Genomic DNA, 67058 nt, shown 5'->3' on the forward strand with positions numbered 1-67058 from the left:
CACACTCCTTGCGCGTGGGGCTTCCATAGGCGGGGGACACCCCCGCGTGGCACGGCACTTCTTGCATGCATCAGCACTGCATGTGGGCCAGCTCCACAGGGGTCAAGGAGGCCCGGGGTTTGAACCGTGGACCTCCCGTGTGGTAGGTGGACACCCTATCCATTGGGCCAAGTCCGCTTCCCTTAAGCAGTTTTTAAAGACCATTTGTTAAGGTCCTGGTGGTAGCAGTTAGGAATTCTCTCTCTCTCTCTCTTTAAATATGTCAACCAAGTCTGTCACCACAGGAAAGCAACTGCCCATGCTCTTTTATTAATTAGATCATTTTAGGAATGTAGGCTTTGATGGGGAGGACTGGTGCATTACGGTTGGTATAATTGATAATCGCCCTTCTTTGGTGGAGACTTTAAGATCTGGCCAAAGAGGGCTAAGGTTTGGGGAGATGGTAGGTATTAATACAATGAACGACTCCCTCATCAAGGGGATTTTGGGTTATAGGCCTTGTTTCAGGCAGCATTGCAGTGTTTATCACCTTGATTGACAGGGGCAGTTCCACGGGGGTCCTATTTGGCAGAGGAGCCAAGGATTTTATCTTATTCCTGGCAACAATTAAAACCTCAGTACCTCACTACTTCTGGTGGGGAAAGTAAGAACAAAAGCACCACCATTTGTGGTAGCTGTTCAGTAAGAATTGTTCCCCTCCCAGGAGGGTGGGGGACTGAACCTGTAATATGCCAGATGCCTAGGCCTGATAAGTCAGGGTCTGTGACTCTGACGTGAGTCCGCTCACATCCTGCCGATAGCTCCACCCTGTCCACAGCCTCACTGATAGTACTTGCGGATAAGGCTGAGCAAGTCTGCCTGGTAATTTGGGGGGAGGAGGCTCCTCATAAGAAAAATTTCCACTAGTTATAAAAAATTTTTCCGTGACTCAGTGACAAAGGGGGCTCTCCAGGGCCAGAGACAAACTTTGGGTCTCTTTTGTCTGAATGCTCAAGAAATGCTTTGCCCATTGCATCATCTCAATCTTTTAAAAGTAACACTGGGGCCACATGTATTGTTTCCCAATGGGCAAGGGTCTCGGTGGTAACACATTCTATGGGACAGGTGTGTCTTCTTTTTCCTTTTCTTTCTTTTTTTGAGTCAGTAAGGGAGGGACTTGGAATCTTTAGTGGTACTACCCAATTGCCTTTTTTTTTTTTCCTTTCCTTCTGGGGACAGGAGTGGCATCTTGGACCCTATGTTGAAGACTCTCAGCAACTAATCTGCCACCACTTTTCCTTGTCCCCTTGAACAAAATTTTTATCAGGGGGCATCAAAAGGATATACCCATTAAGCCACTCCTATGTCACGCCGGAGGTCCCTTACTCCATACCACTGGTCTTTTTACCTCGGGTATGGAGACAGCTCCTCGCCCTTTTAAATATGGTGGGACACTAGTGGTCATGCATAACTTTAGCCTGGAAGCCAGGAGGGTCCTGGAATGAGCTGTGTAGTTTAGATTCCTTGGCAATGTCTGCTAATTGTCTCATCTCTTGGAGGGGTTACTAATAATTCAAACCCTGTGTTGAATACTCTTAGCAACCAGCCAGCCTTCAAGATTTGGAAAGAGTGGGTCCCTCTTCCCTGCCTCAGATTCTGCCACTCCTCTCTCCAGGGTGTTCCCAATTGACCTCAGAGTGGTTGGGGGGCTCAGCCAAGGATCGGACCCCCTATAACTCATGGAGTCGGGATGAAAAGTGACAGCAGTTAAGACCACAGCACCGTAAGGGGCACAGGCCCTTGCGTCCCTTTGGCCAGCAGGGTGCCACGTTCTCCCGGTCAGGATTAGTCCCCTTCCCCATGTGCTCTGGCAGGGAAATAGTCCCTAAACGCACTGTCCAGGGATGGTGACATACCCCTGGACACGATCTGGCAGACACAGCGCTGTCAGAATGAGCGCAGAGGCACCCAGTGTGTTTTGGCAAGCACAGCCGAAGGCAGGCTGGCACCCCTCCCACCCAGGGGGCCTTAGACCCCTGGGACTGGAACCAGCCCATCCTGTATTTGGTGAGCCTCTATATCTTCACAGAACAACAGCCAGTTAATTTATACCAAACTGGTGCTGTTCTCACCCAGTCCTGTGCTCCCCTTCCGGGGAGCAAAAGGGACCCCTTGTCCCCCTTTTGGCCTGGCGAGGCAGGGGGCCGAACGGAGCAGTCTTCAGGAAGCCGTCCCCTCCTCTCCGCAGACCCATCTTTAAGGAAGTCGCAATTTGGGATGGGCTTTTAAAGACCTGACAGATACAAAGGGTAAAAGCAAGCGGCACCAGCGACCACCAGCACGTGTGTAGCCATCGGGACGTCAGGTGAGCAAGCAAGAGCAGCGTGCAGTAGACCCACCTGGCTGCCAGCAGGCCACGTCAGGTCACCCTGCTCGAAAGTTCTTTGGGTGAAGAGGTGCAAACGCTGCCAGTGAGAACGCACGAAAGGACAGTTTTGTTAGCTCACAGGCCCTGGAGGGGCAGAGGGGAGAATGAGGGCGGTGGAGGCCGCTGGGCTTACCTAACCTCAGCTCCTTCCAGGGCCCATGGGCTGCGGGGAGGAGAAGCACGCGTGGATCCCAGGCTCTTGCCCTTACTGTGACAGGAGGTGTGAGTGTGGGGGGTGTCTTTCCTGTGGCCACTGGGGATTGGTGGTTTCAGACTCTTCAGAGGGAAAAGGAGAAGTGGCAAGGGCGGTTTGGAGGAGCCGAGGGTAGTTCTTATCATCCAAGCCATATGGAAGAACCTGCCCTGCTAGTAAATTAGGTGGCGTGAAAGGGCAAGGGGCCTTTTGGAGAAGCAGTGGGGGACTTTCAGGGAAGCTTGGGGGTGGCTCTTATCATCCAAAGATCCAAACCATAGAGAGGTGCTGACCTTGCTAGTAGGGGTTCCGCCCGGGGCAGGGCTAGCTGGGGTGTTCACTCAAAAGGGGAACTTATGCCTAGGCCAGGCAGGTTGATGAGGCACCAACTATAATATCTTACAAGCCAGTGCAGACCTGACTGCTGAGCCTCAGGCCTCCGCCTCCTGCTGCCTGCCCGCCATCTCCACCTACAGGTCTAAGAGAAATCTCCAACTCCGTAGGCCCTGCACCAAGCTCCCAGTCTTCCCCCCAAGCCCCCTCCTGCCCTGCTTTCCCCATCTCCCTCAATGACAGCTCCTGGCTTCCAAGCCTCATGGTCACCCTCCACTCCTTTTCTCTCACAGCCACAGTCAGTCAAGCACCAAATCCTGTCAGCAATGCCTTTAAAACCCACCCATCATTCAATCCCTTCTCCCTACTCCACTGCCCTCACTGCAACCATCACCTCAGGTCTAGACTATTGAAAAGCCTTCTGTTATTATAAAACATGTCAGCAAATTCTTTGACACGCTTCCCTTTAAAAGGTAGAGTCTGGAAACTGGGCGGGGCTTTGGGAGTGCCTCAACGAATACAGCGATGAGGCTTAACAGCCAAAGCTGGATAAGGAAAGGTGATAGTTTCCTCCTGGTTCTCTCTTCCCTCTTTCTCTCTCTCTCTCACTCGCTTTAGAGCCCTGAGTAAAAAGTCTGGCTGCCAGTTGGGGGGAGGATTTGGGTTACATGGGTGTAAGAATTTGTCAGAATGCAGTGAAATTTATGTATGTAACTTTTACCTCCAAAGGAAAACAAAAAATTTTGAATTCTAGTTATAGGTATGTATGCTGATGTATTTAGGGGAAAGTATACCAAGGGCTGCAATTTACTTTGAATGCATCCCCAAATTAAATGGATTGATGGATAAATGGAGTAAAGAATACATATGAGATAAAGCAAATAAAGTAAAATGTTGCTAGTAGGACCTAAGGGGTAGATTCATGGGTTTCCAAGGTAACATGTTTCACCTTTGCTGTATGTGGTGGTTTGGAGCTATATGTTCTCCAGAAAAATATGTTCTTAAAGTCAATCCATTCCTGTGGCTATGAACCATTGTAAAGTAGGACCTTCGGATGAGGTTACTTCAGTAAAGGCGTGGCCCAGGGTGGGTCTTAATCCTATGACTGGAGTCCTTTACAAAAAAATGACATTCAGAGAGAGAAAAACCCCAGGGGAGCAGCCAGAAGCTGAACATCAACAGAGCCCAGAAGAGAAGGGAGACTCCAGGAGATGCTGTGGTGTGCCTTGCCACGTGACAAGCCAAGGACCACCAGCAGCCAGCCCAGACCACCAGTCTTCAACGAGAAAGCGTCACCTTGATTTGGCACAATTTGGACTTTCTTCCTAACCTCAGAACTGTGAGCTAATAAATTCCCGTTGTTTAAGCTGACCCATTGTATGGTATTTGCTTTGGCAGCAAGAAGACTAAAACACTGTACATCGGACACCTTTCATAATAAAATGGAGGATTTTTATAACATGGATTTCTGTTAAAAGCAACTTCTGCATGTCACAGACATGGGAAATGTTTTCAACCCTTTTGAACAAACCATACATTTATATTTAAACAAAATCAACAAGAAGAAAATAGATGTATAGCTATAAGGGGAAATAAAGGATGTTTATTATAGCAGAACCTGATCTGGCTGGGGAGTGGTGGGGATGAAAAGTTTCCTAAGGAAGAGTCACTTAGACTGAGACAGGTAGGAATTAACTAGTGAACAAGAGGGACATGCTAATTGTTTATGTTGGGTCCCAAACCACCCTAAACTTAAGTGGTATAAAACAAGTCATTTTAATATGCCCATGGATTCCATAAGTCAGAAACTTGGACATAGTGTAGTAGGGACATTTTGTCTATGCTCTATGAGGTCTGGGGTTCAGTTGGAAAGACACAAAGGCTGGAGATGACTCAATAGCTGAGGACTGGAATCCTCTAGAGCTTCTTCACTCACCTACTTGGCACCAGGGCTGAGGTGACAGGCTGGGCTCAGCCGGGGCTATCAACTGTTGTGCCCACACAAGGTCTCTCCATGCGGCTTGAGCTTCCTCAAAACATGGTACTGTGTTGCCTTTCATGACCTAGCCTTGGAAACCATAGTATCACTTTAACTCTATTCTATTGGTTGAAGCAGTCACAATGCTGTCCAGATTCAAGGGGAGGGGGAAAACCCCCCACATCTGTTGAAAGGAGTGTCAAGGAATCTGTGGCACTGTTTTAAAACCACCACAGTTGTTGATGGGGAGAATGTTCCAGGCGAGGGAACGTCATGTAGGAAATCCTGTGATGGGAGAGAGGTCAGCAAGTTCAAGATTTGAAATAAGTCTGAGCTCCCTCAGGCCCTATTTTGTACTCACAGAGCACGTAAACCTCTCCTTCATGGTAGTCAACAGTTTGTCTGCCATTTGAGAGATGTTTTTGTTTCTGTTTTAATGAGCTCCACAAATGGGGGTGCCCACGCTACTGAGAGAGATCTTGAGAGAAGCCTCTTGTTGCATTACCCAAAGCAAATTTTAGGTGGTGATATCCAAGTGCAATCTACTTTTTGCCTTATTTGGAAAGTTGGTATTTTAGAGAAACATGTAAACATAAAAGCAGCAAGCAAGCCAGCCTTTTTCTACACAAAAGTAGCTTAACAGGGCATTTGCAAACATATCCCCCCACTCCACCCCAAGTGAAGACAGACAGGCTATTTCTTAGAAGAGGCACCCAAGCTGTTAGCACATCTTACTTAAGAATAAAAGACAATGGGTCACACAGCACAATTTTCTCTCACTTCCACATCTAATCACATCAATTCTATCTACAAAAGGGGCAGAGAAACCAAAACCACCTCCACTGTTACTAAACCACCATCAGTTTCCTGCCTAAACTATTGCAGTAGCCTCTTTCCTGATCTCTCTGATTCTGCACCTCTCCCTCCGCCACCTCTTCCCCAGTAGCAGCCAGAGGGATCCTGTTAAAAATCCAAGTCAGAGTCCATCCCTCTTCTGCTCAAAGCCCAAAGCCCTCCCATGGCTCCTGTCTAAGGGTACAATAGCCTACAAAGCCCTGTATGATATGTCCCTTGTTTGCTCTCTGATTGCTTCTCCTCCTCCTCTCTCCACTCCGGCCACATCAGTCCCCTTGCCCTTCTCCGAACCCTTCTGAGACACTCTTGCACTTGCTGTTCCTACTGCAGGTATTGCTCTCCCACCACATATCCATATACCTTGCTTCTTCACTTCCTTAAAGTCTTTGCTTCAAATGTCACCTTCTCATTGAGGCCTTTCCTAATCATTATATTTAAAACTGTAAATTGACACCCCCAGCATTCCCTTTCCCCAATCCCAGCTTAATTTTTCTCTGCAGCACCTATTCCTTTTTTCCATTTTCATTTTCTCATTTTTTATTTATTTCTCTCCCCTCTCCCCCCACCCCACCCTGCCACGCCCCATTGTTTGCTCTCTGTGTTCATTTGCTATGTGTTCTTCTGTGTCCATTTGAATTCTTGTCAGCGGCACTGGCAATCTATGTGTCTCTTTGTTGTGTCATCTTGCTGCGTCAGCTCTCTGTGTGTGCGGGGCCATGCCTGGGCAGGTTGCATTTTTATTACGCAGGGCGGCTCTCCTCGCAGGGCTCACTCCTTGCATGTGGGGCTCCCCTACATGGGGGACACCCCTGTGTGGCACAGCACTCCTTGCGTGCATCAGCACTGCGCATGGGACAGCTTACCACACAGGTCATGAGGCCCTGGGTTTGAACCCTGGACCTCCTATATGGTAGGCAGATGCTCTATCAGTTGAGCCAAATCCACTTCCCACCTATCCCCTTTTAACACCCTATATTTTTCAATATTTACTTTGGTCACTGCCTGTCTCCTTCCATTAGCTTCCCCCTCCATGGCTCTCTCATCTGTCTACTCCTTGTTTCCACTCATTGTTTGTTTGTCTTCTTTAGGAGGCACTGGGAACCGAACCAGGACCTCCCATGTGGGAGGTGGGTGCTCAACTACTTTAGTCACATCTGCTTCCCCTCCCATTAGCTTTTTAAAATTTTTTATTTTATTTATTTCTACCTGCACAACCCCCCCCCCCCCCCATTGTTTGTGCTCACTGTCTGCTCGTCTTCTTTTTGGGAGACACTGGGCACCACACCCAGGACCTCCCCTGTGGTAAGCAGGCACCCAACTGCTCAAGCCACATCTGCTTCCCACTCCCATTAGTTTTTTTAAAAGATTTATTTATTTATTTATCCCCTCCCCCCCTGCAGCTTGTTCCTTTCTTTGCTGTCTCTTATGTCCATTCACTGTGCGTTTTTTCTGTATCTGCTTGTCTCCCTTTGTTGGGTCAGCTGTCTGTGGCACCCAGGCAGCCAGTTCTCCACAGCCCGTGGGCCAGCCTGCCTTTACAAGGAGGCCCTGGGACGCGAACCCAGGACCTACCATATGGTGGACAGAGCCCAACTGACTGAGCCACAGCTGCTTTCCACTCCCATTAGCTTTTGAGTTCCATGTGGACAGAATATATTTTCCCGTTCTGTTGACTGATGTATACACAAATTAAGTGATCACAGTTTTTGCATGAACAAAGGAATGGGCCAAGGACCTACCCTCTAAGGTGAGAGACCTATCTGGCCATGACCAAAAGGAGAGTCTTCTTGGGAAGGGCGTGGTCACAGGACCCGGATGAGTTTCCAGGACTTGGTTCTGTCAGGGGCAGAACGATTGGGATGGGCTTTAAGGGAGAGGACTGGCCAGGTCCTAGGCGTGGGCCTGCATCTGTTCCTAGGAAAACGGCCCCAAGACGGGAGGCCGACCTCTAATAAGCAGTAGGGGCGGAGCCAAGGAAAATGCCCAATGGTAGGGCGAAGCCAAGTCGCAGAGCCCCCGGGAGTTCTGCACCCTCCGGAGGGCGTCGCGCTAATGAATAACGCCCGTGGGCGCAGCGCTTTCGGGGTTCTGTGGGCGGGGCCAGGGTCCGGCCTGACAAGGTGTGGCCAGAGGACTGGGACTGTGCAGAGCCTCTTGGGGTGGGGCAAATCCCTGAGCCCATGGGAGGCTCCAGTGAAGAGTGTCAGGGGAACAGCTCCGAGGGGGCTAAGGAGAGGGTCTGCTGCTTGATGTGGGAAATTTCGGAGGCAACGCCTAAAGAGCCTGGGGGTGTGTCCCGTCAGGGGAGGGACAGAGAACCAATGAAATGCAGCCAAGGGCGCGGGCTGTCAAAACTCCGGGGGGCGGGACCAGAGGGACCGAGCCAGAGATGTGACTCAAGCCGAAGCCAATGGAGACGCCAGGCGGGCGGGGCGCCGTATTAGGGCCTCCGGGTGGAGCCAATGAGAGGCCGCGCCGCATCCCCGCCGGCCCCGCCCCCGTGGGGTGCGCGCCGGAGCCTCGGGCGGCCGTTAGGGGCGGGGCCTGCAGCCGCCCGCGCGCGGCTCGCGCCCTCCCCTTTGTGTCGCCATGGCGGCGGCGGCGGCGGCGGCGAGGACGAGCGAGGGGTCGAGCGCTGCCGGGGCCTGAGGAGGAGACGCGACCATGGTGGTGAGGGGCCCACGCGGCTGTCCGTCCGTCCGCGTGTCAGTCCGTCGGTCTCCGGGCGGCCCCGCCCCGCGCGCCCCGCCCCCGGCCCCGCCCGAGCCCGCGGCCTGCGCCGCCCCTGACCCTGCCGCGCGGTCCCTCGCGGCCCCTGGCCGGGTCCCGGGCCCGAGCCCTCACCGCGGCCCCGCCCCCTCGGCGCGCACCCTCATCGCCGCCTGGAGCAGGGTTGACAGTGGCCGGGGATGGCTGGTTGGGGAGGAGGAGCAGCTGGTTCAGGGAAGGACCCGCGCCCCGCAAGCGGCCCCTGGCGGCGCCCGCTGAGCCCCCATCCCAGCGCCATCCTCCGATCCTCACTCCAGTCCCCATCTCTCCCCCGCCTGGCCGCCCCCGCCTCCCACCAGCCCTTTTCTCCTCCTGAGTTCCACCTCCACCTGGCTCCATCCTGTGCCTGACCCTTTTCTTCTCTTTCTCCCACATGCTCTCCCCGTCCCGGTCCCTGCCTGGATCCCCACCCCCGACCCCCATCAGCTCAGACCTTCACCTCAGTCTTTCCAGCCCTTCCCTTCCTTCGTCCCCTCCCCAAACCCCTGTACCTCCCGCCTAGCCCTTGGGTCCTCTCCATCTTCTGGTCCTCATCCCCCTTCCCCCACCATCGCCCTCCCATCAGGCTGCTCCCTCGTTCAGCCATTCATCCCCTCCTTCGCTCACTTGACAGACATTCACTGAGACCTCCTCTGTGCAGGCCCCGCACCTTAGGCACAGAGAGAGTCAGATCCTGTACTACCCTGGGGAGCTTCATGTGTTGGAGGGGCACAGAGCCCCCCAGGGTGAGACCCAAGGATGAACTTTGGGTTGCATGGTCATGCAGGAGAAGCTGGAGCCCAGTCTGGGGAGTCCCCATCTGGTGACTGGTTAATGTATTTATCAGATTCCACCTGGCCCCAGCTATGTGACTGGACTAGCACTGGGCATTGGGGACCCAGAGAGGAACCAGGCACAGGCCTGCCTGTAAGGAGCACCAACTCTGTGCTGGGCAATGCTGGGGACTCTACCCAGGGTCCTGCTTCTGGGGAGGTCATAACCTAGTGACATCTTAGAGTGTGATGGGGGAAGCACAGGCAGTCACCTAGACGGAGAAGGGGGATCCTCGGGTCGGAGAGAGCCCAGCGGAGGAGCCTGACCCAGTCTGAAGGCTCAGGGTGAACTTTCTCGAGGGCACATGTGAGTTGAGAGCTGAAAGATGAGAAGGAACCAACCTAGTGAAAGGGTGGGGTGGAGTGTTCCAGACAGAGGGAAGAACCTGTGCAAAAGCCTAGAAGGAAATGAGAAGATGGTGCTTTTGTTGGACTTTTAGAAGTTCCCAGAGACGAGTGCTGAAAGGGAATGATGGGGAGAGATGGGGCTGGAGAAGTAAACAGAGACCAACTCAGGGTAGCCTTCAGTGTCAGACCAGGGAGTTCAGCCTTTATCTTGAGGACAACAGGGAGCCATTGAAGGTCCAGGATCTATAGAGAGACAGGGGCAGGTTTGTGTTGTCTGAAAATGATTCTGGCGCTTGTGAAGGAGAAGCTGGTGGGATGGGAGAGGTTGGAAGCAGGAAGTTACTGCTGAGATGAGGACTGTGATTCTCCCAACATTGGTGAGAGTCATTGAAAGGCACGTGGGGACCAAAGAAGGGTTTTGAACAGGGAGGGATGGGAACAGTGTGCTTTCCCCACAGATACCTGCCTTGCCCTTGACCCCTGCTCCTCCTGCCCTCCATTACAGACCACACATGGGGAAGCAGGCCCATCCTCAGTCTTGCCCTCCCTCCCCCTGACCTACCTTCCTGCCCTGCGCTCAGGGTGGTGTGTCCAGCAACCCGGCCTCTAGACCCAAGCTGGCCGATAACAATGCTCCCATTGTCTCTCTGCTCCCGTCCCGGGAGGCCTCTGAGTCTTCTCTCTGCTCTACAGGCTCGTAGTACTGACAGCCTGGATGGCCCAGGAGAGGGCTCCGTGCAGCCCCTGCCCCCCACGGGGGGGCCCAGTGTGAAGGGGAAGCCTGGGAAGAGGTGAGGCGTAAGGGAGAGGCTCATCTTTGGAGGGGGCCAAGCGCAGGAGCCGCTGGTGATTTGTCATCTGTCTCCCAGGCTCTTAGCTCCTCGAGGTCCCTTCCCCCGGCTGGCCGACTGTGCACATTTCCACTACGAGAATGTTGACTTTGGCCACATTCAGGTATGGGGACTCTGCAACCAGGTGGGAGGATGAGATCCCACCCCACCCTGAAGCAGTCTCAGCCACTCTACCCCTGAACCTATCCCTGGGACTGGCTGCCCCACCCATCTGAGCAGTCAGTGGCAGGGGCTGCAGGGGCGGGGGCGGGGGGGGGGGGGGGGGAGCTGATCATTCATTCATTCATTTATTTCTTTATTCATTCAGAAACAACTCTTTGTTGGGTGTCTGCTCTGCACTGGGGCCCTGTACTCTGACCAAGATTCATCAAGTCCTGTCCCTGGGAGGTCCCAGAGACACAGGTTCATCCTCAGATAGTGCCAGTCTGGAGCAGTTATTTCTGGGACCAAACAGAGAACTCACCCAGGCCTCTGCTTCCCTCTGCAGCTCCTGCTGTCTCCAGAGCGCGAAGGCCCCGGCCTCTCTGGAGAGAATGAGCTGGTGTTTGGGGTACAGGTGACCTGTCAGGTGAGGTCACTCCTACCTCTTGTCTAGCCTGCAGGACTGCCCATCATGGTCCTCAGCTCAGTGTAATGGGACCACTGTGTCCTTCTGTCCCTTCCCTGCCCATAGGGCCGCTCCTGGCCAGTCCTCCGCAGCTATGATGACTTCCGTTCCCTGGATGCCCACCTTCACCGGTGCATCTTTGACCGGAGGTTTTCTTGCCTCCCAGAGCTACCCCCTCCCCCAGAGGGTGCCAGAGCTGCCCAGGTAACCTGCTTGTTGTCCCTGCCATCAGTGTCTTCTCATCAGTGGTGTTCAAAACCATCAAGGCAGCGGGGATAGATAAATATTTAGATGCTGGTATGGCTTGAGTCCCAACCAATTAGAATGGAGAGGTCTCCGAACTGCAGGAGGGTTCTGGAAATTCCCTTTAGATTTAGGATTAGGGGAAGGTCCAGGGGGTTCAATGAGAGGGTCAGTGTGGCCATACCACTGGGAAGCATTCAGGAGCTTGGGACAACTTGTTTACACATTGATTTGCCATTATTACAATATTTAACAGCTGTGCAGCACCCGTGCATCCAGGCTGAGAGGCAAGCTAGGGCAGTGGGGGTGTGGGTGGGGCTCTCAGGCTCCCCTCCTAACAATCTGCCCCCAGATGCTGGTGCCGCTGCTGCTGCAGTACCTGGAAACCCTCTCAGGACTGGTGGACAGTAATCTCAACTGTGGGCCCGTGCTTACCTGGATGGAGGTGGGCCCTGGCAGGAGGGTTTGGCATTGGGAGGAATGAGAAGTGTCTGAAGGGACAAGAACCAGGCTGGGAGTGTGTGGGCAAGGAAAGAAACAAGCCCATGTAGAGGAGGCATTGGTATTTTAGTGTCTGTGTGGGCGCATGCCTGAGAGAAAGAGAGTGTGTGTATATATGTGTGTTAGCAGGTGTGGGGATATGGGGATATGAGGGTTTAAGATAAATGAGGTAGAGATGGGTTTGGCTATCACTCACAAAACAGCTGGCTAATAGTGGCTTAAACCAGAGAGTTTTTAGGTAACGAATGTGCAATGTATGCCATGAAGGATGAGGTACAGGGGTGGATGGGAGGACTTAGGGACAGGACATATGTGAGGAAAGAAGGGGGTTTGTTTTGGGTGGGACAGGAATTTAGGGGTCTGGGCAATAGCTCTGCATGCCAGTGGCTCTTAGGAAGAGGACAGGACATGGCTTCTTTGGCCATGGAGGAACCTTCTGTGCCTTTTTCATCACCTGGTCTGGCTTCTCCCTGCCACATCCACCCTCCATTGCAGCTGGACAATCATGGCCGGCGACTACTCCTCAGTGAGGAGGCTTCCCTCAACATCCCTGCAGTAGCTGCCGCCCATGTGGTCAAACGGTACACAGCCCAGGCGCCCGATGAGTTGTCCTTCGAGGTGAGGCTGTGGGGGAGCAGACTCCAGCTGGCATCTCCACTGCCCTACCCCTCTGACCCTTCTCCTCTACCTGCCCACTCCCAGGTGGGAGACATTGTCTCAGTGATCGACATGCCACCAGCAGAGGACCGGAGCTGGTGGCGGGGCAAGCGAGGCTTCCAGGTGAGGCTGGCTCGGGGTGGACAGTGAGGCTTGGACACTGTGCCAGCTGGGACAGCCAAGCCACTGACCCTCAACCCTCCTCAGGTTGGTTTCTTCCCCAGCGAGTGTGTGGAACTATTCACAGAGCGGCCAGGTCCTGGACTAAAGGCAGGTAGGTGTCATGGACCGGGCGGGGTGGGGGAGGGGGAATCCTCTTGCATCCTTTGTCTACTCTCCATCCTTTCCATCCCCTGTTCACCTACAGATGCTGATGGTCCCCCATGTGGCATCCCAGCTCCCCAGGGTCTCTCCTCTTTGACCTCAGGTAATAGAAACAAGGGGCCAGGCCCCATCCCCCTGCCCCATTGGCCAGTGGCTGCACTGACCCTGTGTGGCCTGCCTTTGCCCCCACAGCTGTGCCCAGGCCACGTGGGAAGCTGGCTGGCCTCCTCCGCACCTTCATGCGCTCCCGCCCTTCTTGGCAGCGGCTGAGGCAGCGGGGAATCCTGCGGCAGAGGGTGTTTGGCTGCGACCTTGGCGAGCACCTAAGCAACTCAGGCCAGGATGGTGAGGCCTGGACCACCTGCCTCCCCCACTCCACCCACCCCAGATGTAGGCTGCTAAGCCCTGACCCCGTGGCTTCCTCCCAGTGCCCCAGGTGTTGCGCTGCTGCTCTGAGTTTATCGAGGCACACGGGGTGGTGGATGGAATCTACCGGCTCTCAGGCGTGTCCTCCAATATCCAGAGGCTGCGGTGAGGCCACCAAACACTTCCTTTCACATTTTCTGAGCACCATCTCGATTCCAGGCTCTGTGCTATGTATTAGGGACACAGAGTTATTGGGAGTTAGGACATAGAGCAGAGGTAGACTGCGGCTGGGAAGAGGGAGAGCTGCCTTGAGGAGGTACTGCCTCAGCTCAGGCCTGAAGGGGGAGAGTAGTGTTAGCTTTCCATGCAGAGGGATAGCCCTTCACTGAGCACCTCCCAGGTGCCAAGTGCCCTTCAGGTCCTGGACACACAGTGGGGAATGAGATAGCCAGAGATCCCTGCCCTCCTGGGGCTCACGTGCTAGAGGGAGAGACAAACCAGAAAATGATCTTTTACTAGAAGGTGACAAGTGCTATGGGGAAAAATAGATTGAGCGAAGGAGAATAATAATAATGGGTCAGGGCAGAGTACTGCAGTTTTGGATAGAGGGGGCAGAGAAGGCCTTGAGGGGCAGAGGTCTGGAGGAGGTGAGGGAGCAAGCCATACGTCTATCCTGGCAGAAGCATTCACAGCAGAGGGAACAGCCAGTGCAAAAGGGAAAGTGGTAGGAGATGATGCCCAAGAACACACTGAACAGGGCCTTTTTGACAGCTCCTAGGATTTTGCCTTTTACTCTGAAGGAGTGGAGAGCTATGAGAAGGTTCTGAGCCCAGGAGGTTCTGCACACATAACCATCTGGGAGGCAGTGAGAGACAGGAGCAAGGGGCTGCCAGGAGGCTATGAGGTCAGAGACAGGGCATGGGGAAGCCCTGAAAGATGAGGCCAAGAGGCCCTGATGGGTACCCACAAACTGTGGTACTCCTTTACTCCTTTGTGGTAGGAACATGGTCATGCTCTGGAGTCAGACAGCACTGGGTAGGTACACACAGGCACATCTCCCACCTGAACCACACTGTCCTGGAAAATGGGGCACACCCATCTTTGCTATGCAGGCCTGTTGGGCAGTTCAGCCAGGTGCTGGGGAAGAGGATTGGATCCACCCATGGGCACTTGGGGATTGGGAGGGAAACTGAGGCAAACTAGCTCTGACTCACATCTTCCTCTTCCTTGGCCTGGTGGCCTCAGGCATGAGTTTGACAGCGAGAGGATCCCTGAACTGTCTGGCCCCGCCTTCCTGCAGGATATCCACAGTGTGTCCTCCCTCTGTAAGCTCTATTTCCGAGAACTGCCGAATCCCTTGCTCACCTACCAGCTCTATGGGAAGTTCAGTGTGAGTAGGGAGCTGGGCCAGGTGGGATGGGTGCTGGGATGCTTCTGGCCCAACCCCGATCATATGTGTCCCCCATCTCAGGAGGCCATGTCGGCGCCTGGGGAGGAGGAGCGCCTGGTGCGGGTCCATGATGTCATCCAGCAGCTGCCCCCGCCTCACTATAGGTAAGCCAGGAGAGGTGGGGTGGGGCTGTGGCAGGATCCCGAGGGAGTTGAGGCTCAGGCATTCCCCTCTGCTCTCACCCCCAGGACCCTGGAGTACCTGCTGAGGCACTTGGCCCGTATGGCGAGACACAGCGCCAACACCAGTATGCACGCCCGCAACCTGGCCATTGTCTGGGCACCCAACCTGCTGCGGTAAGCTGGCAACGAGCCAGCCCATCTCCTCAGGAGCGGGTCTCCTCTCCACCCCAGCCCACCCACCTCCCCCACTTCTCCTATCTTGCTTATCCATCTAATGTGTATTTATCAAGTACCTCCCATGTGCCAAACCTAATCTTAGCACTGGGGACACAGTGGTGAGCAAGGCCTTGTCATCCTGAGGCTCACATTCTCATGGGGGAGATGGACAATGAGCCATCAACAAGAAAAATGCAGGGTAACGTCTGACGGTGAGGAGACTTGAGGAGAAAGCTATAGAGCAGGGTCAGGCAGCTTGGCGGTTTTAGAAAGAGTGGCAAGGAGGGCTGCAGTAAGGGGGCTCTCTCTGGCCAGCAGTAGGCAAGTTCTGTGACCAGGAGGAGTTCACAATCTTTTGGGGAAGCAAATAATAAGTAAATGAATAAGTGAAATTGATGGGATGTCAAATGGTGTATATAAGAACAATGAGGGAAAATCAAAGAAGAGGGAGCAGGAGTACACAGAGGTTTACAATTTTTTACCCCCACTGACTGGGTAACATTTGAATCAAGACCTAAAGGAGGTAAGGGAAAGTCCCATATAGTTATCTGGGGAGGGGCAAACCAGGCAGAAGGCACAGCACATGCAGGGGGCTGGGACTGTGCCTGGGGTGTTGGGGGAACAGCAGGGAGGCCAGTGACTGGAGCTGAGTGAGAAAGTGAGGGCTGGAGGGGGAGGAGATGATGAGGACAGAGAGGTGACGGGACTGGATGGGGCCTTTGTCTTTCACCTGAAATGAGGGGCAGCCAGAGGAGAGTTCACAGGCTCCTCTGGCTGCATGGGGAGAGCAGACTGTGGGGACAAGGACAGGAGCAGGGAGATCAGGGAGGAGGCTGTGCACTAATCCAAGAGAGAGAGGACGAGGCTGGACCAGAGTGGGGCAGTACAGGGGAGAGGAGTTTAGATTCCAGATGGGGTTTGTAGGTGGAGCTGACAGGGTCTGCTGGATGACTGGATGTGGGTGTGAGGGACAGAGAGGTGTTCGGGGCTGAGCCACTGGTGTTAGGGCTGAGCCACTGGTGTTAGGGCTGAGCCACTGGCAGGACTGCCTTGACTGAGACAGGGAAGGTGGAGATGCAGCAGGTTTGGGGGAAGGTTAAGAATCCAGTTCTTGGTGTGATCGGTTTGAGAAGGTCAGAGGTGTTAAGGAGACATACCACTGTTTCCATTGGCTCCCCACCTTGCCCAGCCAAAACTGGCCAGCAGGGCTCAAGGCACCTGGCCTCCCTCCTCCCCTCCAGGTCCATGGAGCTAGAGTCAGTGGGGCTGGGTGGGGCGGCGGCCTTCCGGGAGGTTCGGGTGCAGTCAGTGGTGGTGGAGTTCCTGCTCACCCACGTGGACGTTCTGTTCAGCGACACCTTTGCCTCTGCTGGCCTCGACCCTGCAGGTACGCCTGCCCCACCCCCTGATGTCCTGACTTCTGCCCCCTCTGTGTCAGTGGGAGGGCAGGTGGGCTCCCAGCCCCCTATCCCTACCCAACTGAAGCTGGGCCTCCCTCCCAGCTCCTTGAGGGCCCCGCCCTGGCCTCTTCCCCCCACTCCGCCCCCCCAGCCTCCTTCTCATTTCAGCTCCTCCGCTCAGGATCCCCACTTCTTGGCCCGGACGCTGCTCTTCCTTCACCCCTTGTAGTTCCTGGGGGCACTCGGGGCCATGGGTCCACCTGGGAGGAGGTGGGAGGTCCCCAGATTTGGCCCCACCCCAACCCCTCCCAGACTCCCTGCCCTGCCCTGGACCCCAGCCCAGTCAGGATTCAACGCGACGGAGGGCCTCCTGGCCCGAGGTAACTGAAGCCAGAGCCACTGCCCTCGCTGGCTGCTGGGAGCTGCCTCCTCATCAGCTCTTTCTGCCTCACTCCTCCTCCTCACCTGCCTGCTGCCCACCCATTCCCGCCCGCCCTGCCCTGGCCCCCTGCCTTGCCAGCCCGGGTGGGCATGCTGCGGGGCCGGGGCTTGGGCTGTAGCGCTTGGCTTTGCCTGTGGCCTTGGCTGGTCCCATGGCTAACAGCCGCCCGCATTCCACATTCCCCAGGCCGCTGCCTCCTTCCCAGGCCCAAGTCCCTCGCGGGCAGCAGCCCCTCCACTCGCCTGTTGACGCTGGAGGAAGCCCAGGCTCGCACCCAGGGCCGGCTGGGGACACCCACTGAGCCCACAACCCTCAAGACTCCAGTCTCACCTGTGGAAAGGTAGTGAGAGGTTGTGAGGGGGTAGGGGCAGGCCTGGAGGCCTGGATGTCACACTATCTCCTGTATCTCACCCAAACCCCAGGAGGAAGGGGGAGAGAAGGGAGAAACAGCGGAAGCCAGGGGGCAGCAGCTGGAAGACCTTCTTTGCACTGGGCCGTGGTCCTGGTGTCCCCCGAAAGAAGCCTCTGCCCTGGCTGGGGGGCACCCGGGCTCCACCCCAACCTTCAGGTCAGAAGCTGGGCGCTTGGTGTGGGGTGGAGGTGAGAGTGTGCGCTGTGCCCCATGACCCTCCTGCCTTTCCTTGCAGGCAGCCGAACTGACACCGTCACGCTGAGATCAGCCAAGAGCGAGGAATCTCTGTCATCGCAGGCCAGCGGGGCTGGTGAGCACAGGGTGGGCCATACCTGTGCCCAGGTGGAGCCAGGAGGGCCTGGGGGCCTGGGGACCTGGGCTCGGCCTCCAAATGCTCCTTACAAATTTGGGAGTCTTGGAGTTTTTAAAAAATTTGATCTAGACATTAGTTACAATGATTTGGATAAAGCATCACCTTTGCATCATGACGCACAATAATCCTTGGTCCATATAGGGCCCTTTAAAAGTTTATTTCTTCCTTCTTTTAAAATATTTAAAAATGGTGTAATGAACACCCTGAACTCAAAGGCCAACCCCAGAACCAGAAGAGCCCCAAGATCTTACCTGTGAGCTCCCCTGTCCCCCAACTTGGCCTCTTCACCAGAGGCGTCTTCTAACTGTGGTGCTTATCACCCCCTTGAGTTCCAGGTTTGATCACATACAGGTGTGGAACTAACATACTGCTCAGCAATTTCTACTCATTTTTTGAAACTTTATTTAAGGCCATCATAAGAAAGGGGCTGTGGTGCTGTGTGTGGAGCTTGACTTTTTCACTCACCCACTCTGTTACAAACTGCCTTCCGTGTGGCTCAGGCTGGTCACTTTCCATTGCTCCCTAATGCTCCACATGTGGCTATCCCATCATGAGCGGCTGATCCATCCACTCCCCGTGGACTGAGGCTCCCATGAGCAATCCCTTATAGGCCCGCACTCCTCAGAGGTCTCTCCCCATGCCCGGGAGTGGACGTGCTGTCCCCTAGGGCCCACACACATTCATTCAGCTGAGCCAGAGAAGGATGGGTTGTTTTCCAGAGGTGGGTGTCCCACTCTGTGCTCCCAGCACCCACGCCTGAGAGCATTTGGGGTTGTCAGACTTACCTGCCTTTGAGTCTGGCGGCGTTCTCTTTGTGATCATGCCATTCACTTCCCTCCTCACTGGTGAGTCTGAGCAGCTCTGCCTGGCTTCACAGCCTTCGCAGCCCTCTGCAGGGAAGTGCCATTCCCCCACCTTCCTGTTGGACTGTGTGCCATGTCCTCACTGACAATGTGAGTAAACTGACCCCAGCCCTCCCCTCTGTCCAGGTCTCCAGAGGCTGCACAGGCTGCGACGACCCCATTCCAGCAGTGATGCTTTTCCCGTGGGCCCCGCACCTGCCGGCTCCTGCGAGAGCCTGTCCTCATCCTCCTCCTCTTCCTCGTCATCATCAGCCTCTTCCTCCGAGTCCTCAGCAGCTGGACTGGGTGCACCTTCCGGGTCCCCCTCACATCGTACCTCAGCCTGGCTAGATGATGGGGACGAGCTGGACTTTAGTCCACCCCGCTGCCTGGAGGGGCTCCGGGGGCTTGACTTTGATCCCCTTACCTTTTGCTGCAGCAGCCCCACCCCAGGGGACCCTGCACCTCCCGCCAGCCCAGCACCTCCAGCTCCTGCCTCTGCCTTCCCACCCAAGGCGATTCCCCAGCCCCCCTCGCCCCGTGGGCCCGCCAGCCCTGCCTCATCCACTGCCCTGGACATCTCAGAGCCCCTGGCTGTATCAGTGCCCCCTGCTGTGCTAGAGCTACTGGGAGCCGGGGGGACCCCTGCCTCCGTCAGCCCATCACCACCTCTGCCACCAGCCCTCAGCCCTGGTCCAGGCCTGCGCCCCCATCTCATCCCCCTGTTGCTGCGTGGAGCCGAGGTGCAGCTGAGTGACACCTGCCAGCGGGAGATCTCCAGCAAGCTGTCACTGTCTGGTCCCCGGTGTCCCCAGGACCGTCATGGTAAGTCCTGCTTGGCCTAACTGCCCCTCACAGACCCCAAGGCTGCCTCTGGGACCCAGCTGACCCTTTCTCCATTCCTTTCTGTCTAGGTCCTGGTTTGGATTCACCACTGCTGCCCCCACCCCTGTCCCTCCTGCGTCCGGGGGGGGTCCCACCCCCACCCCCCAAGAATCCAGCACGCCTCATGGCCCTGGCCCTGGCTGAGCGGGCTCAGCAGGTGGCCCAGCAACAGGGCCAACAAGAGCGTGGGGGCACTCCACCTATTCCCCGTTCCCCTTTCCGCCGCTCACTCTCCCTGGAGGTAGGCGGGGAGCTCGCAGGAACCTCAGGGAGTGGGCCACCCCCACACTCCCTAGCCCACCCAAGTATCTGGACCCCAGCACCCCCACCCTACCTACCAAGGCAACAAAGTGATGGGAGCCTGATGAGAAGCCAGCGGCCCTTAGGGGCCTCAGGGAGGGGACTCAGAGCCCCTGCCCAGGTCAGCACCCAGCTCAGGGTGGGTAGAGGGTACAGGGATGCACCAGGGATGGCAGTTCAGTCCCCAGGTGCTGTCCCCTTACAGGGTCCTACCCCAGGCTTCTTCTCCCCAGCCCCCCGGGAGTGCCTGCCACCCTTCTTCAGGGTCCCCAAGCCAGGCTTGTACCCCTTGGGCCCCCCATCCTTCCAGCCTAGCTCCCCAGCTCCAGTCTGGAGGAGACCCCTGGGCCCTCCTGCATCACTCGACAGGGGAGAGAATCTGTACTATGAGATTGGAGGTGGCGAGGGGTCCCCCTGCTCCGGCCCCACGCGTCCCTGGAGCCCTTTCCGTTCTGTGCCCCCTGATCGGCTCAACGCCTCATACAGTGTGCTTGGCCAATCGCCACCACTTCACAGGTCCCCTGATGCCCTGCTCAGTTACCCAGCCCCTGCTTCATATTTACCCCCAGACCACCTTAGCTATTCAGCCCCCCAGCACCCTGCACGGCGCCTCACCCGACCCGAGCCCCTCTATGTCAACCTAGCCCTAGGGCCCAGGGGGCCCTCACCTGCATCCTCCTGCTCCTCCTCTCCTCCTGCCCATCCCCGCAGCCGCTCAGATCCCGGGCCCCCAGCCCCCCGCCTTCCCCAGAAACAGCGGGCACCCTGGGGCCCCCGCACCCCTCATAGGCTACCTGGACCCTGGGGCCCACCTGAGCCTCTTCTGCTGTATGGGGCAGCCCCACCAGCCTATGGGAGGGGGGGCGAGCACCTCCGAGGGTCTTTATACAGGAATGGGGGGCAAGGAGGGGAGGGGGCTGGCCTCCCACCCCCTTACCCCACTCCCAGCTGGTCCCTCCACTCTGAGGGCCAGACCCGAAGCTACTGCTGAGCCAGAGCTGGGAGGGACCTTCTTCACTGGATCTTGCCCTACTCCATCCCTGGTTTTGTATTTTCTTGAGCTCCCAACCACTTCCCCAAGTTTCTAACTTTGTAACTTGCTTCTGATGTGAGTTCCTAACTTTTACTCATAGCTCCCTTACCCTGGGCTGAGGGACACTCATCTCCTCACCATCCTCCACCCTGGGGGCCCTTGCACAAATTGAGGGAGGCTGGGCTGACACCCTGACCTTCTCCCTCCAGGAGCCCCTAGCATGTCCTGAGCTGTGCACAGGGGTGGGGGGTGGGGGGTGAGGCAGCTCCTGCCCACCCAATCCCCACAACCCACTAAACCATCTGACAAAATTAATGAATAAAAATGGTGAAAATGTAGTCACTGGTGTCATGCTGGGACCAGGCTCAGTGAATGAAGAGGCAGAGACACAGATGGGTTGCTTTATCACTTTATTTCCTTTGGGGCAGGTGCTGAGAGGAGAGGCTCTCCAGTGTGCTATCTGCAGAGAGGGATGCCACAGGAAGCTATGTCAGGAGTGGGGCTGAGGCTGGGCCTATCTCAGAGTTGGCATCCACTTTACAGCTCTGCTATGATCTCCTCCAGCAGATCCATCCTGAGAAATGGTGGGGGCAGACCTAGAGTTACCTCAGGGAAGGAGGGGCCAGGGTTCCCCCCACCCCCAGGGCCCCATACTTCTGCAGGCTGGAGAAGAGACTTCCTCTGATCTGGTCACTGCTGGGCACCTGCAGAAGAAAAGGGCTAGAGCTGCCACCCTGTGGCCATAGGGCTTGTTGCAGGCCTGGGGAGGTGAGAGGGGGCAGGAAATGGGCTCAGGGTCCCCTGCTTCACTTCCCAGTCAGTCAGTGAGCAGGAGGCAGGCTCCCAGGGCTGGGTTCCCAGCAGGGAAGCAGGGTTGGTTAGGGGTCACAGGTCAGTTGGGAGTCCTTGAGGGTCACCCTTCCGAAGAGAGGCACCCAGGGACCCTGAGGTTGGTGAAGATTGAAGGGGGTCACACAGGGCCTGTGGGTATCCAGACCTTTGAGCTGGGCTCCAGGCGGCAGCGCAGGCTGATCCTAGCTGTGGTCTCCCCAGGGTGCGGCTGACAGCAGGGGCTGAGGTCGGGGCCGGGGCTGCTGCCTAGAGTCAAGCTGCTGCCCGAGTCCCAGGTTATGTCCTTCTGAACCCTGCTGTGACCTGGGACCTCAGGAGTTGCTGGGGCCTGTGGAACGTGATGGCAGTGCACTTGCATGGGTTTCCTGGGTGTGCCAAAGCCTCACTGGTCCCACACACTGCTGCCCTGGCTCCTACCTGGGATGGGATAGGGCCTGGGGGCATCCCAGGGAGCCCAGTTCTTAGTGTAGTCTTGGCTCTGGAAGCCACCTCATAGTACAGTGTCTCTGGGAAATCAGACCAGTTGGTTACAGTGGGGTGGAGGGAAGAGCTCAGCTGGGCCCAGCTCCCACCATCACCCCCTCCTTGCCCTCCTACCTGGTGGAGGACCCAGTGTGGCCCAATCCATCGAGGAGCTTGCCTCAGGAGCCAAGTCCTGTGGTGACAACACTGGGCATGGAAACATGGGTCTGTGCTCCACACAGCTACCCCTACCCCCACCTGCCCGTCCTGTACCTGGGCCACAGCCTCCCGCAGCAGGTATCGAGCACTCTGCAGGCTGCCCCAGCGGTCAGCAGGCTCTAGGCCCAGCCCCGCCCGAACTAGGGCCTGGTAGGGAGCTGGTACCAGGGGGTCCAGGGCCAGGCTCTCACCTGCCTCCAGCTTGGCCTTCACCTCAGGCCCCTCTCTCCCAGCCCAGGGCAGCTCTCCTGTGGGGGAAACATGATTGGGGACCCAAATGGTGAGATGCCTCAGTGGGACTGGGTGTAGGGTCACTCACTGACCAGTGAAGACCTCCTGGGCCAGGATACAGAAGCTGTAGAGGTCTGAGGTGGTGGTGGGCTCATCACCGCAAATCAGCTCGAGTGGCAGCCATGGGTACAGTTCGGGGGGTGGAGGCAGCCCGAGGCACGGGCCTCCCCAGGGGCAACCCTGCTGTGGCCTGTGGAGCCCAGGGGCCTGGTGAGCTAGTAGCCGCTGAACAGAGCCATGGGGGCAGGCGGGCGGGGTGGGTGCTCACCTGGGCCGCAGCCAGCATTGGTGCAGCGGGCGCCCGTGCTCCAGGCTGCCCACCTTGGCCAGGCCTGGCCTCACCAGCTGCACAGCGTGGGAGCTGAGGCCGCCGTGAACACGCCAGCGGGCCTGCAGGAACAGCAGGGCCTCCAGCACCTGCAGCAGCAGGTGGCCAGGCAGCAGGCCCGGTACAGCCCGGGGTGCCCCCTCACTCGGTCCCCGTGGGTGCAGCACTGCATGTAGGGAGCCCAGCCACACAGGCTCGAAGAGGAGGCACAGCCCTGCCAGGTCCACCGAGGGGCTCAGGGCCATCAGCAGCAACAGATTGGGGTGGTGCAGGGTGCTGGGTGGGAGGGGAGCAGGCCACTCACGAGGAGGCCCCAACCCACACAGGGTGGGGGCTGCTCCTGGGCACAGACCACCATGCAGAGGGAGAGAGGGCAAACAGACCCAGAGTCATAGTGCCTGGCAGTGCTGGAGCCAGGCCCCAGCTTGTACCCTGTCCATGGCCCCAACCCACACTGGCCCCTCCCTAAGGCCTAGAGGACTCAGCACTTCCCAGTGTGCAGGAGGGCTCCACACTTGGTGCTGGCCACTAATCGTGCTCAGCATCCTGGTTGTCTATTTCCAAAGCACCTGGGTCGGGTGGGCAGGCAGGGTTCTGGGGGCCCCAGCAGGGCTGGGGTAGGGGGCGCTGGGGTGGGGAGACTGGGGGTGGTACCTGCAGTGCTGAAGGTCAGCCAATAGCACATCAGGCTGGGTCCCAGGTGCCTTGAGCTGCCGCACTGTCACGGGGTGGCCCCTCCACAGCAGGCTGGGGAAAAGGGAGAGGAGAGCAGGGCATGGAGCTGTGAGGCCTGGGGACTGGGTTTCCCCTGGGAGGGGAGCAGGTGAGCTAGAGTCTCCTGGAGCCCTCCCCAGAGCCAGACAGGGGCTGTCTCTCACTTGGCCATGAGGGTGTGGGAGCTGCTCTCATAGGTGCGGTCGGGCTCACCCTGCGCTGGCAGCAGCTCCTTGGGGTCCGCAAGGGGGATGCCCGTTACCTGCCCCAGTGGCCACAGGCTGCTCAGCTGGAAAGGGGGAGCAGGGGACATGTGGCACGAAGAGAACAGGTGTGGAACCCACTGCCCCCGCCTCTCCCTCTTACCTGGCCGAACCCCAAGGCAGGGATTGAGGGGGGTCTCCTGATCTCCTCTGGCCTCAGTGCCCTGGGGGAAAGGACAGGCCAAAGGTGAGTCTGGGGTGGTGAAGTGGGTGGGCAGGCTTCAGGGTGTGGATAGTTACCTGTTGATCTGTATCAGCCGCAGCGAGGACAGGGGGCCACGCAGGCTGTGCCCAGAGCCTGCCTGCAGCTCGCCCAGGGGGGCAGTGGGTGCCCACCCTCCGCCGTGCACTAGCGCTGCGATGTTGGCACGGCAGTGCTGTAGCAGCTCTCGCATCTGGACAGGACACCGAGGGTGAGGCTGGGCAGGGTGCTGGGGGTGCTGGCCCCAATGTCCCCACACCCATCACTGCTCACCTCCCAGTTCTGCTTGGCTCCGCCCTGTTCGGCCCAGTCCCGCGGTGTGCGGCCCTGCTGGTCATGCAGACGCAGGTCCCCCCCGGCCTGCAGCAGGTGCTGCATCACCAGGCTGCAGCCCGAAAAGGCCCCCGCGTGCACCGGTGTGCTGCCGTCCAGGCAGCGGCTGCGGTGGAACAACGAGGGCAGGAATGGATTAGGAAAGGGATGGGACAGAGATGGAAGGTGGTAGGATGGGGCACTGGGGGAGGGGAGGAGTCACTGTGAACCTGGGAAGGGGGACTGGGAAGGGAGGGGTCAGGGGGACCGCAAAGGGACTTTGAAGGTTGAGCCACCAGGAGAACAAGAGGAGTCATGGAGATGAGGAGTTAACTGAGGACAAGAGGGTCGCTGGGGGACCGGATGGCCATCAGAGAGTGAAAGTGGGGCTGAGGGAGAGAGGCCTCTGGGGAAGAGTCCTGGCTCTCAGAGGCTGAGACTCAGGGTGCTGGGAGTGTGGGGACCTCGCCACCTGCCCACTCACTGGTTGGGGTTGGCACCGAAGGCCAGCAGGAGCTGCACGGAGGAGCTGTGGCCCAGCAGCGCTGACAGGAAGAGCCCTGTCTGCCCGGCAGAGTTTTCCCCATCTACCTGCACAACTGAGACACAGCAAGGCTGGAGACTGTCCCCTCCCCATGCCCTCTGGGCAGAGGTCCTGGGGGCTGTGGGCGGTGCCCTTTCCAGTCCCCAGCCTCCATGGTCCCTTCTTGACTGTGTGAACCTTGACCTCAGGTTCCATCTCTGTGTCCTGGAATCCCCATCCTCCAGCTCCTCAGAATTCATCCCAGCACACTGCTCCCAGAATTGCCATTAAGTCCACAGAATTGGAACAAGGGTTGACAGCCACCTACTGTGCCGATACCCACAGCCTGTCTTAATGACATCAAAACCACCCAAATGTCCCTAGGAGCCAGCAGGAGGTGGACAGTGTGGGGATTTTGCTAACGGGAGCCTCCACCCAGCTCTAACTCAGTGTTGTAAACACAGACCCCATATGGCCCCGCTCAATATTTCAAGCAAAGCAACGCTCTGGATTTTATCAAGAAATCTGTTAAGTTTATTGTTGAACACTGCAACCTCCTCTGCATTCCCATGCCCTCCCCATCTTCCTGCTCAGATCCCTCCTGCCAACCCCTCACCCTCTGCCCCAAGCCCTGGATTTCCATTCTCTTCATCCATGAGCTCCTCTTCCTCCAGGGAGCGCAGACGCCTGTAGTGCCAGCTGCCCTCCACTCGCATGCACTGGACAGACACAGCTCATCCATCACGCACCTGCTCCCAGCCTGCTTTCTGCCGCAAAATCCCTCTGGGTGTGTTCCTTCTGGAACCTCCAAATACCACGTTACTTACCATCCTTATGTCCCATTTTACTCAAGAGCCCACCATCTTTTGCAATGGCATCTTAACTGGTTTTCTGCATTCACTTGGTCCCTCAGAGGGATATTCTTAAAACACAAATCATTTCAAGGACTAGATAATCATATAGATATGTTGTTCCCATTAAAAAAACCCAGGAAAATAGGCAGGGCTCATTTTATGAGGGTGGCATGACCTTCACTCCAAAACCAGAAAATACAGTTACATATAGGAAGCAGACTTGGCCCAATGGATAGGGGGTCCGCCTACCACATGGGAGGTCCGCAGTTCAAACCCCGGGCCTCCTTGACCTGTGTGGAGTGGGCCCATGTGCAGTGCTGGTGTGTGCAAGGAGTGCCCTGCCATGCAGGGGTGTCCCCCGCATAGGGGAGCCCCATGTGCAAGAGGTGCACCCCATAAGGAGAGCCGCCCAGCGTGGAAGAAAGTGCAGCTTGCCCAAGAATGGCGCCGCACACACGGAGACCTGACACAACAAGATTACGCAACAAAAAGAGACACAGATTCTCAGTGCCGCTGGTAAGGATAGAAGTGGTCACAGAAGAACACACAGTGAATGGACACAGAGAGCAGACAACTGGAGAGGGAAAAGGGAGGAAAAAAAAAAGATTGAAAAGGGCGTTTTAAAAAAAGGTTACATATAAACATATAGGCAGAAACCCTAAGTAAAGTAAGAGGGGAAACCCAATTGGTTTTTCCTCAGAAAGCCAGGATGATTCAACATAAGAAAATCGATTAATGTAATAAACCACAAACTCAGTAGATAAAAAAAAAGCACTTGACAAAATTCAATACTTATGATTAGGAAAAAAAATCAGAAAACTAAGACTAGATGGGAATTTCCCTAACTTGATAAAAGTGATAAACCAAAAACCAATAGTAAGACCAAGGCGAGAGATGGCCACTGACATCATGGCTTGGGAGGTCTGGCCAATACCTCAGGACGAGAAAAAAGAATTCAGAGTTTAAGAATTGAAGGGCTGAGAAATTGTCATAATCTGCAGATAACTGAAAAACTCAAAGAATCAACAACTGCAACTATTAAGCAAGTTCAGAAAGTGGCCAGGTAGATACACAGTCAACTTAAAAAAATGCATCCAAATTATAAATTGGATGATGGCCATTTCCTGCCTACAGCTCTGGTGGTTTCCCATCACATAAAAGCCAACCTAACTCACGCGCCTTCCGAGGCCCTTTGCCTGCGCCTGCTGCCTCTCCAGCCTCCGTCCTGTCCTGGAGTCCCCCACCTCCCTGCTGCTGCTCACACTTGTCCACCCATCTTTACTTTAGGGTCCCTCTCCTGGCTCGGCCACCTTTCTGGAATGCTCCTCCTGCAGCCTTCTCCACTATGGGTTCTCAGAGACTGTGGGACCCTATAACCACCCTGTCCAGGTGGCCGCCTCCTCCCAGTCATGCTCTTACAGCCCCTCTGCTGGATTTCACCCCACCACCAAGCACAGGACCTGGCACCCTCCACATTGCCCTTCGTTCCCGCAGTGCTCTCACCTCTGCGCAGCAGCCGGGCCAGGCCCCAGCCTGGGCCCCCGGCCACCGCCAGGCGATGCAGCCGGCCCACCAGGGCTTCTGAATCCCCAACGGAGCCCAGCTCCACCGGACAGCGAAAGGGCAGCGAGGGCATCTGCAGGCTGGGGGCTCAGGCAGCTCCTGGGCAGGCGTCAACTCGGGATCGCATCAGGAGGGAGTGGAAGTGGGGACTTCTGGGGGCCAGTGGGCACTGGGCGGTTGGGGTCCAGAAGCGGGAAGGGCCCGCAGGCTGGGCCTGAGGCTGAGGGAGGTGCCTCAGGAGCGGGCTCTGCGGGCTGGATGGGTCCACAGGAAGGTCGGGGGCCTACGGGAGTCGAGCTGAAGGGGGTGGAAGGAAATCTGGGGGCTGAGGGCAGAGCTGCAGGGTAGGTGCAAGACCTGCGGAATGGGGGGTTGCGAGCGGCGGTGGGGTTTGCCCGTTGGCACTGGGGTCTGACAGCTGTGGGCGGGGTCACGGTGAAGGGAGGGGAGGGGAAAGGAGGGGAGGGGAGAGGAGGAGAGGGGCCGGCGGGGCGGGGTCTGGCGGAGATCTGAGAGCTCGCTCAGCTCCAGGGCGTCCTAGGGCCCAGACCTCACTCCTGGTGGCTTCGCACCTACCGTTGGGCTCCGATAATGACCACCACGTGACTGCCCCGTGACCCCGGGCGCGCTTGTTGTGGCAGTCTTGGCGGGAAGCCGCGGCGCATGCGCCACAGAGGCCTCCTGCCCCGCGTGCGCAGTAGCCTCTCTCGCCTTAGAGGGCCCATCCGGGTCCTGGGGTGACCTCAGAAAAGGGACTACAGTGTCCGCCCCTGAGGGTTCGGCTGTGTCCTGCACATCCCCCACCCCCAGGACTTCTTCCGAGGCCTTCTTCCAGTCGAGTGCCATGGCCCTTCACTCAGCCTCCTGACTGGCCTTTCCCCCAGCCCCGCCTCCGCTTTCCACAGCCCTGCCCTGCCCCAGCCCCCAGATTCCCTGCCTGACTTCCCCTGGGCTCCTAGCCTCAGTCTCCCCGCTGGGTCCCCCTTCGGTTAGGGCGATCTTCCTAAAGCCAAGACTGACCCTGACCCTCTGCTGCTTGAAACCCTCCCTGACTCCCCAGTGCTCCTGGGAAACAGCCCAAACCCTGCAGTCTGCCATCTAGAACGGCATCTTCCCGCCTCCCGCCCCTCCAGCCTTTTTCCCAGTCCTCATTCGGTTTCCCATATCTCTGTTTTTGCTGAAGCCCTTGCATGTGAATACTCAGTCTCATCTGGTTACTCTTATGAAATCTCTGGAAAGTCCTCTCGGGCACCCCCAGGCCAGGTCCGGGACCTCCTCTGGCCTCCTACTGTCCTGGGCCTCCCCCACCGTAGCCATGATCATGCTGGCGTGTGCTTTCCTGTCCCACTCCTGACCACGCTGGGCTCTCGCCGTCAGAAGATGGGTCTGCCAACCCTCCCACACTCATACACCATGAGGCAAGGCCTGGAGACGTCGTTGTCACTCCTGGATCCTCAGCATTGTTCACCTCAGAGCCTCGCCCAGAAGGGGCCTCAGAAAATGCCTATTAAATAACGAGAGGCCTGGCTCTTCCCTCTGTCCTTCCCTGTCTGTGTGTCCTAGATCTAGCCTCTTGACTTCTCCAGTGCCTCAGTGTCCACTCTTCACCTATGAAGTGGACACTCACTGGGGTGAAGAGAGTTCCCACATCAGCCACTGACGGCCTGAGTAGACAGAGCCCAGGCCCATGCCAGGACAGGCTACCTCAGGGTTGGGGAGCTTTCATTAGTCTTTGTTCAGTGCCCTTGCTGTGTTCTCAGTTCCTCTGAAGACTCTTCTCTAGCTGCAGAGACGCAGAGATTGGGCTGAGTGAGGTCGCAAGGGGCCCTTCCCTGAGGAGGCGACTTCAGAGCAGGGCAGCAGTCTGGGCAGTAGCTGGGGACCTTTATTGACCACATGGCCCTGGGTTGCTGGTGGGGCCCCTTAGCGTCCCCCTAGCAGCCTCCGCCGCAGTTCTTGGCCGAGCAGCTCCTGTTCCCTGCGGGCCCCCTGCAGCACACTCCGGTTCTCCTGGGCCCTCCTGATCAGGTAGGGGATCACCTCCTCCAGGGTGCCGTAGGGGATGGACTTATACACCGCATAGCCGGCCTGTCCTGGGGAAGAGGTTGGCAGTATGTGGGCTCCGGCTTGGGGAGAGGCTGCTCCAGGCCCCCTTGGGAACATGGCAGAATAGGGGAGTTTGACAAAATTTCCCACTGGGAAAAAAAAACAACTAAAATTCATTACCACAAAATATTTTAGATCAATTTCATTACTCCAAAAAGAAAAATTTTTGTGGTGATGAATGCACAACAGTGTGATTATACTAAAAGCCATGTATTGTACACTTTGTATGGATTGTACAGTATGTGAATATATCTCAATAAAACTGCTTTTTAAAAAAACAAATTCCTAGAGCAATCATTTAAAAATACATGCTTAGGGAAGCAGATGTGGCTCAAGCAACTGAGCTCCTGCCTACCACATGGGAGGTCCCAGGTTCGGTTCACAATGTCCCTTAAAGAAGATGAGTGAGACAGCAAGCTGATGTGACAGGCTGGCACAGCAAGCTGATGCAACAAGAGACACAAGGAGGAAACAATAATGAGAGACATCACAAAGCAGGGAGCAGAGGTGGCTCAAGTGATTGGGCACCTCCCTCCCACATGAGAGGTCCCAGGTTCAGTTCCTGGTACCTCCTAAAAGGAAGATGAGCACACAATGCATAGACACAGCAAGTGCAAACAACGAGGGGGTGAGGAGAAATAAATAAAATAAATCTTTTTAAAAATATTTTAAAAAATAAAGGTACATGCTTAAAATTATTAAAATGCTTCCAAGAGAGTAAGGAATTCTTAATCCGAGAATTAAGAGAAAACAAGAACCAAGAAGCCACTTCTGTTCTGAAAGCCAAATTGAGCTGCCTTGGGGTGACTTCACAGAGTTTAGGGGTCCAGACAGCAGGCCCAAAGACTGACCAGTGTGAGAGCTGTAAAGGGAACTTTTCCCCTGCCCCCAGAGTAAAGGGTTAACAAGAAGTCAACCCTCCAGCCTTCCCCCACTCCCAGGGAATGGCCTTGGCAACAATCAGAGCAGGGAAGAAAACAGAAACATCCACCCCTGAGAGGCTGTAGCAATGGGTTAGCCTCTTCACAGACTGGCAGCCCAAATCTGCCTTGGTGGGATACCTCAAGAAACCATAAAGCTTTGAATTTAGGGTAGAGTGGTTTTGCACCCCTTGGTACCTGGCAGGGGAAAACATAAATCCTCTAGTCTCAGTCTGGGAACAGCCCGGTAAAGATAATGAAGCGAGCAGAAAACAAGACACCAGGATGTAGAACCAACCAAGAGCCAGCAGCAGAGACGTAGACCTGCAAGGCCTTCAGGTGTTGGAATAGCACGTCTGTCTGGAAGGGCGTGGGGGTCTGGCCAGCTGCAGGGATCTGGCTGGCGGGAATGAGGCCTGGGATGAACAGTCATTCACATACCTAGTGCCAGGGAGACGTGGTCACACATGCCCAGAAGTTGCCCAAAACAGACAGGTCCATCCAGAGGAATGCCCAGCTCCCACATGCTAGAGAAAAGGACACATTCTCAGCCCAGACAGGGCTGGACTCGGAGGGAAAGTCCACCACTGCACACCCATAGGCTTGTTCCACTTATTCACACATGGAAATAGCTGCAAACTCAACAATAAGTCACCACAGCTGCGAGACCCTCGAGGGCCCCCAGGGGGTCTCAGTCCCTTCCCTGGAGTTCTCAGACCTCCCATGCCCCAGTAAATAAGGGGTGATGCCTTGTCCACACGGCGCCTGGAGCAGCCGGGGTTAAATATTTTGAATACCCCCTCTGCCCAGCTCCTGTGAAGCCACCGATGCCACACCATTCCTCCCCTCGTCCTCCTCCCACCCCCTCTGCCCATGCTCAGCATGAGGGTGAGGGAGAGGACAGCCAGGGGCCTTCCTCTGGGGCTCACCACCCCAGCCCCACTCGTACCGCTTGGTTGCCTGGCGAACAGAGTCCTCATTGTGGGAAGCCACCATGAGCTGGCACAGGGGGCCCCGGCGGGACACGTGGGTCAGCATCAGTTCCAGGCAGCGGCTGTAACTGCAGGGACAGGCTCGGTTCGGCTGTGGCACCTGGCGAGGGCCAGGCCCCAGGGAATGGGATTCCTGTCCTCCCCTGGGGAGGTGGGTGCAGTTAAGGCAGGGTCTCTGGAATCAGAAAGTATCCTCATGACACCTGCGCCAGCTGCAAGTGGCATCCCTTCCCTGGGCCATTTTCCTCTTCCGTAACAATGTGACTTCACTACCAGCACAGTGCTGAAGATGGCGTGAGATGAGGGTGTGGGAAGCCCTTGGCCTGATGGCAATCTCACAGTAAAAGGCCACATCACGTGCACAAGATGGCACTTTCCTGGGGTTAGTCACTGCAGCATTGTTTACAGAAACAACCCACATGTCCAGAAGCGCGGTGAAGGAACTGAGCCCAGGAGAACAGTGTAAAAACAATGGGAAGCGGACTTGTCCCAGTGGTTAGGGCGTCCGTCTACCACATGGGAGGTCCGCGGTTCAAACCCCGGGCCTCCTTGACCCGTGTGGAGCTGGCCCATGCGCAGTGCTGATGCACGCAAGGAGTGCCCTGCCAGGCAGGGGTGTCCCTGCGTAGGGGAGCCCCACGTGCAGGGGGTGCGACCCCATAAGGGGAGCCACCCAGCGTGAAGGAAAGTGCAGCCTGCCCAGGAATGGTGCCGCCCACACGGAGAGCTGACACAACAAGATGACACAACAAAAAGAGACACAGATTCCCGTGCCACTGACAACAACAGAAGTGGACAAAGAAGATGCAGCAAATAGACACAGAGAACAGACAACTGGGGGCGGGGGGGAAGGGGAGAGAAATAAATAAAAAATAAATCTTAAAACAAAAACAAAAAATGAATGAGGACACGGTCTGGGCAGTAAGATGGAGAGGTCCACAGACTGGCAAATGCTTTGAGCTTGCCACTGACAACAGAAGTGGACAAAGAAGATGCAGCAAATAGACACAGAGAACAGACAACTGGGGGTGGGGGAAGGGGAGAGAAATAAATAAAAAAGAAATCTTAAAACAAAAACAAAAAATGAATGAGGACACGGTCTGGGCAGTAAGATGGAGAGGTCCACAGGCTGGCAAATGCTTTGAGCTTGCCGCAGCCAAGGACATGGCAGACTTCTCCGCTGCCGGTTTTTCTCCTCTGCCCCCCAAATCTGGTCTCTGCCCTGCTTGACCTCTCAGGAACTGACTTAAGTCCCACACACCCAAGGAGTCAGGGGCAGATCAGACGCAGGAGGAGAGAGAGGGCCCAGGGGATTTGCCCCCGAGCCCCCTTCCCTGCTCATTCACAGCTCCTGCCAGGTGTCCCTCGGCCTCAGCTTCAACCCTCCCCCTCTTATGAGTTCTGAGGTGCCCCAACATTCCCTGAGAATTCCCCTAACCTTGCCCACCTTCTATAAATTGCCCCTTCATTCATTTTCCTTTAGTTATACCCCATGGAATCCTTTCCTCTGGACCCTGCCTGACACGTATACATTCACTCCTCAAATCCTCAGATCAACCCTGTGAGGTGGTGGCTGTTTTCACTACCCTTGTTTTACAGAGGGGAAGACTGAAGCTGAGGGAGGTTAAGGCAATCTCTTGTCTAGACGTGGCCAAGCTGGGATTTGATCCCAAGCTGTCCAGTGGTGTTCCAAAGTCTGGATTCATGACCACGCTACTTGGCTGCCTTTAAGATGTGCAGTGGAGTGGGAAAGCAAGGCGCAGAGCAATGTGTAGGCATGATGCTTTTTGTGCCAAAATAAAAGGGGGGAGGGATAAGAAAATATCATGTTTGCTTGCATGTGCATAAAGACATTCAGGAAACACATGTGAGAACCTAGCACAGGTGGTTACCTGTGGGAAGGGGTCAGGGAGCCTCTGTGACTAGATGGTGATGGAGTGGGGAGTGAAATATGTCAGTGTGTTCATTTCCATATCGTTTTTATTTTTGAATCAAGTGAATTTACTGTTTATTCAAAATCTGTATGAAAAAACTAATAGTACCACGATGAAAAGGGTGTGGAGAAATTGGGACCCTCGTGCATTGCTAGTGGGAATGTAAAACAGTATAGCTGCTGTTTGGCAGTTCCTCAGAAAGTTAAACATAGAGCTGCCATGTGACCCAGCAATTCCACTCCTAGGTATATACCCAAGAGACTTGAAAGTGTGTGTGTGTGTGTGTGTGTGTATGCAATGGACTATTATTCAGTCATGAAAAGGAATGAAGTACTGATACATGCTACAGCAGGGAAAACCTTGTGCTAAGTGAAAGAAGCCAGACACCAAAGACCACATATTGTATGATTCTGTGCATATGAAATGTCCAGAAGAGGCAAATCCCTAGAGACAGAAAGTGGCTGAGTGGTTGCTGGGGCAGGGGTGAGGAAAGGGGAATGAGTGCTAAAGGATATAGGCTTTCTTTCTGGGGTGATGGAAATGATCTGGAATTAGATAGTGGTGATAGTTGCACAGCTTTGTTGTTATGCTAAAAAGCACTGAATTATATACTTTAAAATCATGAATTTTAGGGTATGCAAATTACAGCTCAGTTTAAAAATGTAATGGTACCAATTATTAAGCCAGTGGGACAGGAATGTGCTTAGGCACTCACAGGCCTCGGAGGCAAGCCTGGGTTCTGGTCAAGGCTTGGTTGTGTGCAGGTAAACGTGAGTAAGTGTGGGGGGTCGCGGAGGAGAAGCCCCGCCCCCCCAGCAGCTCCCTGTAAGTAACAAGGAAAGGTGAGGGAGTGAGTCTGCAGCTGGCTGGGGGAAGAGGAAGCGCAAAGGCCATGGGGGGCGTCTAGGAGGCCAATGTGGCTGGAGGAAGCGAGTGAGCGGAAAAGTGGGAGGAGTTAAGGCTGGAGAGGTGCCGCCGGGCACAGGTCACGTGGGAGCTTGCGGGCGCCTTGACGGGTGCGGCCTTATAGAGAATGAGATGGGAGCCCGGGAAGGGTTCTGACCAAGGGGGCTGCGGTTTGCCTGAGGCCTTGAGAGACTGCTTCTGGCTGAGGTGCGGGCAGGAGGCGAAGGAGGGGGCGGGGGCGAGGAGGCGCTGCCGGATGGTCTGGGGGGCAGTGATGGCGTTTGGGGCCCGGGAGAGGGAGGCTCAGCACCAGCCCGCCGGGCTCGGGCCCTGGTTCCGCGTCAGAGGCTGTGCCCGTTCCCGCAGCCCCGGCCTGGCCCAGGCCTACCTCCGGCTGGTGGCCTCGTAGTCAGGCTGCGTGGGGTCCTCGGTGCCCTGGAGCCGGGCCCCCTTTCTCTCCTTGTCCAGATACGCCCCTCGTACCAACTTGACCCCGAAGGCCAGGCCAGCCCGGCCGGCGGCCTCAGCGTCCCGCGTCAGGCGCTCGTGTGTGTCCTGCAGGGGGCGGGCAGGTCGGGGCGCAGAGCCCGGGGGGGCCCCCGCCCGCAGCCCCCGGGGCCCCGCCCGCAGCCCCCGGGGCCCCGCCCGCAGCCCCCCGGGGCCCCCGCCCGCAGCCCCCCGGGGCGCCGCGCACCTTCAGGTAGGCCTGGTAAGTGTTCCACACCCAGGGCCCGCCCTCGCTGGCGCGGTTCCAGCGCGCGGCCAGGGCAGCCACCAGCAGAGAGAGCGCGGGGTTCAGCGAGGTGTACTCGGCGTCCACCAGGAGCCTCACGTGCCGGGCCCGCGCATGCTGTGGGCCGGGGAGACCCCGTCAGCGTCCCAGGGCCCAGCCGGGCGGGGAGCCAGCCGCGGCCGCGGGCGTTACCTGGACCACGCGGTGCAGGCGGCGCAGGGAGGCCTGCAGATGCCTGTTCTGTTCGGCGCTGAGGCAGGAGACCTGGACGTCCTGTGAAAGGGCAGGGGAGGCAAGGGGGGCTCAGGGCTACTCGAGCCTACCTAAGTCTCCAGTCCCCCGCCATCAGGCAGAGGGAAAGAGTTTAGTAATGGTCAGAAAGATAGAAAGTAGCAAGAACAGGGAGATAACTATCTGGGGTCATGAGTTCACATCCTGACTCTGCTGCTTACTGTGTGACCTTGAACAAGACATATGACCTCTCTGGACCTCGAGCTTCCTCCTCTGTAAAGTAGAGATGATAATTGCACCTATCAAATGGGTTAATATGTAAGGGACCTGGACGTGGAAGGCTGGGACAGTGTCAGCACATAATAAGCACTCAGTACAAGCCCTCGTTATTATAATTAACAGATGACTTCACATATCCTCTCATTTAATCTTCATGATGATCCTAGCAGATAGGGGTTATTCCAAGTCCCATTTCCAGTGAGGAGACTGAAGCTTGGACAGCTGAAGTGACTTGGAATGAATGCATGTCAAGGGCTTAGAGCAGTGGCTGGCTCAGAGGGCCATGGGGTGTGACCTTCTTCCAGGATCTCAGCTTCCTCAGGGAATGCCAAAGTCCTCATGGCGGCCCACAAGGCCCCACCTGCTCTGGCCCCTGGATTTTTCTGCCCATCCCCTCCCGCTTGACCCCTGGCTCCTTTGCTACAGCCACACTGGCCTCTCTGCTATTCCTTGAACATGCAGATGCTTCTGCCCTTCAGGGCCTTTGCTCTGGCTGTTCCTTATGCCTGGAACACTCTTCCCCACACATCCACTTGACATGTTCCCACTCCTCCTTCAAGTCTTTGTTCCAAGGTCACCTTCTCAATGAGGTTCTCCCTGTAGAAATTTGCAGCCCGGTATCCAGAGCCTGTTTCCCTACATTTCCCTTATCAACACTTAATATGTTAAGCTAACAAGGAAGTGCCTTGGGGGCCCAGGTTCTCTTAGTCTTGGTCCTTGTTGCCTCCTTTTGATCCAGTACAGTTCCTGGCACATGATGGATGTTTAATAAACATTTGGGGAATTGATACATTTGTGATGTGGGGATAATAATCATCCCTAACTCACAGTCTGGCTCTGAGAACTCAAAAGGGTTCATGTGAGCTGCTGGTGACTCACAGGACTCCAGCTGGGTTTGAAGAAACTGGGATGTTAAAGAAAGAGGAACAGGTGGAGCCTCAAGCTTTATTATACTCAGTAGGGTCCAGGTGGGTGACATTGACCTAGGCCTGCTAATGGAACCCCATCCTGGGCGGGTTGGCCTGGATGTGGCAAACGTCCCCATCTTGGGGACTGGGGGAGGGGGATTTCTCTCCAGGAGGTAGGAAGAGCTGGGGGCAACTGCTCAATCACCTCTTCTTCAATCGGAGAATTCTGTCCCCTGGCTCCCACGTAGTCTTAGGGGAGACCCCCTGTTCACTGGGAAGGCAGAAGCCAGCCTCTGCCAGAGCCTCTACATCTGCCTTAATCCTCAAGACCACACTGGGAACAAGTCACTGTCAGTGTCCCCTCCTAAGTAAACTAAAGCTCATAAAGAGGGGAAACTTTATACTCCAAAATCAAGCCTCGGAAGCACTGACACCTTCTTCTCCTCATTCTGTAACACATTTTAAAAATTTTAAATTAGCTTCCAGTAGACTAAGATGGCAGCAAAAGACACTCCAGGGTACATCCCCCTACAGAGCCATGTTCGTCAAAAGTCCAGAAAACAGGGAAGCGGATGTGGCTCAAGCAGTTGGGTGCTCACCTACCACATGGGAGGTCCCGGGTTCGGTTCCCAGGGCTTCCTAAAAGAGACGAGCAAGCTGACGCAAGAGGCCAGCATGATGAGCTGATGCAACGAGATGATATGAGGAGACACAACAAGCAGGGAGTGGATGTGGCTCAAGTGATTGCTTGTCTCCCTCCCACATGGGAGATCCTGGGTTCGGTTCCCAGTGCCTCCTAAGAAGAAGATGAGCAGACACAGAGTACACAACAAACAGATACAGAGGGGAGACAGAATGAGCACCAACAATGATGGGGGGCGGTGATAAATAAAATAAAAAATTATTCTTAGGAAAAAAACCCTCTAGAAAATAGTTAAAATGTTTCAGTAACTGGGCAAGAGCCAAATTAAAAAAACACAGCTTGAGAAGTGGTAGGAGAAGCTCCTGGTCCCTTGCTGGTCCTTCCTCCACTCCCTCCCCAATGATGGATCCCTGTTCCTAATTCCAGAAGGAGCAGAGTAACCTCTATGCCCGTCTAGGTGCTGGTATGCCAGTGCCAGCCTATGTGGTGGAAGACTGAAAGATTGATCCAGGAAACTCCTCTAGGATTCACCTTCTCAAACCTCGCCATGAAGGCAGAAGCAGTTTGCAGGCAGCTAAAGGAATGTAAAAAACAATGAAGTCGAAGCAGTACTTGCTTTAAGTCAGATAACAGAGCACCTAGAAGGGGGAGAGAGTCTATTTCCTAGGAGTAGAGGGGATGTTTGAATTCCTGTAAATGGGGGACTTCCTGAAGCCATGAGTAAGCACAAACTTAGGACAAGAGGCAGGCTCAGGAAGACAGAGAGGTCCTTGCACTTTGCATTCACCTCTGCTGATCTTTTTACAGAAGAACTAAACTCTGAAAGACAGCACCAGTCAAATTGACAGTCGATTTGCAAAAATTATGGTTTGTTTTTGTTAGCTCTTGGTACTTAAGGAAATCTCTCTCATATCACTGGATACAAAATTAAGGAACAGACAGCTCAGGCACTAAATCCCAGAGTTAATACTTTAAAATATTAAAATGTGGAGTATGCCACAAAAGGTTACAAGACAAACAAAGAAACAGGAAATGATGGCCCATTCAAAGGAATAAGATAAAAATCCAGAAACCATCAGTGAAGACCAGGTTTGCACATACCAAACAAAGAATTTTTAAAAATGATCTTCAGGATGCTCAAGGAGATAAAAGAAAACATGGAAAGAAAACTAAAAGATATTAGGAGGAAAGCAGACTTGGCCCAGTGTATAGGGCATCAGCCTACCACATGGGAGGTCCGCGGTTCAAACCCCGGGCCTCCTTGACCCATGTGGAGCTGACCCACGCGCAGTGCTGATGCGCGCAAGGAGTGCCCTGCCACGCAGGGGTGTCCCCTGCATAGGGGAGCCCCACGCGCAATGAGTGTGCCCCGTAAGGAGAGCTGCCCAGTGTGAAAGAAAGTGCAGCCTGCTCAGGAATGGTGCCGCATACACGGAGAGCTGACACAGCAAGATGACGCAACAACAAAAAAAAGAAACACAGATTCCCAGTGCCACTGATAAGGACAGAAGTGGTCACAGAAGAACACACAGTGAATGGACACAGAGAACAGACAACTGGGGGGGGGGGGCGGGGAATGGGAGAGAAATAAATTTAAAAAAATAAAGTAACCCTAAGTGTGGCATTGAAGCCCTTCAGTGTCTACTTAAAAAAAAAAAGGAACCAAACAGAAATAGTGGAATTGAAGACCACAATAACTGAAATTAAAAATTCTCTGGAGAATTTGGCTCAACTGATAGAGCATCTGCCTACCACATGAGAGGTCCAGTGTTCAAACCCAGGGCCTCCTGATCCATGTGGTGAGCTGGCCCATGCTCAGTGCTGATGCGCACAAGGAGTGCCATGCCACGCAGGGGTGTCCTCCTCATAAGGGAGCCCCACATGCAAGGAGTCCACCCCGTTAGGAGAGCTGCCCCATGCGAAAAAAGTGCAATCTGCCCAGGAGTGGCACCGCACACACGGAGAGCTGATGCAGCAAGATGACGCAACAAAAAAGAGACACAGATTCCCAGTGCTGCTGACAAGAATACAAGCGGACACAGAAGAACACACAGCGAATGGACACAGAGAGCAGACAATGGGGAGGGGGTATGGGGGAGGGAGAGAAGGGGAGAGAAATAAATAAAAAATAAATCTTTAAAAAAAATTCTCTGGAGGGTTTCAACTTCAGATTGGAGCCAGCAGAAGAAAGAATTAGTGAGCTCAAAGACAAGACAACTTAAATTATTCAGGTTGAGGAACAGAAAGAAAAAAGAATGGGAAAAACATAAAAGCAAACAGAGCCTAAGAGAACTGTGGGACAACAAGTGTGCCAATACATGCATTATGGGAGTCCCAGAAGGGGATGAAAGAGAGAAAGAGGCAAAGAAATAATAGCAGAAAACTTCCTGAATTTAACTAAAGACATGAATATGTACATATAACAAGCTAAATAAACTCAAAACTGGACTAGTCAAAAAGAACTGTGCCCAGGCACATGGTAGTCAAATGCCAAGGACAAGGAGAGCATTCTGAAAGCTGTAAGAGATAAGCAATGTGTTATTTACAAGGGAGTCTCCATAAGATTACATGCTGATTTCTCATCAGAAACCGTGGAAGGAAGAAGGCAGCGGGATGAAATATTTAAAATGCTGAAAGAAAACAATTGCCAACAAAGAATTTTGTATCCAACAAGAATGTCTTTCAAAACTGAGGGAGAGATTAAGACATTACCAGATAAACACAGGATGAAAATAACTAAAATCAGAAATGAAAGGAGAGGATATTACTATTGACACCCTGTATTAGTCAGCCAAAGGGGTGCTGATGCAAAATACCAGAATCTGGTTGGTTTTTATAAAGGGTATTCATTTGGGGTAGGAGCTTACAGATACCAGGCCATAAAGCATAAGTTACTTTCCTTACCGAAGTCTATTTGGAGCAAGATGGCTGCTGACATGTGTGAGGGTTCCGCCTTCCTGGATTCCTACATTCCTGGGGCTTGCTTTTCTCTGGGTTCACGGTTCCTTCCTTCCTGGTGCTAGCTTCTCTTTCCTCTGTGTGCTGACTTCCTGGGGCTCCAGCTTAAGTCTTCAGCATCAAACTCCAACATCAAAACTCCAACATCAGAAAACCCCCAATTCTGTTCTTTGCCCTAATCATAACTCAATCATGCCCAGGTACAGATCAGATTACAAACATAATCCAGTATTTCCTTTTGGAATTCATCAATAATATTAAACTGCTACACCCCCTGAAAATAAAAAGGATTATAAAAGGATACAGTGAACATCTGTATGCCAACAAATTAGAAAACCTAGGTGAAATGTACAAATTCCTAGAAACACACAAACTACCTACACTGACTCAAGAAAAAATAGATAATGTCAACAGACCAATAACAACTAAAGACATTGAATTAGTGTGGCAGCTTGAGATTATTTATGAATCACCCCAAAAAAGATTGTTTTTAAACTGGGTCTGTTCCTTTGGGTGTGATACTCTTTGATTGAATTAAATTCAAAGGTTTTGAGTTTACTTGATAAAATCAATTTAGGGCTTTTGATTCAACAACATCAGTAAGGCATAACTCAGGTTAAATCCCCACTCCTTGGAGGGCCTATATAAATGGTCCTCCCATGTGACAGAAAGGAGAAGGCTCAAACAGCTAAAGCTCTGGGAAGAGTAGAGAGCTGAGCTATTTGCCTGATAGTTTTCAGCTGAGCAGCTGAGCAGCTGAGCAAGCCTGGAAAGAAACAAGCCCTATGCCAGACTGATAGAGGAAGCCCTGAGAGACAAGCTCTATGCCAGCCTACAGCTGAGATGGGAAGAAGCTGGGCTCAAGAAGCCTTAAGAGGAAGAAGGAAGGAGAGCCCAGGCAGAGATCGCCCACCATCTTGCTTCAGCACGTAGCAGCTGACTTTGGTGAGAAAGTACCTCTTACGGTACCTTGAGTTGGATTCTTTAGGACCTTGTAACTGTAAGCTTTTACCCCAAATAAATACCCTTTATAAAAGCCAACCGATTTCTGGTACTTTGCATCAACACCCTGTTGATGACTAATACAATTAGTAATCACTTTGGCTAGCTAATACAATTAGTAATCAAAAACCTCCCAACAAAAAAGCCCAGAACCAGAAGGCTTCACTGGTGAGTTTTACCAAACATTCCAAGAAGAATTAACAGCAATCCTGCTCAAACTCTTCCAAAAAATTAAAGGGGAGGGAACACTCCCTAACTCATTCTATGAGGCCAACATTACTCTATTACCAAAACCAGATAAAGATACCAAAAGAAAAGAACATTCCATATAAATATTTCTTGTGAATATAGATGCAAATATCCTCAACAAAATACTAGCAAAGTCCAACAGTATATTAAAAGAAGTATATACCATGATCAAGTGGGAATTAGCCTAGTTCTGTAAGAATGGTTCAACATAAGGAAATCACATTAATGAATGAAAGATAAAAACCACAAGGTCATCTCAATTGACACAGAAAAGGCATTTGACAAAATCCAGCACCTTTCTCATTAAAAAAAAAAAAACTTAGAAAACTAGAAACAGAAGGAAATGTCCTCAATATGGTATAAAGTAGACATATAACCCACAGCTAACATCACACTCAATAGTGAAAGACTAAAAGCTTTCTAAGATCAGAAACAAGATAAAGCTTTCATCTTGGTTGCTGACCTGCCATCCAGATTGAGAAAGACCCGGAAATTCCGGGGCCATGTGAGCCATTGCCACAGCCGTGCTGACAAACACCAGAGGCCGGCGTAATGCTGGTGGCACGCATCACCACAGGATCAGCTTCGACAGATATCACCCAGGTTATTTCGGGAAGGTTGGTGTGAGACATTATCACTTGAAGAGGAATCAGAGCTTCTGTCCAACTGTGAACCTTGATAAACTGTGGACCTTGGTCAGTGAACAGACACAGGTAAATGCTGCCAAAAACAAGACTAGAGCTGCTCCCATCATTGATGGGGTGCGATCAGGTTACTACAAAGTTCCGGGGAAGGGAAAGCTTCCAAAACAGCCTGTCATCGTGAAGGCCAAATTCTTCAGCAGAAGAGCTGAGGAGAAGATTAAGGGTGTGGGGGGAGCCTGTGTCCTGGTGGCTTGAAGCCTTATGGAGGGAGGTTCATTAAATACTAACGTGCTTTTCAAAAAAAAAAAGAAAAGAAAAGAAACAAGATAAAGATGCACCCTGTCGGCAATTGACAGGGAACCTCTCTCCCCATCAGACGTCTCCAGGATCGAATCCTGGTGAATCCTAGAGGACAGAAAATGAGAAGAGAAGACAACACAGACAGCAAAAACAGCAGAGTAGGAGGAGGAGAAGGGGGGATAATAAGTTAAAAAAAAAAAAAAGATGCCCACTGTCACCACTATTATTCTACCTTACACTGGAAGTTCTACCCTGAGCAATTAGCAAGAAAAAGAGAAAGAACTAAAAAGCATCCAAATTGGAGAGGAAGCAATGAAACTTTTCCTGTTTGCAGGTGACATGATCCTATATGTAGAAAACCCTGAAAAATCCACAATAAAGCTACAAGAACTAAAAAATTCATCAAAGTGTTGGGATACAAGATCGACATGCAAAAATCAGTAGTGTTTTTATACACTAGTAATGAGCAATCTGAATAAGAAATCAAGAAAAATAATTCCGTACACAATAGCAACTAAAAGAATAAAATACCTAGGAACAAATTTAACCAGTGGTGTAAAGGACTTATATATGGAATACTAAAAATCATTATGCAAAAAAATCAAAGCCGACCTAATAAATGGAAGGACATTCCATGTTCATGAATTGGAAGACTAAATATTGTTAAGATGTCAATTCTATCTAAAGTAATTTGCAGATTCAACACAATCCCAGTCATAATTCCAACAACCTTCTCTGCAGAATTGGGAAAGCCAATTGTCAAGTTTATATGGAGGGTTAACAGGCCCCAAGTAGCCAAAAACATATTGAAAAAGAAGAATGAAGTTAGAGCTTATTACAAGCTACAGTAATCAAAACAGCTTGATATTAGCACAAGGAAAAATATATAAGCCAATGGAATCAAATTGAAAGTTCAGAAATAAGCCCTCACATCTAAGGCCAATTGATTTTTGACAAGGGTGGCAAGTCCACTGAATTGGGAAGGAACAGTCTTTTCAGCAAATGGTGCTGGGAAAACTGGATAACCGTATGTGAAAAATGAAGGAGGACCCCTACCTCATACCATATACAAAAATTGACTCAAAATAGACCTAAATATAAGAACCAAACTATAAAATTCCTAGACAGAAACATCAGGAAGCATCTCAGGACCTTGTTTTTTGTTTCATTTTTTAAAGATTTATTTTTAATTTATTTCTCTCCCCTTCCCCTCCCCCCAGTTGTCTGTTCTCTGTGTCCATTTGCTGTGTGTTCTTCTGTACCTTGTCAGCGGCACCAGGAATCTGTGTCTCTTTTTGCTGTGTCAGCTCTCTGTGTGTGCGGCCCCACTCCTGGGCAGGCTGAACTTTTTTTCACATGGGGCAGCTCTCCTTACGGGGCGCACTCCTTGCATGTGGGGCTCCCCTATGCAGGGGACACCCCTATGTGGCACGGCACTCCTTGCGTGCATCAGCACTGCACATGGACCAGCTTCACCACACGGGTCAGGAGGCCCGGGGTTTGAACCTTGGACCTCCCATGTGGTAGGCTGATGCCCTATCCATTGAACCAAATCCGCTTCCCAGGACCCTGTATTAAGCAATGGTTTCTTAGACTTTACACCAAAAGCATGAACAACAAAAGAAAAAAGATAAATGGGACCTCATCAAAATTAAAAACCTTTGTGCATCAAAGGACGTCATCATGGAAGTAAAAAGACAACCTATAGAATGGAAGAAAAGATTTGGAAATCACATATCCTGTAAGGGTTTAATGTCTAGAATATATAAATAAATCTTACAACTCAACAGAAAAAGACAAACCCAATTTTAAAAATGAGCTAAATACTTGAATAGACATTTCTCCAAAGAAAATATAAAAATGGCCAAAAACATTTGAAAAGCACACAACATCATTAGGTTTTAGGGAAATGCAAATCAAAATCACAACAAGATACAATTTCATACCCACTAGCATGGCTACTATTTTTTTAAATGGAAGAAAAGTGTTGGAGAGGATGTGGAGAACTAGGAATATTCATTCATTTTTTAAAATGTAAAATAGCGCAGTCACTGTGGAAAACACTTTGGCAGTTCCTCAGGAAGTTAAGTATAGAACTACCATGTGGGCGGCGGACTGGGCCCAGTGGTTAGGGCGTCAGTCTACCACATGGGAGGTCCGCGGTTCAAAGCCCCGGGCCTCCTTGACCCGTGTGCAGCTGGCCCATGCACAGGGCTGATGCGCAGCTGGCCCGTGCACAGGGCTGATGCTCGCAAGGGTGTCCCCCACGTAGGGGAGACCCCGCACAAGGAGTGTGCCCTGTAAGGAGAGCCGCCCAGTGGGAAAGGAAGTGCAGCCTGCCCAGGAATAGTGCTGCACACACAGAGAGCTGACACAGCAAGATGACGCAACAAAAAGAAACACAGATTCCCGTGCCGCTGACAACAGAAGATGTAGCAAATAGACACAGAGAACAGACAACTGGGGCCGGGGGGAAGGGGAGAGAAATAAATAAATAAATCTTTAAAAAAAAATAGAACTACCATGTGAATTGCTACCCTAATCTACCCCAAAGAATTGAAAACAGGGCCTCAAACAGGTATTTGTACACTGATTTCATAATGATATTATTTACAATTGCCAAAATATGGAAACAGTCCAAGTGTCCACCAACAGATGAATGGATAAACAAAATGTGGCACATTCATACAATGGAATATTATGCAGCTATAAAAAGGACTGAAGTCCTGATACATGTGACAACAATGGATGACCCTTGCAGACATCATATTGAGCTAAATAAACCACACAGAAAGGTGAAAAACTGTATGATCTCACTGATATGAAATAATTAGAATAAGCAAGTTCATAGAGTCAGAACCTGGAATACAGATCTGCAGGAGCTGGGGAGAGGGTAGGGAATGGGGATTTAATGCTTAAATGGAGCAAGTTCTGTGTGGGATGATGGAAGGGTTTTGATAATGCTTGGTGGTGATGATAGCAAACACGGTGAATGTGATTGACACCACTGAACTGTGTATTTGAATGTCATTAAAAGGGAAATATTAGGTTTTATATATGTTACCAGAATAGGCTTCCCTTCAGAATAAAAAATAAAAAACATAGGACCATATCATACAGTGAACCCTAATGTAAACTGTGGACTATAAAGTACAATTATAATAATATTCTTTCATCAATTGTAACAAAGGTACCACACCAAAAGTGTTAATAGTAAGGGGGGTATATGGGAACTCCGTATTTTCTGCATGATTTTACTATATGCCTGCAACTTCTTTAAAAAAGAAATTATTTAAAAACTTAAAAATTATCAAGCTTGGAGGAGGAAACATTAGCATGTCCACCACAGCTTAGTCTCCAGATTCAGAGCCCCCCCCCCTACTAATTCCTGGCTGAGAAGCAGCAATTAGAAACAATGTGTTATCTGCACAGAGAAACATGAATGTATCTTAAAATCAGAGTAGTCAGTGGAAAATGTAAGAAACGAAATGAGATAAGTAAGTATGGCAGGTTGATTTATGTACCCCAGAGGGGAAAAACCAAACCATGTTCTTAATTGTAATCCCTTTCCTGTGAGTGTGAATCCATTTAAACAGGACTTTTTGAAGATGTTAGTTTAAGTGGCCACGTGGATCAGAATGGATCTTAATCCTGTTATTGGGAGCCTGATAAAGAGAAAGCCGTGGGAAGGAGCCAGGAGCAGGAAGACAGCAATCAAGTGAACCAGAAGAGAAAAGAGAAGACCTCATTGTGGTAGTTTGAGGCTTTTGTGGACCCCAGAAAATTATGTTCAGAGTTGGTCCGTTCCTGTGGGTGTGGACCTATTTAGATGGGAAATTTGGTTTAATTACTTCAGTGGAGGGCCTTTGACTGGATTACTTCAGCGAGGCAAGGACCTAGGATGGGTTTTGGTCCTCTTGCTGGAGTCCTTTATAAATGGGATTAATGTGGAGAGGAAAAGCCATAGAGACAGAGAGAAAGTCCTGGAAGTCGGAAGCTGAAATCAAACAGAACACAGGAGCTGGGAGAGAAAACCAGAAGGAGCCAAATGATGCTCTGATTTGGACATTTCACTGCCAGGTGCCTGCCCATCCAAGAGAAGAGTCCAGGACTGCCCACAGATTTTCAGGGAGAAAAGCATCGTTTGATGAAGCCTTGATTTGGACATTCTCACGGCCTCAGAACTGTAAGTTTATAAGTTAATAAATCCCCATTGTAAAAGCCAACCCACTTCTGGTCTATTGCCTTGGCAGTCATTAGCAGACTAAAACAATCGCCATGTGACTTATGGCAGGAATACAGGACTAGGAGCTTGAAGGGTCACCAGCGTAAGAATGTTATGGACTTTGGGGAGAAAGCATCCCCTTGCTGATGCCTTGATTTTGAACTTCTCCTTGCTTTAAAACTGTGAGCCAGTAAATTTCCCTTGTTTGAGCCAACCCATTGTGTGTTATTTGTCACAGCAGCCTGACAACCAAGACAATAACATGCTATCTGTGTAAATTAAAAAAAAAAAAAAAAAAAAGACATGCCCCCTGCAGCAGTTTGGCATTGTTTATGAATTCCAAAAATAGTTATTGGATTATGTTTGTAGACTGGTCTGTTGAAAGTATCACTTTTAATTGATTAAATTATGATTAGGACTTTTATTAGGCCACGTCAATAGAGCATTGAGTCCCCATCCCTTGGTGGGTGGGACTCACAGATAAAAGACAAGACAAAAGACAGAGTTGGGAGTTTTGAGCTGGAGCCTGGGAGGTAAGCACACAGAGGAGCAGAGCTGCTAAGCCCAGAGAGAACTGAGTCCCAGGGAGAGAAACAGAGCTGGTTGCCTGATAGTCTACAGCTGGCCTTGTGGAAAAAGGCAAAGCCTAGAGAACCTCATAGTCTACAGCTGACCTTGTGGAGAAAACAGAAGAACTGAGCCCAGAAAGAAATGAGCCCCAGGAAGAGAAGAACCCAGGAAGTCTGAATCCTGGCAGCCATTGGCAGCCATCTTGCTCCAACACGTGGCAATAAACTTTAATGAGGGAAGTAACTTAAGCTTTATGGCCTGGTAATGGTAAGCTTCTACCCCAAATAAATGCCCTTTATAAAAACCAACCAATTTCTGGTATTTCGCTTCAGCACCCCTTTGGCTGACTAATACACCCCCCACCCAGGTTGACAGAAAAGGGACATGAAGGACCTTTTTGCAGTGATGGAAATATTCTATATGATCTTGTGCACTTATCAAAACTCATCAAAGGACACATTTATGAGTTGTGCATTTTTTATATGTAAATTTTACCTTTAAAGAGAAAAAGGAACTGCAAAGAATTCTTGAACTCTAATTGATGATTTGCATTCTGAGGCATTCCAATGTCTGCAACTTGCTTTTGAAATGCATCAAAAAAATAAAATAGATTGATGGATGGATAGAGGAATGGATCAATGGATAGATATGATTTAAAGCAAGTAGAGGGAAAACGGACTTGGCCCAGTGGTTAGGGCATCCGTCTACCACATGGGAGGTCCGCGGTTCAAACCCGGGGCCTCCTTGACCCGTGTGCAGCTGGCCCATGCGCAGTGCTGATGCGCGCAAGGAGTGCCCTGCCATGCAGGGATGTCCCTCGCGTAGGGGAGCCCCACGCGCAAGGAGTGTGCCCTGTAAGGAGAGCCGTCCAGCGTGAAAGAAAGTGCAGCCTGCCCAGGAATGGCGCCGCCCACACTTCCCGTGCAGCTGATGACAACAGAAGTGGACAAAGAAGGAGATTCAGCAAATAGACACAGAGAACAGACAACCGGGGGAGGGGGGGGGGGAATTAAATAAATAAATAAATCTTTAAAAATAAAATAAAATAAAGCAAGTAGAGTAATGATAATGGTAGAATCGAAGTGGCTAGTATATGAGTGTGCACTACACAATTTTTTCAACTTTTCTGTGTTTGAAATTTTTCATAATAAAATGTTGGAAAAATACGTCCCCCAAACAGTATGCACTTGGAAAAAAAAAAAAAAAAAAAAGAGTCACAATAGCCAAAAGCCACACATTACACAGGATGGAGCATCAGGTTGGGGGAGGCAGGGGGAGGAATAGAAATAGGATGTGGAATGAATGAACTAAAATCCCATCAGTTTAACCAGAACTCATGTCTAGCCAGCACCCACCAGGATGGCTGTGTTGATTGATAAAATACTGGTGTACTTTCTTCTGGTTGGTAAAGAACTGCTGTCCCCATCCCTTCCCTGCGTGCTCATGCCACCCTGGCCCCCTCTTTGAATGCCCAGATGACTTATTCCATCAGGGCCTTCCAGGGTCATGCCCCAAAGCTACAGTTGCATTTATTCTGATGGTTCTGAGTCTGGGAAATAGAGCTATTGAAATATTTTGAACACCCTGCCTGTAGGAACCTGCCAAGTCCAAGTTCACATTCAAGGGATCCTGCCTCCCCCCTCCTCTCACCATCCAGTGTCACTCTGGTGGGGTCCTTACCTGCCCAGAGTCCATGGCTTCTGCCAGCCTCTCAGGACTCAGCTCGGAGGAGGCCCGGGGCTCTCTGACCCACGAGGTTAGCGCCTTCTGAAATGGGGGTGGGGGGTGTGAGGGGAGCCTGGTGGCAGCCACAGCCTCCCGGGCGCTCGTCTTGCCCATCGCTTACACAGAGCCGAGTGCTGGCCAGCGCCGTCACCTTCAGCTGCATGAGGACGTGCCCGGCCGGGCCAGGGGTCTCCAGGAGGCCTCGCGACAGGTCCACGCACCGCAGCATGGCGTGGAGGTTCCCCTCGTACCAGGCCTCACTGCCCGGCAGCGGGCATCAGGGCCTGGCGCCGCAGACCCCCTCCTGCCGCCCTCCCTGGGCCCCAGCCCCCTGCTCACCTGGTCTTGGCAGCTGAGTCCGGCTCCTCCTCAGTGGGCACTGCCAGTAGGGGCCGGAGACCCAGCGCCTGCAGCTGCTCGACGCAGCCCCTCACCTCCTCCGTGGTCTCCCCCGCTACAAACTGCCCGTAGATGGACGCTCGGAGGAGGGCGCCCGAGATCCGGGAGCCCAGCAGTCGCTGAGACCAGGCCTGGAGCTGGGGTGACAGGGCGCACGGGCTCAGGGCCGGAACCCGGAGCGCGCCCGGGCCGGTCTTCAGGCCTGCTGCTCACCGCCAGCCCGTGCGTGACCAGAGGCGGCCAGGCGCACAGGCGCAGCACCAGCCAAGCCCGCGCCAGCTCTGCCGTGCCCTTGCGGTGGAAAGCCCCTCCATCGAAGCTCAGCGGCTGCCAGCCCCCCGCGGAGGGCCCAGCCCGGGAGCAAAGCGCTCGGCAGGCCCGGAGCATCGGGAATCCCTCGCGGCTTGCGCTCAGGTGGAGGGGCTCTGCAGGCGGCAGGTCCGCGGCTTCCCCTTGCCCAACTGGGGGACAGTGACTGATTAACTGGGCCATGGAAGGGAAAGGCAGGTTCTTAGAATTACTGTTCATTATCCTTGGGGGGCAGTTAATTATTAACTGGTGGGGACAGAGTTCAGAATAACGGGGACAGGAAAGGAAACCCATTAACAACTCCCAATAACCCTCAGCGTAACAGCTCCTACTTCACTTCAGTGGCCCCCATGAGCCTGCAGCCGCTAAGGGAGAGCATGGGCTCTGGACCGAGGGTCTCTGGGTTCACACACACTCTGGCTTTGTGATCTGGGCAAACTCTTTAACTTCCATGTGCTGCAATTGCTTCATCTGTAAGTGGGAAACAGTTGGTGTTCCTGAATAAACTTGAAAATGCACATAAACTGCTCCATGCTAAGGTACGGACTCTAAAGAACTTACACACAGACATCCAGAAACATGCCTGAGAGAATGGTCATCGCAGCACTTGTTGCCATTGCACAAAAGGGAAACCACTCAAATATCCATCTGGGCAATGAATAAATACCTTGAGGACTGTTCATACAATGGAATACTATACAGCAATGAAAAAGAATGAATGACTACTACCCGCAACCATATGCATGAACCTCATAATGTAATCGTGAGTGAAAGAAGGCAGACAACAAAGAGGACATACTGTATGATTCCATTTCATACATTTGAAAGCAGGGAGAATGAAACCACAATACATACATGAGTGGGGTGGTCAAACTATAAAAAGAAAAGAAAAAGAGGAGAGGAAAGGGGAGGGGAAGGGAGGGGAGGGGAGGAGAAAAACGATTATCACAAAAGTCAGAGAGGTTAAAGTCCTCCTCTGAGGGAGCTGGGAAAGGGCATATGGGGCTTCTACGTCCTTTTGCTTAATCTGGATTATGATTCACAGTTATTCATGCTACAAGTATTTTTTTAAACCACACATCTATGTTGTTTGTAATCCTGGGTATACAATACATAGGACAACAAAAGAAAAACAACAACAACAAAAAAACAGTATCAGTCTCATCCAGTGGGTTAGTGGACACAGTAAATACTTGCCGTGGTCGTTAAGCGCTGTGGATTACAGACTCACTGATGCCCAGCTCCATTAACAAATCCCATTCACGGATGTTAAAAAAAATGCTCATAACATAGTGAACCATGTGGCAGAAGATGGACTGGTTAATGGTATAAATGAGAGTGTTCTCTCGTGACCTATAACAAATGTACAGTACTAATACATGAGTGTTAATAACAGGGAGGTGTATGGGAAAATATACCATCTGTAAGCCATGGACCATAGCTAGTAGTAATAGTTTGATGATGTTCTTTCATAATCTGTAACAAAAGTTCCACAGCAATGCGAGGTGTTGGTGGAGGGGTGATGTATGAGAATTGCACACATTATGCATGATTGTTTTGTAAGTTCACAACTTCTCTAATAAAATATATATATATATACAAAAAACGAATGCTCAGAGAAGTGGAGGTACCTGCTCCAAGTCACACAGCCCGTTGGTGGCCAAGGGGGGATTTAACCCTCTGCTTCCCAGACCCTGTGATTTGAGATTTTAACCCCCCCATTCTGTGGCCTTTTCTTTAGTACACAATTCCTAGAGCAGAGTGGCAGAACCAGATTAGAAATGCTGCAAAGCTTGGGTCCTCTAACAGGCTTTTAACTTTTAAAAATTACATGCACATGTTCATATCAACAATCAGTATAAAAGAGGGCAGAGTGAAAAAGCAGTCTTTCTCCCACTCTTGATTTCAGATGTCCAAATCCCTTCTTTCTAAGACAACTGTAGATCCTTGCAGGGATTTTTATGAAAAGAAATGCCCCTATGTATCTCCTTTACTTTTTACACAGTTGAGAAAATACTACTTGTACTGTTTTGCTGTTTTGCACATTGCTTTATTTATTTATTTTTATTTCTCTCCCCTTCCCCCCCACCCTGTTGGACGCTCTCTGTGTCCATTTGCTGTGTGTTCTTCTGTGTCTGTTTGCATTCTTGCCAGTGGCACTGGGAAACTGCATCTCTTTTTGTTGCGTCATCTTGCTGTGTCAGCTCTCCGTATGTGTGGCACCACTCCTGGGCTGGCTGCACTTTTTTCGAGCAGAGCGACTCTCCTTATGGGGTGCACCCCTTGTGCATGGGACTCCCTACGCAGGGGACACCCCTGTGTGGCACGGCACTCCTTGTGCACATCAGCACTGCGCATGGGCCAGCTCACCACATGTGTTAGGAGGCCCTGGGTTTGAACTCTAGACCTCCCATGTGGTAAGCGGATGCTCTATTAGTTGAGCCAAATCTGCTTCCCTACTTTTTTTTTAAACAATGTATTTTGAAGGATCATTCCCATCTCAGCACATATAACTGTCTCCAGTTTGAAAGATTTCATGTTATTTCTTCCTTGAATGTTGGATAGGATTCACCAGTGAAACCATCTTGGCCTAGAGCTTTCTTTGTGAGAGGGTTTTGATAAAGAATTCCATTTCTTCAAAAAATATTGGGCTTTTCATATTTTGTGCTTCATTGTGTGTTAGCTTTCCTAAGCTGTTTTTCAGAGAACTGACAAGTTCATCCAACTTGTCAAATCTGTTGGCGCAAAGTTATTCTTAATAGTCTTTTAATATTCTTTTAACAGCTGCAGAATCTATAGTGATATCCTCTCTTTCATTCTTGATATTAGTAATTTCTGTTCTTTTTTTCTTGATTAATAAGGCTAGGATTTGATCAATTTTATTGATATTTTCAAACAACCAACATTTGGTTTTGTTAATTTTCTCTATAGTTTGCTGACCTGACTCGCTTATTTGTTTTTCTTCAGAAAGCTTTGTTGTTTACTTTTGGTTCACAGGTTAGTCAGAGGGCTGTAAGTAGCTGGTTTTAAAAGATGGCTCCTGGGAAGCGGATGTGGCTCAAGGGGTTTCCTCCCATCTACCATATGGGATGTCCAGGGTTTGATTGCCAGGGCCTCCTGGTGAAGGCAAGCTGGCCCATGTGGCAAGCTGGCTTGAGCGGAGAGCTGGCACAGCAAGATGACGCAACAAAAAGAGACACAGAGGAGAGATAATAAGAAACGCAGTAGACCAGGGAACTGAGGTGATGCAAGAGATTGAGTGCCTCTCTCCCACTCCAGAATGTCCCAGGATTGGTTCCTGGTGCCACCTAAAGAGAAGACAAACAGACACAGAAGAACGCACAGCAAATGGACACAGAGAGCAGACAAATGAGGGGAGAGATAAATAAATTTTTTTTTAAGTATTAATCAAAGCTATTTTTAAAAAGATTTATTTATTTATTTTTCTCCCCTCCCCCCCCCAGTTGTCTGTTCTTTGTGTCTATTTGCTGCGTGTTCTTCTTTGTCTGCTTCTGTTGTTGTCAGCAGCACGGGAATCTGTGTTTCTTTTTGTTGCGTCATCTTGTTGTGTCGGCTCTCTGTGTGTGCGGCGCCATCCCTGGGCAGGCTGCACTTTCTTTCGTGCTGGGCGGCTCTCCTTACGGGGCGCACTCCTTGTGCGCATCAGCACTGCGCATGGGCCAGCTCCACACGGGTCAAGGAGGCCCAGGGTTTAAACCGTGGGCCTCCCATGTGGTAGACGGATGCCCTAATCACTGGGCCAAGTCCGCTTCCCCCAAAGCTATTTTTAAAAAATTAAAAAGAAAGCTGCCTCTTGGGGAGTGGGTGTAGTTCAGTGGTTGAGCACCTGCTTCCCATGCATAAGGTCCTGAGTTCAATCTCTGTACCTCCTTAAAAAAAAAAAAAGAGCCTCCTGGCTGGAGAGAGGGGCTCAGGCAGAAGCCTGAATGCAAAGGGGAACACAGAGGGGCCCCTCAAAGGTCTTTGTGTTTCTAGTCGTACTTGAAGGTGAGCCTTTCAAAGAGATACTCACCCACCCTGGCCTGCGGGCCAACCAGCCTAGAGGTTGCTCAGGTGGCCGACCCCCTTTTCGATGAGTATCACCTGCTTCTCTAGGCAATGGCTCTCCTGGAAGTCAGAGAGCTGAGAGTTCTTGTTGGCAGAATCCAGGACAGGCAGATCCAAAAGGTCCTGGTCCAGGTTCTTCTCCAGGGCCATGGCAGCTTCCATGGTGTCCAAGGTTTGGCCCCACTTGTCTTGGGATGGTTTCTGCATGTCCCGGAAGACGGCAGCAATGCTGGTCTTGCATCTTCAGAAGATGCTTCGGGCTGTTGTGCTTCTCCTTCACCAACTCGCAGAATAAGTGGCCCACACCCTCCAGGGCCACATCTTCACCATCAAAATAAAAGCCCAGAGAGAGGCAGGTGTAGGAGACCCACAGATGCAGGTGGCTCAGGCAATTGATGGAGGCCTCCAGTTCAGCGGAGTAATTCTGACTGACCTGGTAGCTCATGCTTGGCCAAGGAGGAGCTAGCCACAAAAAAATGGTGTTGGCTAGTTCTGGAAGCAAGGGATGGCAGAGAAGGTGATTCTGGAAGCTGAGAATGGAGAGGAAGTTGGACTGCAGTGGGAGGCTGAAGGGGGAAGTGTGCTGGCTTGTAGTTATGTACCCAAGAAAAACATGTTCTTAATCTTAATCCAGTTCTGTGAGTGTAATGGTGATTACTATTATCTCTGCATCCTCCATAAAGGAACATGGACTAGTTAACTGCTCCACAAATTCTTATGGAATGATGAAGGGCAGCCAGGGGAGATCCCAGGCACATTAAAGCCAGGAGATAGAAACAAATATGGCTGGTGGAGGAGAAGGTATTCTCCTGACCTACCCAAGGCTACAGAACTTGGATTGAGAGAGACTGACATAGAATATGAGAGAAGGGGAGGGGAAGACCAGGTGGGGAGTCTTCAGTGCCTGGAGAATGCTGGGATCAGCTCAGTGATATGTTGGCTTGAAGGGAAGGCAAGATAGAACTTTACAAAATAAAGGACAGAGAGAAAGACACAAGAGGGGAGATAAAGCTGGGACCAGGGGACTCACAGTTTCTGGAACTGAGAGACTCAACCCTAGTTTTCACATTGTATTTATTGGAAACTACCAAGCAGCTGTTTGCTATCAGAATTGCAACATCATCTACAATAATAGGGAACAACTGCAACATCTACAATAGAACAGGTGAAACTCTTTTTCCACAGAAGAACAGGCAGAAAACAATGGACTGCTCAACAGTAACCATGGAATGTTCTTGTTTTTCAGGTTTTAACTCCATGTGTTTATTCTTCATATTTAGTTCATAGTAGTGAGATGATACAATATTTGTCCTTTTGTGTCTGGCTTATTTTGCTCAGCATAACATCCTCTATATTCATCCATGTTGTTGTATGCTTCACGACTTCATTTCTTCTTACAACAGCATAGTATCCCGTCATATGTATATACTACATTTTGCTAATCCATTCATCGGTTGATGGACACTTGGATTGTTTCCATCTTTTGGCAATTGTGAACAATGCAACTATAAATATTGGTGTGCAAATGTCTGTTTGTGTCCTTGTTTTCAGTTCTTCTGGATATATTACTAGCAGAGGCATTGCCAGATCATATGGCAGTTCTATATTTAGCTTCCTGAGGAAGCACCAAACTCTTCCACAGAGGCTGCACCATTCTACATTCCCACCAACAGTGAAGGAGTCTTCCTATTTCTCCACATCCCCTCCAGCACTTGTAGTTTTCTATTTTGTTAATAGTGCCCATTCTAGTCAGTGTGAAATGACTCAATGTAGCTTCGATTGCATTTCCCTAATTGGTAGACGATGAACCATTTTTCATGTTTTTTGCCATTTGTAGTTCTTCTTTAGAAAAAATGTCTATTCAGGTCTTTTGCCCATTTTTTAATTGGGTCATTTGTCTTTTTTTATTCTTGAGTTGTGGGATCTCTTTATATATCATGAATAATAGATTCTTGTCAGATGGGTGTTTCCAAATATTTTCTCCCATTGAGTAGGTTGCCTTTTAACTCTCTTCACAAAGTACTTTGAGGTGCAAATGTGTTTAATTTTGAAGAGGTCTCATTTATCTATTGTTATTTTGTTGCTCATGTTTTGGATGTAGTGTTTAAGAGACCCTCATCTATTACAATTTCTTATAGATGTTTCCCTACATTATCTTCTAGGGGTTTTATGTTCTTGGCTTTTATATTGAAGTCTTTGATCCATTTTAAGTTGATTCTTATATAGGGAGTGAGATAGGGGTCCTCCTTCATTCTTTTGGTTATGGATATCCAGTTCTCCCAGCATTTGTTGATGAGACTATTCTGTCCCAGAAAAGTGAACTTAATAGATTTATCAAAAGTCAGTTGTCCATAGAGGTGAGGATCTATTTCTGAACTCTCAGTTTGGTGATTCCATTGATTAATGTGCCTATCTTTATGCCAATACCATACTGTTTTGACCACTGTGGCTTAAAAAAAAAGATTTATTTATTTATTTCTCCCTATCCTCCCCCCGCCCCCTCCCCCATTGTCCACTCTCTGTGTCCATTTGCTGTGCGTTCACTGGGAACCAATCCTTGGACCTTTTGGAGCAGGAGAGAGGTGCTCAATCTCTTGTGCCACCTCAGCTCCCTGGTCTGCTGCATCTCTTATTGTCTCTCTTCTGTATCTCTTTTTGTTGCGTCATCTTGCTGCACCAGCTCTCCACTTGGGCCAGCTTGCTGCACAGGCCAGCACTCCGCTCAGCCCGGCTCACTGTACAGGTTAGCTTGCCTTCACCAGGAGGTCCTGGGTATCAAATCCTGGACCTCCCATATGGTAGACGGTAGCCCAACTGCTTGAGTCACATCTTCTTCCCCACTGTAGCTTTATAATACACTTCAAGGTCAGGAAGCATGAGTCCTCCAACTTCACTCTTCTATTTTAGGGTGTTTTTGGCATTTGTGACCCTTTTCCATTCCAAGTAAATTTGGTTATTGACTTTTCTATTTCTCTAAAGTAGGCTGTTGGGGTTTTTATTGGTACTGCTTTTTATCTATAAATAAATTTGGGTAGAATTGACCTCTTCATGATGCATAGTCTTCCAATCCATGAACACAGAGGGTCCTTCCATTTGTTTAGGTCTTCTTTGATGTCTTTTAGCAGTGTTTTGTAGTTTTCTGAATACAGAACCTTTACATTTTTGGTTAAATTAATTCCTAGATATTTGAATCTTTTTGTTGCTATTATAAATGGAATTTCTTGATTTTCTCTTCATCTTGTTTATTACTAGAGGATAGCAACACTGCAGATTTTTACATGTTGATCTTGAATCCTGCCACTTTGCTGAACTCATTTATTAGGTCAAATAGCTTTGTTGAAGATATTTCAGAATTTTCAGGGTCATGTCATCTGTGAATAGTGGGAGTTTTACTTCTTTTCCGATTTGCATGCCTTTTATTTCTTTTTCTTGCCTAAGTGCTCTAGCTAGAACTTATAGTACAATGTTGAATAACAGTGCTGACAGTAGGCATCCTTGTCTTGTTCCTGATCTTAGAGGGAAAGTGTTCAACCTCTCCCAATTGAGTACGATGTTGGCTGTGGGATTTTCATACATGCCTTTTATTATGTTGAAGAACTTTTCTTTTATACCTATCTTTTTTTTTTTTTTTGGTAATTTAATACGTTTATTTATTTATTTATTTTTTATTCATTTTTTAAAAAATTACATTCAAAAAATATAAAGTCCCATTCAACCCCACCGCTCCCACCTCCCACTCCCCCCACAGCAACACTCTCTCCCATCATCATGACACATCCATTGCATTTGGTAAGTACATTTCTGGGCATCGCTGCACCTCATAGTTAATATACCTATCTTTTGAAGAATTTTAATCAAGAAAAGATGCTGGATTTTATCAAATGCCTTTTCTGCACTGATCAAGATGATCATGTGCTTTCCCCCTTTGATTTGTTAATGTGGTGTATTAGGTTAATTGGTTTTCTTATGTTGAACCAACCTTACATACCAGGAATAAAACCCACTTGATCATAATGTATAATTGTGTTTTTTTATATGCTATTTGATTCTATTTGCAAGTATTTTGTTGAGAATTTTTGTATCTATGTTCATTAGAGAGATTGGTCTCTAGTTTTCTTCTCTTGTAGTATCTTTATCTGGCTTTCGTATTAGGGTAGTGCTGGCTTCACAAAATGTGTTGGGTAATTTTCCCTCCTCTTCAATTTTTTGGAAGAATTTAAACAGGAATGGTATTAATTCTTCTCAAAATGTTTGTTACAATTCAACTGTGAGGCTACCTGGTCCTGGACTTTTCTTTGTTGGAAGAGTTTTGATGACTGGTTCAATCTTGTGATTGTGATTGGTTTGCTGAGTTCCTGTATTTTTTATAGAGTAAATGTAGGTTCTTTGTGAATTTCTAGGAATTTGTCCATTTCATCTTGGTTGTCTAATTTGTTGGCATACAGTTTCTCACAATGTTCTCTTATGATCTTTTTTATTTCTGTGGGGTCAGTCATAATATCCCCCCTTTCATTCCCAATTTTATTTATTTGCATCTGCTCTCTGTTTTTCTTTGTTAGCCTTGCTAAGGGTTTGTCAGTTTTATTGATTTTGTCAAAGAACTACCTTTTGATTTTGTTGATTTTTTCATTGTTTTCTTGTTCTCAATTCCATTTATTTTGCTCTGATCTTTGTTATTTCATTCCTTCTACTTGCTTTGGGAATAGTTAGCTGTTCTTTTTCTAATTCCTTCAGCTGTGTAATTAGGTCTTTGATTTTTAACTCTTTCTTCTTTTTTGATGTAAGCATTGAGGGCTATAAATTTCCCTCTCAGTACCACCTTTGCTGCATTCCATAGATTTTGATATGTTGTGCTCTCATTTTCATTTGTCTCGAGATATTTACTGGTTTCTCTTGAAACTTCATCTTTGAGTCACTGATCATTTAAGAGTTTGTTGTTTAATCTCCATATATTCATGAATTTTCTGTATTATTGCCTGTTGTTTATTCCCAGTTTCATTCCATTATGATCAAAGTGCTTCATTTAATTTTGATCTTTTTAAATTTATTGAGATCTATTTTGTGACCCAACATATGGTCTATTCTGGAGAAAAATCCATGAGCACTTGAGAAGAATGTATATTTTGCTGTTTTGGGGTGCAATATTCTGTATATGTCTATTAGGTTTAATTCGTTTATCATGTTACTCAGGTTCTCTGCTTTTTTACTGATCCTCTACCCAGATGTCCTATCCAGTGATGAGATTTGTGTGTTGAAGTCTACAATTATTATTATAGAGACATCTATTTCTCCCTGCAATTTTTCCGGTGTTTGCCTCATGTAGTTTGGGGCATTCTGGTTAGATGCATATACATTCATGATTGCTTTTTCTTCCTGGTGAACTGCCCCTTTTATTAATATATAATGTCCTTCCTTGACTGTAATAACAGCTTTTCTTTTAAAGTCTATTTCATCTGACATACGTATAGCTACTCCAGCCTTTTGTTGTTGTTGTTATTGTTGTTGTTGTTACTGCATGCATGGAATATCTTTTCCTAGACTTTCACTTTCAACTTATTTGTATACTTGGGTCTAAGGTGAATCTCTTGTAGACTGCATACAGATGGCTCTTATTTTCTTATCCATTCTACCAGTCTGTGTTTTTTGCTTGAAGACTTAAATTCATTAACATTCAATGTTATTACTGGAAAGACAACTCTTACTCACCCATTTTGACCTTTGGGTTTTATGTGTCATATCTTATTTTCACCACTCATTTTACACTTTTAGTTACTTTTAGTAATATATCCTTCATTTCTAGACTCTCTTCCAAGCCTCTCTTTCCTGTCTTTTCTTTTTAGGCTATAGCATTCCCTTTACTATTTCCTGCAAAGTCTCTATCTTGGTTACAAACTCTCTCAGTTTCTGTTTATCTGTTAATATAGACTTGCCCTCACTTTTAAAAGACAAACTTGCCAGACCTAAGATTCTTGGCTAGCAGTTTTTCTCTTGCAGTATCTTAAATATATCATACCACTGCCTTCTTGCCTCCATGGTTTCTGATGAGAAATCAGCATTTAATCTTATTGGGTATCCCTTGTATGTGATGAATTTCTTTTCTCAGAATTCTCTCTTTATCCTTGGCATTTGACATTCTGATTAGTGTGTATCTTGGAGTAGATCTATTCAGATTTATTTAGATTGGAGTACATTTTGCTTCTTGGACATGGATATCTATGTCCTTCAATAGAGTTGGGAAATTTTCTAGCATTATTTCCTCAAATATTCCTTCTTCTCCTTTCCCTTCTCTTCTCCTTCTGGGACACCCAAGACATGAATATTGCACATCTCTTGTCATTATTTACTTCTCTGAGACCTTGCTCAATTTTTTCCATTCTTTTCTTTAGCTGTTCTTTTGTTTGTTTGTTATTGGAGGCCCAGTCTTCAAGCTCACTGATCCTTTCTTCTTCCTCTTCAATTTGCTGTTATATGCCTCCAGTATGTTTTTAAACTTCATTTATTGTTCCTTTCATTGCCCATAAGATCTGCTATTTTTCTATGTATGGTTTCAAATTCTTCTTTGTGCTCACCCAGTGAATTTTTTTTTTTTTTTTTTTTTTTGGTTTCCACATCATATTTATTAGTTATTCCAAAGCAGCTGTTTGCTATCAGAACTGCAACATCATCTACAACAATAGGGAACAACTGCAACATCTACAATAAGGAACAATTGCAACATCTACTATAAGGAACAGGTCATACAAAGTTAAAATATAATCTAAACTATTTTCCCACATGTTCTCCTTTTTGTTTTTGCTAAGTCTATGCAAATGACATTTCACTGATTAACAAAACTTCCTGCATGATATTTTCACTTTTAGGTTTGAACAATACTCATTAAATTTTTTCTCACTACATTCGGTCCTAGGATTGTTCAAACTTATAACAAGAGATTTACATATACATTCAACAAGGTACATTTATATATCACTAACAGTTCATCAAATCACTTAAGAAAACAATGTTAATGACTTAAGTTTTGCTTAGTATTCAAGCATTTTATACATAATCCATAACTACTGTAGATTATACAACAACAAACAACAGGACTTCCAACTAGTAGACATTTAATGAATAGGCTTTCATTTCTCATGGGCTTAATATTCCCATCCAGCAAGGCTTTATAGACTGATACTCAATATTAGTCCTGGTCACATTCAATTCACAGGCTAAGCCATTACAAACTCCATTAACGTGAGGAAACATTGTATTTATCAATTACAGCAGAGAGTATAGTTTTGTCTTACCCAACCAAACAACGTTTAATAATTTGATTAAGTAGCATGGACCTTACAGCTTGTCCGCATTGTTTGCCTATTCTAGGCTCTTAAGATACCATTGTCTCTGATGTTTCTTAGTAGGGTCACTGCCACAGGTTTCTTCTATGCAGCCAGATTCATTGCCATCAGGCCAGGGCAGAAAGCCTTGAGGAAGAACTGCAGAAGTCCATTGTTTACCTTTTCACACAGTTTTTGCTCATTTTGTATTCATTCAGGTTTGTTTTACTTTCACAAAACACATTATCTCACTGAATTCTACCACAATACTTTTACAACTTGCTATATGGATACTAGTTCTGCCCCGCATATCTCCATTACTGATTTTATAAAACTAACCATTTTATTTTAGGACAAAATATACCTTATTAAATTTCAGTTATCATTCCCACAAACCTTTTACCTTTTTCAATATTCCCTTAACTTTTATATCTTTCATTTTATCCTATGAAGAAAAATAAACTATTCATTTCAATTTCAGCAAGAACTATTTCATATGAAGAAACTTATAGTAATTCTATTAATCAAGACTTACAATTATAGAGATCTCATTAACATTTTAAACTTAGGTAATAGTATAAGTGCTTATTTGATTTTTTGGCTATTTGAATAGAGCTCTTTCAGAACCTTTTATTTATCAAATTATATCACCATCCAGAGGTATCAAAATATACACTGACAATTCCTTCTTTTTCTTTTTTCCTTCCTTTTTCTTTCTTTCTTTCTTTTTTCCATCCTTTCTCTCTCTTTCTTCCTTTTTCTTTCTATATCTCTTTTTCTTTTTTCCATCCTTTTTCTCTCTCTTTCTATTTCTTTTTTTCACATACACTGAAATAATTACAACACATACACTGACACTGAACAAATAGACACAAAAGGAGTTCCAAATCTATTAATCTAGAATTTCTTCATTGCTTCCTTTTACAATTTTACATTTCTTTTCCTCCTCTCAATTTCTTTCTTAATCTCTTTCTGTCCCCAAGCTGTACTTGCTTTATGATGCCGTGCTTGAACAAGTTCTGTAATTTAGATACTTTGCTATAAAGCCATTCTAGTCTTCAGAATGAGACCCAGCAATGAAGTTTCCAGTGTCTGTCTCTCCATCAGCACGAGTGGAGGTTCTGGGTTCCTTAGGAACTTTTGTTGTCTCTTGGCCTTCATGGTATGGCTTTATCTGATGAGCTGGTACCCACACAGGATGTTCTCCATCTCCTGGGGAAATACAAGCAAACCCTGGAGGACTTCAAAGGCTTTCCAAACCACTTGGGGCTCTGTACCATTACACCAACTTTAATTTTGCTTGAAGTGGTTCTTCTTCCCTTCAAGTCCCTGCTCAGGTGCCAGTTGCTGCGAGCCTTCTTCCCTTTGGGTCCCTGTTAGGGCGCCAGTTGCTGAGCTTTCCTTCGGACCCCATGTTGGGCACCAGTTGCTGCAATCAGCTCAGCGATAGGTTGGCTCAAAGGGAAGGCAATGTGGAACAGTTGCATGACCCTAGGCAGTTATTAAATCTCTCTGGACCAGCTTCCTTATCTGTAATTGATTATAATGATGCACGCTCTTCTGAGTTGTTGATGGCCATCTTCTATTTATAAGCCGCATTCCTATTTGATTGTTGTGCATCTGACTGCCTGGCAGCAGCTACTTGATCCAGAAGAGAATTTGATTCAGGGCTCAAACCCCCAGGAATATGGGATTAGATCTAAGAGATTCTTCTTAGTCTGGCTGGGCCTTTGAAGAAAGGAAAAACCCGGAAAGGCAGGGTAGCTATGGGCTATGCTATGGCCTGCTGGGAGACAGAAGATGCTGTTCTGCTGTGAACGACCGTCCAGGATGCGAGAAGGAGAGGAAGAGGGCTTCCTGAGTCCCTCCAGGGCTCCAGGCCTGCATTCAGAGCGTTTCCTAGGCCTGCATCGCTGCTCATGGCTTCTATGAGCCACCTGTGTATCCCAAAATGTCAGTTAATTCCAGTGAATTCTTAATATCCTTAATCTCTTTAGCCATCTCATTGAATTTATTAAGGAGATTTGTTTGAACATCTGTGATTAGTTGTCTCAACTCCTTAATGTCATCTGGAGGTTTAGTTTGCTCCTTCAGGCCATACCTTCCTATTTCTTAAAATGGCTGTAATTTTTTGTTGATGTTTCAGCATCTGATTTACTTGATGTATTTATTCTGGGTTCAGTTTCTTTCTTCAGTCTAGGGCTTTCTATGTGATTGGCTTTGTGCTACAGCCCCTCTTTGATACTTGGTTCAAGTTATTTTGGAATTTTATACTGGCTCATGTTTAGACAAATCTGAATTTTTTTTTTTTTTTTTTTTAGTTCTTTTCATTGCTTGCTGTTGGCAGAGTAGGAGCCAAGGATGTGGTTGATACTGTAAGCCATGGAGGCTGAAACTGCCTGTGTTGTCCCAGGAACCAATGAAACTACTCCACCTTTCTCCCCTGCCAGGGATAGGCACAGAGCCATAGCCATGGGCAGTAATCCAAGCCATGCAGGCCAAAACTATCTAGTTGCCCAGAGAGACTGATGAACCTCCACATCCCTTCCTCCTCTGCCTGGGGTGGGGATGGAGCTGCCGGTGTGGGTAGTAAACTAAGTCATGTGGGCCCAAGCTGACCACAGTAGCCCAAATAGACTGATGAAGCACTGGTCCCCCTGGCCCCCTGCCAGGGTTAGGGGTGGAGCCACAGGTGTGCGCAACAATCTTGTCTGTGAGGGTCGAAAGCAGCTGCAGTTGCCTGGAGAGGCTGAGGAAACACCTCCCCACTTCCTGTCCTATTGGGGGTGCGGATATAACCACATGGGTGCCCAACAATCCAGTCTCTGCGGGCCAAAAGTGATTACAGTTGCCTGGAGAGGCTGGTACAGGTCCCCCCAGCATCCTCTCAGCTGGAGGTAGGACTGGTGCTCAGGCTAGAGCAGGAAATGGTCCCGGGTGGAAAGAAGCGCATCCCTACCGTCACTGTGGTTTTCAATCAGCCCCACTTCCCCTCATGCTGATGGTAGAATTAAAACGGAGGTTACCAGCCACTTTCCGACTTGGACAGGTTCAATTAGTTGTACTTAGGACTGCTCTTTAGCCCAAGGTGTCTTGCCCAACCTTGGGGCACTCTAAGAGAGATGTGCTCTACTCCTTCCATCCTTCCAAGGATGTTGCAGGATGCTCTTCTGGTCTCCTGGATCCCCAAACAGTTGCTTTAGATACCTCTGGCTGATTATTAACTACATTGTAGGACAAAATGACTCTTGGAGCTCCCTACTCTGCTGCCATCTCCCCCTTCCCCCCACGGATGGTTCTTGAATAAAGTTTCCACATGTTCCTTCTCTGGGTGAGAGGGAATTACCTACTTTGTGGTGAGAGGGAATGGGGCTCCAACAACAGCACAAAGGGAGAGCCCTACGGGAAAGAACTATGGAGTAAGAGCCCTCCTTTCATTGGTTCTGGCTGGGTCACCTGACTGTCATTAGGACAATTACTGTGGTTGGGAAAATGAAATACTCTGATTGGCAGGCAAAAGGCTAATGCCATCCTGGGAGTCTCAGGATGGGCTACACTCAGTCCTCAAAGCTTACCTGGTGGGGGACGGGGCACCACTAGTTCCCCAGAGAGACTGCGCTGCTGTCCCCAGGAGAAAACTTCATGGACGCTGTATGACAAAAACAACTGGACACCTGGGTGATTCTGACAGTTCCAGGAGAAAATAACTAGAAAGTACTTAGAATAGGGACCAACGTGTGAAAACAGTTCACAAAAGTTGCCTGTTGTTAATGTTTTGACTATTCAGTGGCTTCCCATTACCCACAGGATAAAGTACACTGTAAAATGACCCTCGTGATTTATCCTTGCCCAACTTGCTAGCCTCAGTCCCTACTACACCCTGCCTTGACCGCTGTTCTTCAGCAATAATTTTAGGAAGATGCACACACACTATGCTCCTCAGTGCCTTGCATAGCCGCTTAGTCTTTAATATTAGGAATCAAGGAACCCTCCCCTATCCCCGCCCCTCCAGTTTTTAACTTCTTTGGAGACCTCTCCCCTGAGCTCTAGACTGCAATACACAAAAAGGTTTATTCTAAATCACCTGCTCAATCGGTTCTACTTAAATGGAGCAGTACCGCCCCCTGGTGGGATCTTTGGTAATTTGCTCCAACATTTTGGTTGACACCTCCAAGGTCGGAAACACCAGTGCTGGCCGAAGGGCAATGTGTCTCGCATCTGGGACAGCTTGAAGAGGTCCCAAAAGGCATTCGTGTGGATAAAAGAAAAGCGTATTATTATTTGAAATCATTAATATAATACATGTACATGAACATTTTAACGTGTTTTAAAATATACTGACTTTTCAATATCAAGTTTGAGATTAATCCATGTTATATGTATCAGAATATTCGTTGCCATAGTATTTTGTTGGAGGACAATATCACAGTTTAATTATTTGTTGTCCTTTAAGTGACACTTGGATTGTTTCCAGTTTGGGGTAGCGGTGAACTTTCTAGTTTGTGTCTTTTTGTTCACATATATAAGCATTTCTATTGGCGTATGTGTGTAGGGTCAATGGAAAGCATATGTTCAGATTTAGTAGATACAGCCAGTTTTGCAAAATGGTTGTATCCGTTTACACCGTCCTCCACCCCACTCCTGCACATGTTCGTGTCTGAGCATTTTTGCTTTGTTTTGGTTTTCTTTTTTCTTCTGGACCTCACGACACAGAATGGATTAACCATTATCCTTGGTTCATGATGCACTCTCATCCACGCAAGGCCTACTTTTATGTTTTTTTATTTTTTTATAATGTGATATGCACCTGCAAAATTTCTGACAGTGACCTGTATCTAACCATATGGTCTCGTTATCTCACCCACCATAAGGAAACATCATCCTGAATCGTGTGTTCATTGCTGGATTGCATTTGTTTTTATATATTCTTAAGAGTATATATTTTATTTTAGTTGATTTAACTTGATGAAAGGGGTATCATGGTGTATGGAACTTTCAGGGACTTGCTCATTCAATATTATATGGCTAAGATTCATTTGGTTTATTCATTTCGACTGCTGTATAATATTCCATGGTGTGACTATAGCGTAACACATGCATCCACTCCCTGTGAATGGGCATATAGGTTTTCTAAGTTTTTCCTATTGTAAGCAAGGCTGCTACGAACATGGGCAGGAGTTTTTCTTGGGCATAGTCTTAGGAATGGAATTGTTGGATCACAGAATATATGAACTTTAGAAGACAGTGTCAAAAGGATGTTCAAAATGGTTGCACCAATTTACACTCTCACTGGCAAAATGTAAGATGAATCCACATGCCCTTTAACAGTATTGTCACATTTTTTAAAGTTTTGCTATTCAACAGGTGTAAAATGATATCTCACCATGGTCTTGATTTTCATTTCCCTGATTGCTAATGATGTTGAACATCTCCTATGTTTATTGGCTATGTGTTTTCCTCTTGTCTTTTACCCATTCTTCTATTGATTTGCTAGGTATTTTCTTATTGATTTGTAGAATTTTTAAATATATTCTTGATCCTAATTCTTCTTTTTGTTGTGTATTTTTTTTAGATTTATTTTTTATTTATTTCTCTCCCCTTTGCTGTCCCCCTGCCCCCGTTGTCTGCTCTCTGTGTCCATTCCCTGTGTGTTCTTCTGTGTCTACTTGCGTTCTTGTCAGCGGCACCCGGAATCTGTGTCTTGTTTTTTGTGGCGTCATCTTGCAGTGTCAGCTCTCCGTGTGTGCAGGGCCATTCCTGGGCAGGCTGAGCTTTCTTCGCGCTGGGCGGCTCTCCTTACGGGGCACATTCCTTGCGCGTGGGGCTCCCCTATGCGGGGGACACCCCTGTGTGGCATGGCACTCCTTGCACGCATCAGCACTGTGCGTGGGCCAGCTCATCACACGGGTCAGGACGCCCTGGTTTTGAATCTTGGACCTCATATGTGGTAGGAGGACGCCCTATCCGTTGGCCAAATCCACTTCCCATGTTGTGTATTTTATGAATATCTTCTTCCAGTGTGTAACTTGTGTTTTCATTTTCTTTATGATACCTTTTTTTAAAAAAATTACTTTATTGAAGTATATCACTCATACATAAACATACATAAACAATAAGTGTATAATAATAGTTGTGAACTTACAAAACAAACATATATAACATCATACAGGACTCTCATAACTCACCGTATCAACAATAACTTGCATTGTTGTTAAATCTTCTTAACTAATGTCAAGATATTACTACTAAACTAAGTATTTTTCCCCAACCAACCTATTATTGTTACCTTTATATCATTTATATATGAACATGCATAAACAATTAAGTGTATAGTAAAAA

General features: G+C 49.8%; 3 protein-coding genes across 10 annotated transcripts; 1 reads left to right on the top strand and 2 right to left on the bottom strand.

Annotated features, from left to right (window-relative positions):
* The first annotated feature begins 8243 nt into the window (after positions 1 to 8243).
* ARHGAP33 (Rho GTPase activating protein 33) lies at positions 8244 to 21057 on the top strand. Of its 2 annotated transcripts, XM_071209232.1 has the most exons (22): positions 8300 to 8436; positions 10389 to 10486; positions 10565 to 10649; positions 10854 to 10948; positions 11034 to 11114; positions 11220 to 11357; positions 11749 to 11841; positions 12393 to 12515; positions 12600 to 12677; positions 12762 to 12828; positions 12922 to 12981; positions 13071 to 13223; positions 13307 to 13409; positions 14490 to 14634; positions 14716 to 14798; positions 14883 to 14990; positions 16274 to 16419; positions 17061 to 17214; positions 17297 to 17442; positions 17522 to 17596; positions 18649 to 19326; positions 19416 to 21057. In XM_071209232.1, exons 7-22 carry the CDS (start codon positions 11749 to 11751, stop codon positions 20675 to 20677), a joined length of 3474 nt encoding a protein of 1157 aa, XP_071065333.1. In that variant the 5' UTR covers positions 8300 to 8436; positions 10389 to 10486; positions 10565 to 10649; positions 10854 to 10948; positions 11034 to 11114; positions 11220 to 11357; the 3' UTR covers positions 20678 to 21057. The 2 variants fall into 2 exon arrangements, with proteins under 2 accessions (XP_058135245.1, XP_071065333.1); XM_058279262.2 differs by lacking the exon at positions 10854 to 10948 and having other exon boundaries at positions 8244 to 8436.
* A 55-nt stretch (positions 21058 to 21112) lies between these two features.
* LOC131274198 (inactive serine/threonine-protein kinase TEX14-like) lies at positions 21113 to 29022 on the bottom strand. 5 transcript variants are annotated; one of them, XR_011646325.1, is made up of 14 exons: positions 24847 to 29022; positions 24324 to 24489; positions 24089 to 24243; positions 23952 to 24012; positions 23750 to 23874; positions 23526 to 23618; positions 22812 to 23147; positions 22576 to 22733; positions 22307 to 22500; positions 22169 to 22240; positions 21989 to 22077; positions 21717 to 21899; positions 21374 to 21423; positions 21113 to 21293 (listed from the first exon to the last, which is right to left on the bottom strand). XR_011646325.1 is itself a non-coding variant. In XM_071209234.1 (14 exons), exons 1-14 carry the CDS (start codon positions 27373 to 27375, stop codon positions 21322 to 21324), a joined length of 1968 nt encoding a protein of 655 aa, XP_071065335.1. In that variant the 5' UTR covers positions 27376 to 29022; the 3' UTR covers positions 21113 to 21321. The 5 variants fall into 5 exon arrangements, 4 of the variants coding, with proteins under 4 accessions (XP_071065335.1, XP_058135246.1, XP_071065336.1 ...); XM_071209234.1 differs by having other exon boundaries at positions 21113 to 21423; positions 22169 to 22226; positions 24847 to 24961; positions 27243 to 29022; XM_058279263.2 differs by having other exon boundaries at positions 22169 to 22226.
* Positions 29023 to 29165: 143 nt separating this feature from the next.
* On the bottom strand, positions 29166 to 49516 carry PRODH2 (proline dehydrogenase 2). Of its 3 annotated transcripts, XM_058279266.2 has the most exons (11): positions 49240 to 49516; positions 48967 to 49163; positions 48749 to 48887; positions 48583 to 48669; positions 35086 to 35166; positions 34855 to 35010; positions 34549 to 34715; positions 31278 to 31388; positions 30770 to 30855; positions 29764 to 29851; positions 29166 to 29395 (listed from the first exon to the last, which is right to left on the bottom strand). In XM_058279266.2, the coding sequence occupies exons 1-11, from the start codon at positions 49411 to 49413 to the stop codon at positions 29371 to 29373; spliced, it is 1311 nt and encodes a 436-aa protein (XP_058135249.1). In that variant the 5' UTR covers positions 49414 to 49516; the 3' UTR covers positions 29166 to 29370. The 3 variants fall into 3 exon arrangements, with proteins under 3 accessions (XP_058135249.1, XP_071065337.1, XP_004464956.1); XM_071209236.1 differs by lacking the exon at positions 29764 to 29851 and having other exon boundaries at positions 29166 to 29454; XM_004464899.3 differs by lacking the exon at positions 29764 to 29851 and having other exon boundaries at positions 49240 to 49511.
* Positions 49517 to 67058: the final 17542 nt, after the last annotated feature.

The sequence above is a fragment of the Dasypus novemcinctus genome, chromosome 18 (genome assembly GCF_030445035.2).
Source record: "Dasypus novemcinctus isolate mDasNov1 chromosome 18, mDasNov1.1.hap2, whole genome shotgun sequence".
NCBI classification, from domain to species: domain Eukaryota; kingdom Metazoa; phylum Chordata; class Mammalia; order Cingulata; family Dasypodidae; genus Dasypus; species Dasypus novemcinctus.

What these genes read in the sequence shown, in the direction of transcription:
- ARHGAP33 (XM_058279262.2), top strand. An exon ending in CCGTGCTTACCTGGATGGAG is followed by an intron (nt 11,842 to 12,392) that starts GTGGGCCCTGGC and finishes CCTCCATTGCAG; the next exon opens with CTGGACAATCATGGCCGGCG. An exon ending in CCAGTCTCACCTGTGGAAAG is followed by an intron (nt 17,215 to 17,296) that starts GTAGTGAGAGGT and finishes CCCAAACCCCAG; the next exon opens with GAGGAAGGGGGAGAGAAGGG.
- LOC131274198 (XM_071209233.1), bottom strand. Translation starts at nt 25,145, where the DNA reads ATGAATTCTGAGGAGCTGGAGGATGGGGATTCCAGGACACAGAGATGG. An exon ending in GAGCCAAGCAGAACTGGGAG is followed by an intron (nt 24,244 to 24,323) that starts GTGAGCAGTGAT and finishes TGTCCTGTCCAG; the next exon opens with ATGCGAGAGCTGCTACAGCA. An exon ending in CGGCTGATACAGATCAACAG is followed by an intron (nt 24,013 to 24,088) that starts GTAACTATCCAC and finishes CCTTTCCCCCAG; the next exon opens with GGCACTGAGGCCAGAGGAGA.
- PRODH2 (XM_004464899.3), bottom strand. Translation starts at nt 49,413, where the DNA reads ATGCTCCGGGCCTGCCGAGCGCTTTGCTCCCGGGCTGGGCCCTCCGCG. An exon ending in TGGTCACGCACGGGCTGGCG is followed by an intron (nt 49,164 to 49,239) that starts GTGAGCAGCAGG and finishes CTGTCACCCCAG; the next exon opens with CTCCAGGCCTGGTCTCAGCG. An exon ending in TGGCCAGCACTCGGCTCTGT is followed by an intron (nt 48,670 to 48,748) that starts GTAAGCGATGGG and finishes CCCCCATTTCAG; the next exon opens with AAGGCGCTAACCTCGTGGGT.